Here is a 72,089-nt window from a genome sequence, read left to right as displayed (position 1 = left end):
TTCATAAGCTTATCTAGTCTTTGATATGTAGAAAGCCTAAGGTTTATTTCCACATTAATCCCCCCACCCGTCTATTGCTTTGGCTCTTTGATGCATGAAGGTGGGTTTAGAAACTGGAATCTGCCAGGTATATATAACTGCATGTTTTACCCATCGCTTGAGCTTCAGGCCCTCTTTTCTCGCTGTCTCTTTTTCCTCTCCGTCTCCCTCACTGACACACACACAGGTTTTCCCTAAGAATTTCATTACAAAAGGCAGCCATATGCATTGAAATACTGCCGGCAAGCAGGGGTCATGTAGCCCGATACTGAATTTCCCTTGCCTTTGTGCAATCTTAATTGTCTGTCATTTCTGTCTGCAGCCCTGTCTATGCGTGCTCCAAATAAAACCTATGGAAACATGAAAGGTGGAGCACTGCCCTCACTTTCATCAAGAGATCGCTTACCTGGCCTTGCTGTGGCTACCCCAGGCTTGTGTTACGTACCTCATAAAAGTAGCTCTTGTTTCACCAATGCACTGCCCCATCTGAGCGCTGGGCTAATCTGTCAAGCCGAGCTCCCAGGCAAATTCTTCTGCAGCGTAATAGACACTGTTACAAACTCTGCTACCTTTCCCCACCACTCGTTTTACCCCCTCATTTTTGCAGTGGGCTCCCCTGATGCCCTCTGATGTTGCTGACAGTTGAGGCTGTGGATGCCATGGCGAATTTATATTGTGCTACTGCATCTGTCATTGTTTTCACCGAGGTGTTGACCTCCATGCGTCCTCATCAGAATGTTGCCTCAGTTCTGCAACTCCAAGCAAAACAGGAACCTACCACTCGGGTGATCGTAAAGGGTATTTGCGCCGCAGAAATCTCTTCCCATTTCGATAGTTGGTGCAAAACTTTGACAGGCACTTGGAAACCTCGGGGGAATTAGGTCATGGAGGGATGGGAGAGAGACAGAGGTCTCAGGGGAGTTGGGCAGTGTTTCTATAGCTCGTAGTGAACACTGCCAGCACAGCATACATTCACAGGACTGAGATATTCTGTCAAACTGTAACTTGTCTAGTGTCCTTCATGCTTCACCCCTGACATCCTTTTGATCCCCTCAACTTTGATCTCATTGGCAGTTTAAGCTCTTGTTGCCATTATTCAGAATTTCTCTTTTTTTTCTTTTGTATAAATATGTATGGAAAGTGTTCCATGAGGGACATTATCATTTTTGGAAGTAACATGGTTGCATGGCTCAAGAGATTCACTCAGCGTACTTATTGCGTACTCTTGCTTCTATAGCAGCTGATATAAAGCTTATTCTTCTTTACTCAATGTTGATGGCATCAATGCAGATATATGGGTTGTGCGGGACAGAAACAGTGACAGCTGCTCTGTTTTTTGATGGCTTGTGCCAGTCACTGGGCCACGAACAAAGCAAGACAGTCACCGTATTGAGTTTATTACTCTTAAACCAGCCTCCAGTGATCGCACGCTCCATAAGCCACATACAAGACAGTCATGGTATTTTAAGCAGATTTCCCCTTAAAGAGGAGGAGAGGCGGGTATTTCTCCTTTTAAGTGGTCTTATCACCGTGGCTGTCGACTCGCTGGAAAGCCTGACAGCTACAGCCTGCTGAGACACTGAGTGGCCGTGCTGTGTCTTCTGCTGTTTACGATAGACAGCCGGGACAGCCGTGCTTCTCTGCTATTCTTTGCCTCATAACACAGAATGACACGAATCTTTTCCCTACTTATATATATAGATTCTGTTTATTTAATTTTTTTTTATTTTTTTTATTGCATGTGTGTTAAACAGAGAATAAATTACATTTATTTTCATGAGCACGGTATTTGGGCAAATTTACAATACACAAACAGTTCTTTTTCTTGCTATAAGTAAAGCTTTGGTCTCCCCACAGCTTCGTCGTTTTTCATAGGATTGTTGAATGTACACAAATCTTCATCTCGTTATTGTGCTGCAATGTCTTATGTATGGCGGTTTTCAGAAAATCTGAAATGACTACCAAAGGTATCTTAAGAGAAATATTAAGAAATACATCCATAATAAAACAAAAACAACAACCAATTAACAAAAAATAAAGAAAAAAGAGACAATTAATCTTAGTGAATTCATTTCTCTGAAATTGTGGGTTTATTCATTAACATTACCCTCCTCACAAACACACACAACAAACACACACACACACACACTTTAAAACATTAAGCTGTCACCTTCATCATTATGCTGATTCAAGTCAGGTATTTATGCACAGGCAAATTCTCATGTCTCAACCAGGGGTCAATGTTCAGTTAAAGGTCTCGTCCATGTGAAGTAAAGTAAACTAAACCTTGGTATTGTATACAGAGGGGCCTGTAATATTCATTCTGCTCAACAATACTCTGAGCCAGGAGTTAAGCTTTCCACACATTCCAGACCAGTTATTAGTCAGCATCGCAGTTTATTTGTCCAGAGGTAAGATAAACCAGAATACCCTGAGCCCCCTGCTCTGGACCTGCAACACTGACTGGTTTGTTTGAACAAAGAGAAATATCCTCTTATAACAAATAGTCCAATAACACAAGATAATGCGCACAGCCTCACAACTAGATAATACCACTAGTTGGGACTGAAACTTAGCAGATCTTCATATTTTTGTTCTTTCTTCTTCTTTTAGGTGAACTTTAAAGTTGTAATCTTTGGCAGGTGCAACCAAGTATTTATGTTCATACTAAGCTAAAAAAAATTTAAAAAAAAACCAAAGGTCTTGACTTTAGAGTGAGTTTATTGTCTGAAAATATTTGACAGCATATGAAAACTATATGCTGTGTCCTGAAATTATTCCTGCACCTCAGATTTAATTCTTAAAAAATGGAGAACCATTGTGATAACATTGCACTAAGTTGTTACATTATATTTTTTTAAATTACTCTGAAAATGAAATAAAATTTGAAAAATGCATTATATTGACTGGAGCAGTGTTTTTCAGTCCTGGTCCTCGGCACCCACTGGCCAGCATGTTTTAGCAGTAACCATGCTTTAATACACATGAATAAAATTGCTGGGTCATTTATAGGCTTTCAAAGAACTTGATGAGGAAGTTCAGGTGAGTCAAGTGTGTTGGAGTAGGAACACATCCAAAACATGCCGGGCAGTGGGTCCTGAGGACCTGGATTCAGAAATGTGGGCTTAAGCATATAATACAAGAGATAAGTGTGGGGCAGCTTCTGTTAAATCTGCTCAGCAAAGTGGACAGAGGAGCAGCAGTGTTGTATTCTGCTGTCATAAACCACAACACAGCAGCAAAATACTGCAGTTTCAAAAGCAAACACGCATTTCATTCAAAATGAGGATGAAAGAAAAGAATTTAATCTGAGAAAAACCTTAGTAAAGTTTTATATCAGCAATGTCCTGCATCTACATACATATTGTGATGAGATGATGTGTGTGCGTGTGTTTGTCTGAGATATGGGTCTGCTGCAAAGTAGCACTGCAAGGGACTGAACTCTCACCATTTCTCTTTACACTTTACACCTCAGACTTAACAATTCTAAGTTTTATCATTTACAGAAAAACTCCCTTGACTCTGCAGTTGTGAAGTGTATCAGTGAGGGACAAGAAGCTGAGGACAGAGAACTGGCCAGTCAGTTTCTCAGATGGTGTGGAAACAATCAACTCGTCCTGAATACAAACAAAACAAAAGGGATGATTGTTGACTTCAGAAGGAAAAGGAAAAATACTGTTTACATCCTGGTAGAAGAGTTGGACGGGGTGGAGGACTATGAGTAGCTTAAAGTCCAGGTAGACAAAACACACACACAAAAAAAAGAGCAGACTTCCTCTTAAGGAAGCTGAGATCATTCAATGTCTGCATCAACGTGTTGCAAATCTTCTGTAAGTCTGCTGAGGAATATGCAATAAGCTTTGCAGCCATCTGTTTGGGCGGCAGCATCAGAGCCGGAGACTTACAGAGATTGGATAAACTGACCACAAGGCTGGTTGGAGTCTCTGGAGGTGATGTCCAGAGAAGAAAGCAGCACTTGCTGCTGAAAATGATCGACTATTCTTCACATCCACGACTCAACACAGTGAAAAAAACAACAGTTAAAAGATTATTTCTTCACTTTCATTATTTAATCTCACAATCACTTTCTGCATTGAACTAGTACTAAGATGCCTCAGATACTTACTGTATGATGTAGTTGGAAGGAATGGCAGTAAGCACAGATTCACCAGCCTTTATTAACTTCAAACTTTTTCATGCAACAAATCACCTCTTTAAAACTAACTTGTTAAAACTACAGTTTTAACACTTATTGTATTTATCTAATCCACTTCGTCTCACAATGTCTATGTTTTCAGACACAAATGACAAGAATCAAGCTTTTAAAGCACATTTCTTAAATTTGAAGTAATGGACAGGGTTAGTCTAAAGGTCACATAGTACCTGGTTAGACGTTTTCAGAAATGTGTATGCTTATAGCTAATTCCATCTGACGGTCATACATATGTACAATTTCTGTCATAACAGATGAGTGCTCCATGACAGTATGGGTTGCTGTTACCATTTTACAGATCACAACTATAGTTTGTGATAGGCTATGACTTGCTTTGACAAACTTGCATGATATCTGGTGAGTTTTGGGTGGTCTGGAAAAGTTTTTATCTGCATATTTTACAGCAACATCCTCCTTATTCTCATTTCATTTGACAAACACTTATTTCTGGCCCCTTGTCGAGAAACTGTAACCCATCTGCAGTCCCAGGCTGCATATGTCAATCAAAGCTAAGGAATGAAATTCCTACATTTTTTTTTAGCATTTCTTTATTTATTTGATTTTTGGCAAACCACCCCGATCTTACAAAAAGTCCCTTATTAGCGTGAACAAAACCAACAAGAATCATGTAACGTTTTCCGTAGTTAAGATGTTTTTACCTTTTAAAATCAACTGTTGCAAGTGTGTAAATTTTAATTACCAACATGTCAATTATTTCCTAACCTCACCTATTAGTACTGTAGATATAGATTCATAAACAAACCAAAACTCATTGAGTTACTCTGTAATAAAGGTGAGGGGCAGATATTGAGTGTTTCAGAAACAAGAAGATAAGAGATGCTGGAAAAATATACAAACTGTGGAAAACATTGTGTTTTCTTACATAGAGGGTTGTCACCCTTTTAAATTAGACCCATATTTAGCAGTTATGAGCTTGTAAATTAACATAATGTGGGCTAGTGTGACTGCGAGTTGATATTTTAGGTTTTCTATGCAAGTGATTGGCAAAAAGTTGGTGTCTGTGACTTCATTCTGAGCAATTTTTATACAAAGTCAGAGAATAATGAGAGTAAATGAATAAGTCAAATGGGAGGTGTGACACGCACATGCAAAAAGCCACATGCTTCATCAAACCGAACCACCCGTTTGCTCTTGAGTGTCTAAATGTTTTTAATTAGCTAGAAGCTGTGGTGTTCCCTCTGTGACTGCTTACTGCCTGCCCATCACATTCACTTCCTGATGTGTCCTGAAGATGAACTCTAAGAAAAAACATGGAAAGAAAAAAAAAATCAGCTTCTTTTTCTTCCTCTTAACCAGAACCAGCCTAGATTGAGGTTTCTCACAGGCTGCCTGCTGCTGCCACACAGAACATTCCCATCACAGTCATGTTCAATTGTCCCCTAATTGTCCTCTTCTCTCTCCTCAGAAGAAGTTGCTGACATGAGAAATTAGGCAATCAGGATGGCATTAGTGCATGAGCGGAGAACTGGGACATGGTTATACTATAATGTATAAGCCCCATTGGGGGTGCAAATAAGCAGGAAAATACTCACATCTTCCTTTGAAGTGATGGCTGCTCCCAAATTAAACTCTTAGTCACACTGCTATCAAAAGGAGATGGCTGTTAGCAGTGTCCTGCTCTGATCTGAACGCACTTATAGATTTTTTTTTAATCGTGTGACTTTTGATTAATGCCCTTTCGGGTGGCTCATTGGGAATAAACACACATATTGCAAAACATTTTAGTTTATCAGTCATAAACACTGTGGAATCATGGGTTAATACTGCAGAACAGATGTAAAAGCTCAACATGAGTAAGTTTTAACTTTGCAGATACTATCGGCCTTTTGAATGCATTTTGATGCTACTGTTTGTGTTTTTTAAATGAAAGCAGTAACTACCACAATGAATGGCCTTACACTTTTTTATTTTGATGTCATATAATTATTTTTAAAGGAGCTGTTAGCAACTTTGATAAATACTTCATCACTATTTTCTTCAGCAAGACACAAGCAAGAAAACTAAAATAACATTTACTAGAAATGTGCTAAAAAGAAGTTATTAGGATGTCATACAATGACCATGAAATCTTCCGAAATGATTCATAAATGATTTAATAATAATTGATTTGAGGTAAAAACATAAAATAACTAGTTTTAAAATGGGTTAGTTATATGTGGAGGAAAGAGAAAAGAGGGAAAAAAGAAAGGAGAAAAGTTCTTCCAAACCTCCTGGGGATTCAATGAGATTACCCCCAAAAAGATTGAATTAGTTTGGCCAACAGAGGGAAGAAATGCTAGAAACTAATGGCAAATAACAAGCTTGTGACAATTCATCAGGCAACTTCACAGAGGGGAGGGCTTCAGTGGAATGCCTGAGATGGGACCTTTCCCCTGTGCTATGTTATTCTAACAAACAATGTCAATGAGATGGCATCCTACCTCTCACCAATTTGCATGGTTGTCAGAGGAATGAAAGCCAGTTTAAAGGTACATCCTTTATGTGCTGGAGAAAGGATTAGGGCCAGCCCCACAAAGACGCTTTGATTTTCTTGCAAATATGTATAAGAAGTTTGGCTGAGAAAAGTGAGTTTTCAAAGCTGCAACTTTTCTAAAGCACATGATTTCCTCCCTTTTTTTGTTGTGTTTGTGTGTGTGCTTTTACATACATACACACACACACACACACACACACACACACACACACACACACATATATATATATATATATATATATATATATATATATATATATATATATATATATATATATATATATATATATATGTTTATATATATATATATATATATATATATATATATATATATATATATATTTATATATATATATATTTATATATATATATATTTATATATATATATATTTATATATGTATATATATATATATATATATATATATATATATATTATTTATATATTTATATATATATATATATATTATTATATATACATATACATATATATATATATATATATATATATATATATATATATATATATATATATATATATATATATATATATATATATTATTTATATATTTATATATATATATATATATATTATTTATATGTATTTATACATTTACATATATATATATATATATATATATATATATATATATATATATATATATATATATATATATATATATATATATATATATATATAATATGAATATATTATTGTTATAATTCTAGTAATTTATAACTTGACTCCAGTAAGTGGTAAATAATCATGATGTGATCAATTAAATGAAAACAAGTGAAAACGTATGGGACAATTTTTTTTGTTAATTCTCACATTTTATAACTCATAGTGGTAAATTAATTTATTGTCATTCATTATGTGAGTTTTGCCACATCCTTCGTAACGCTTTGTTAGGTTGTGTTTTTCAGGATCTCTGACTAAAATCTTCCTACCACTCAGTTCAGTGATCAACATTGTGATCCCACATAAACACAAGGAGCAAGCCTGTGCTCACCATATGCACTTCGCAGTGAGGTTAGAGTGCAGCCCTCATTAGCATGTATAAACTCCTTGTGTCAAGAGGTCGCCTTTGACCCTAACACACAAAATCTTGTGCACAACATTGCAAGCACAAAGTGGGTTGAGGGTATATGCTGTTGTTTAGCATATATCTGTCAAAGTAGGCTGGATATGTTCAATGCTTCAATAAAACACCACAGAAGCATTTTTAAAATTTGTTGGAATTATTCTAAAATCCCCAGGTGTTGTGTTAAATTTATAAATGTCATTAGTCTATATATGTTTTAACCTTATGGAGCAACACCAAGTAAGCAGTGTAGCAGAAGTCCCTTGTTTAGATGTTTTAAAGTGAATTCAGTGTTGCATTGAAATGGGTTTCAGTAAATACTTTGCAGTGGTTTACAGCAGACTTACAGAGATCCCTCACTGTCCAACAGCTGCTTCACAAGTTTAAGTCAGTAAATCGATGGATGGCATTTCCAAATACTCCGGTTGACATTATTAGGTTTAACACACACACACACACACTTATATATATCTGAGAAATAAGAAAAAAAACGTTCTTCATGCTTAAAAAAAGATCACCACAGAGCTGATGTCCCTTCGGTCGCAGTCCAGCACAATGTGTTCCAGTTCACTTTCATCATGTTGTACCAGCTGAACATGGTGTAGCTTTCAGCCCTGCCCTGTGGGAAACCAGCCTGTCTTTTCTCTCACTCTGTGTTTGTGTGTGTGCATGTGTGTGTGAGATGCTGTAGAGCTATGTTGTCCCGAGCTTTCAGCGGCACAGACTCCCTGTCCTAGGGCCTCCAGCGTGGATTGGCCACAGTGGCTCTGTGCGGCATGCTCGGATGAATGCTACCACGATTTGCTACCAGAATGTCTCCAATGCAACCCCTAAAGCCTGTCTGTTGGACAGCACCGGTCTGCCAAGAAAGCACCGCTTTCTCCGTTCTGCTTTCGCTGTCCGCCTGCCTTTTCTTGTCTTCTCCTTTTAAGTTTCATTCTTCCTCTTTAAAGGCAAACAAAGGAAGTGTCAACCCCATGCGTCTTTCCCTACCCCCCCATATACAGTTCTTTCACACACAAAAACAACACAAAATACAAATTTGCAACATGGCCTCACAGCCATGCTCTCCCGTGCTCAATAAGCCATCAGCTCATGGGAATCTTTCTCAATAGAATGATGTAGATCTTGTGAAAATGCTCCTCTGTTCATGTTTACAGGTCAAACCACGAAACTTGATCGTATCTGTTAATAATGGGGAATTGTTCTGAGAGTTTTTGCTTTGCACTTGCAGCTGACTGGGTGTAGCAGTAGTCAACCAGTAAATTACTCCCTCTGTAATTGTGTGATTGCAGCATACTGCCTGAGACACCGGATAATGTAATCATACTTCATTCAGGGTTTTACATGTTAATTTCTTTTTTTTTTTCTTTCTTTTCCGTCTTTCCCCGACGAGTTCATGTGGAAACAGCTGTCTGGCATATAATACGGTCCTCAATGACTAGTGTCAACAGGTTTACGAAAATAACAATGTTCTCATTGTTTAGATAGGCCGACCGTTCCAGACGGTCTGAATCCGGAGTTGTTGACATTTATGAATACTTTATGATATTAATTCTCTCCCTCAAGGTTACTTAACATGACCTAATAACAAGTGCCCTTATTTTTACAAATATAAGTGACAAATTCTACTGTTAAACTCGATCCCACTCGCAGTGAACATTTTGCCTAGTACAATAAATCACAGCCCTGCATAATATAAATGGGGACAAGAATAATACATGAGAGATTCTGTTCAGCGTCACACATAAAGGATGTAATCTAATTAGATGGTTGTTTAATTCAAGTATCTGTTCTTGTCTACAGAGGGAGGATTTTAATCACAATCTGAGTCAGAAGGTCATTTCTCGGCCTGATTGCTTTTCAAACCCTCACAGAGATCCTTAAAGACCTATAAGCAGTTCCTGTTGAAGCCTACACTCATGCAAAGCTTTCAAACGAGACCAGCCACAGTGTCCATTACATTTTATATTTACTTTTTGGCATTGTTACATTTCTTTGGAGACCTTAAGCAGCTGTGGATATTCTGCCGGTTCACCAATTAATACTCGGAGGCCAAATGTTCTCCATCTCAGGGGACTCAAAACTAAACAAACCCCAGGTTTCCATTTTCAAGCAACCTTAGAAAAGTGGATGTGAGAGTTTGAATTAAATATCTCCTCTCAGATGTCTGGTTTGTTTACATTTTGCTTCCTTTTGTATTCCTCTGGGGAAGCTTGGAAATGGTAATAATGTCAAGACGTGCAATGTCTTTAATGGCTCAGGCAAGGTGGAACTTGCCTCCAAATGTCCGTGTAAAACTAACACCGCGTGGTGGGTATATGTAGGAAAAGTCTAATCAATTCTGAAGCTGATATGTAGGTAAAATAAATGAGACTTCAAACAAGGTAAAATAGTCCTGGAGGGATAAAAACAAGGCACAAAGGGAGGTGCACTTTGTGTGACATGTGCAATGTTTCACCCATGAAACATGCCAGAGAGTCGTGGCCTGTTAAATGTAAACTCAGAGACTGGATGTGTTTGGTGTCAAATATATAGTAAATAATTAGCTTATTCAGAGCAATGTGGAATGCTTCAAAACCCAACCACAAACCCATAATGGTATAAAAGACATAAACATCCATGCGACTGAGAAAGAGTCCTGACTTTGGAAAGACAATGCTAAATGTGCTGCAGTGGCATTTTTCTATTTTTTATAATTGACATCTAAAATTCAGTCACATCGTCTTAGGTCATAAATCTTTTTTTATATCTGTTGTTCATGTTATTTATTCTTATTTCCATTTATTTAAAGAACAATAAAACTTAACATAAGTGGAACAAACTGCAAGTGGAGACTAAACTTTCACAAAATGTAGACACTATGAGGTTAAAAACATTTCTTTTCTTATGTGCCTATGCATTAAATCTGCACAGTAACCCCTGACATGTTACTTTTAAATAATTTTAATTTAATTGATTGTGATTTTTATTTTGTTCTTTATTATTTGTTGCTTACTTTTTAATACTTTCTTTGCACCACTTGTAATGCTTTTCATTTTCTTATTGTAAATTGATGATTTTATCATTATTTTCATTACAATTTTTACTATTTTTTGCTTCCTTTTACTACCTTCTAATCCTTTCTTTGCATCAATGCTTTTAATATTTTATGGAAAGCACTTTAATTGAAACTTGTCTTAAAAATAGTGTGTCAGATAAGGGTTGACCTGTTACTTGCCTGTTTCCGTTAGATTTTGTTTATAAAAAGAAAATCAATTCAAAACACTTTTGTTTGACAGGCATATAATATATCTTTAACATTGGACTTATAAGATTTATAAAAGCTAAAATGTTTATGTAGAAATGAAGCTAATTTAAATAGCGCTGTCTGAAAGAACTGGTATGTATAAATCACTTTGTGTTGTTAAAACGTACCCATGCTACAAAACATCAGAGCATGGCATTTTATTTTTTTTTCAAGCTAAGCAGATCTTTATCATTTAATTCTTATAAGGGCTGTGATGACTGACAAATATCTGACTCAGCTCCAGTGAAGCCAAAAGCACCGAAACCTGACTCAAATAGTTTCTAAGTTTGCAAAATCTAGAGTGATCTGCTGAAACACACTGCCTTTACAATCACAAGCAAAATCAGTTCCCAGAAATGTCTATGCAAACCAAACATTATCTGCCGGTGATTATGTAGCACTCCTGCCGTCGAAGTGTGATTCAGTGTACAGAGGTGGCCCTGGAGAACCCTCCCTTTTCTCGAAAACTAATGTTTACAATCATTTAGTGGCGTCTGTTGAAGGCATACAGGAGACACTGGCGTATGTTTGTCTCCGTTTTGAGGATTGTGGTTAAGCTGAAGCTCATCTGGCAACCTTATGGGCTGCTCATCCACTTTAAAGCTCCTGTTGTTCCTTCCTCTGCTTACTCACTTTTGTTTTTTCACTCTCCTACTATCTGGTTACATAACCCTCTTTTTACTATTTTACATCTTAGCAAAGTTTTTTTTAAATTAGTTTTTACTTATTTTGCTTGATTCTCTCGTTTTTTTTACTTTTTTTTTTTTTTTTCTATTTTTATGAAGCCACTCCTATCAGCTGTCTCAAGTCATACGTGTCATCTGCTGGTATGTGCTGATGGGTGACTTTTAGTAGATCTTTCATGTGTGCATCATGTGTTGCAATGGCTGGAATGGGACACAGCTCGAGTAAATCAATTTGTCATATGAGTAAAATCCGCTGAGTACACAGGGTCAGGAGCAGGTTCTGTGGTTCATCTTCTGTCTTTCCCTTATTACAGCCTCAGTTTGTGCCAAATGGGCCCTGAAAAACCCACCCCTGCAATTACAGAAAAGTTATTCCAAATGTTGAGGTTTTCAGCACTAGTGATATCCTTCTTTAAAAGCTGATCGTATTATTCTTTTTTTTTTTTTTTTCTTTTCAAGGCTGTCACATTACCTGGACTTTTTGTTGAGTTAATTTAATGCCACACTGATGTAATATATTTAATGCTCGACTGACGTAAATGCCTGACTCAGCGCTGATGTCACCTCGAGAAGAAATACATGAGTGGCATGATATTACAGTAAGACTCACTCCAAATTGAAACATTTCCCTTTTGGAAAAAAAAATTACACCAACTCATAGAGAATGACTGCTGCACTGTGTGTACTAAGCAGAAATTGATGTAAGATGGTTATCTCAAATGAGCTTTCAAGGAAGAAGGCTTCCTAACATTCTGTATTATTCTTTTGAAACTATCATTTATTTAGGACTAGTAAAATTACCTTAATCTGTAATATATGTGACAACAAAAAACAAACAAACAAACAATAAAGAATTAATATGTAGGAACATGGCGAAAGCAGAAGTAGAAATGCTTAGACAGTGAAAAATTAGCTGGAAAGTAAAGCTGCAGTGGTTGGGGTTTTGGGAAGGCATCTACATACATCTGGTTTCAACTTCATAGAACTGGGATTCAGACATAGCTTAAAGAAAGATGCTTTTTACAGTAAGTCATCATTTTGTGCAAAAGTTTTTGTTTCTTATTTTGCCATAACAAAAAACTTTGGGTTATGGTTAACCAGAATGATTTCTGCTAAGATTGTAACTCCAAACTGAACTCTTCACAAGTTTTTTTTTCTTTCTTTTTTTTTTGTTTTTTGTTTTTTTGTCTATCCTACTCCTTTTGCATTCAGCTGAACTTTTGTGAAAAAAAAAAGATATATATATATATATATATATATATATATATATATATATATATATATATATATATATATATATATATATATATATATATATATATATAGTAAAAATGGTTTGGAGACAGAGTTCTGAATGTGACATATTTATCTTTTAATTTAGTTCTTCCCATCACTGCTGGACTGAAACTTTTGTTTTGTCTTCATATTTTCATGCAAGTCTGCCAACTCAATATTGCAGAATTGAACCATTTAATTTTTCACAAAATCACCAACATCTTTCATCAAATTTTTCTGTTTGATGGTTGATAAGATGTTTTTTTTTTTTTCGTGGAGGATATATGCGTTGCAGTTCATGCTAAATGCATCCTGATAGACAGATTAATAATAATTCTATAATAATAATAGCAATTAATCATTTTTCCATTTCCATTTTTCTGATTCATCAAAATCACTCAAGCAGTATGCACAAGTCTTAAAAACTAAGAAATGACCATTTCTTTACTACCAGTTTACCTCATCAGAGGCCTGACTTCAACTCAAATATAAGACAACTCTTGTTTCACCTTTCATGGGCCGTAAACAATTTCATTGTGATAATAGCTTGGTGTTGAGTTTATGTAACAACTTGCTTGACTTTAGTTACCAAAGCGTCTTTGTTTGGAGTTGGGAAAAAATGCCTTTCCACATAAAACACATCTTTGCACATTCCTTACACTATTACTGTGTTACATACGGTGTGTAACACAGTAACAGTGTATGTGGTATGTAACATACCCTTTTTCTTGGGTGTCCACAAATGCAGAAATGACAATCCTTTTATAAAGTGACAAGCTGATTGTCTTGCTGAACTAATGAGTGAAAGAATGATGCCATGGTTAAAGTTTTACACCCAAGTTGTATTCTGGAAAAAAGAAAAATGGGAATGCTAATCACTGAGGCATTATCACTATTTGATCTCACTGCAGGACTTGCTAAACACCACTACCACCCGCACCAACAACACTACTTCAACATACACACATGAGAAAACACAGCTGAGGAGGAAATGGCATCCTGGGGTCCCGAGCTGAGTCACTGTGTTTATTTTTCTCCTATGGTGCACCAGATTGAAGCTGCTTAATATGAGACTGTGGATCCTACAGGGCTCTGTATGCTGTAATGTGTGTGTGTGTGTGTGTGTGTGTGTGTGTGTGTGTGTGTGTGTGTGTGTGTGTGTGTGTGCGTGTGTGTGTGTGTGTGTGTGTGTAACTTTTAGCACATATACGTGCTGCATTGTTGAGAAATGCACAACAAGAGAAGTTTTTCAGTGAGAGCTTTTTTTTTTCTGCAGCCGGGGATCGGACCGCCAGGGTCCCCGCCCCTTGCTGCCGCCCAGCTCACATTGCACCCGACCCCTACGGCTCCTCCCGCAGATGGTGAGCCCACGGGAGGCGGGGCCCATGTAACCCTTTCGGGCTGAGCCCGACCGGGCCCCATGGGCGAAGGCCCGGCCACCAGACGCTCGCTCTCGTACCCCACCTCTAGGCCTGGCTCCAGAGGGGGGTCCCGGTAACCCGCGTCCGGGCAAGGGAACATTCATGCCCAGGTTGGTCGTCATCATAGGGGTCTATGAGCCGTGCTTGGTCTGGTCCCTCCCCTAGACACCTGTTTGCCATGGGTGACCCTACCAGGGGCATAAAGCCCCCGACAACATAGCTGCTAGGATCTTCGGGACGCACAAACCCCTCCACCACGATAAGGTGACGGCTCGTATACAGGCGGCTGAAATGAGTTTCCTCCGCAGGGTGGCCGGGCTCTCCCTTAGAGAAAGGGTGAGGAGCTCAGTCATCCGGGAGGGGCTCAGAGTAGAGCCGCTGCTCCTTCGCATCGAGAGGAACCAGTTGAGGTGGCTCGGGCATCTGGTCAGGATGCCTCCTGGACGCCTCCCTGGTGAGGTGTTCCAGGCACGTCCCTCGGGGAGGAGACTCCGGGGAAGACCCAGGACACGCTGGAGGGATTACATCTCTTGGCTGGCCTGGGAACGCCTCGGGATCCCCCCCGCAGAGTTGGCAAATGTGGCTGGGGAGAGGGAAGTCTGGGCTTCCCTGCTTAGGCTGCTGCCCCCGCGACCCGACCCCGGATAAGCGGCAGAAAATGGATGGATGGATGGATGGCTTTTTTTTTTTTTTTTTTTTTTTTTTTTTTTACCATAACTATAAATGTTAAAAAATACCAATCGATCGGTACTTTCTTCATTTTTGCAAATTCAGTAAAGTCGTGTTCTTCTTCTGTAGGAATAAGAAGAGGAAAAGTGAACAGGGAATGAGCCTGGGGCCCCAAGTGTTGGATAAACGTTTGGTTTTCCCTGCTGTCTCCGCCTGTGTCTGGATTATGAAGGGCAGATATACAGCACTTCAGAGTGTGCCAATTAACAGCCCCAGCAGCAGCCACCACACAGGAGGGCCCTTCATAAAGACTAACCCTATGGTGTAAGTCCTGCCACTTCCAAGTGCTTTATCCAGGGCCGAGCCCATACACACAGCTGCTAAACTAGAAGGTTTTTAAGCAGCTTCACCTACGCCGACAGGCCCACAAGTTCATAAAGATTTTCTCAGTGAGTGCTTTCCTGAGGAAAGAGCAAAAGATGAGAGGAGGGAAAAAGGAGGCAGCTGGGCAATCAAATGGCAGAATGAGCCATGATGATTCACCTCTCCATCCCTATCTATCTATCTATCTATCTATCTATCTATCTATCTATCTATCTATCTATCTATCTATCTATCTTTCTATCTATCTATCTATCTATCTATCTATCTATCTATCTATCTATCTATCTATCTATCTATCTATCTATCTATCTATCTATCTATCTATCTATTTTCCCCTCTGTGTTTTTTTTCTTTTTTCATGTGAAGAACTGATTGCAAGGGTGGGCAAGCCAACAACAGGCAGGAGGTGGCCTGCTGAGGATTTGCAAGTTGGAATAACTCCAATCGTCCAAGTCTCTGCCACCCCTGCCTTCCACGTACCTACTGCTGGCATTTCAACAGCTTTGATACATATTTTAAAAGCTGCGGTGCATCAGAACTGTACTAATCTTGGTTAAAAGGCAAGGAACCATACTCCTTTTTTTTCTTTTCTAGCTGCTTATGCTGCAAGTGACTGGAATGAAAGGACACAGAAGCTGTGCATTCATCAATGAATCTGTGAAAAGAAAATGAATAAATGATGGGCAAAACTATAGTGTACGTTTTTATTTGAGTTTTGACAGTGGAGAGATGCAGTATAGACCTGAAAGGGGTAGACTGATATGCATCCGTGTGCTTTTTTAGCTAGTTTGTAGCCTAGAGCCCACTGCCATTGTTCCAGTGGACTGAAGCAGAGATAAAGCAGTGGAAAGTGAGCTGACCACATGCTAAACAGTATTGGCCACAGATGTGCCCAGACAGATCACAGAGAAAACGTGATGGCATTTCCTCAAGATGTGCATGTGTATTTTTAAACTTTGATGTGAACATGATTTGCCATGAAAAGAAAAAAAAAAGGTTCTTTGTTCGTGTGCTTCACATGGTCTCAATAACAAGACTCATACATATTGTATGCCTTGGCAGAAGTTTTTTTTTTTTTTTTTTTTTTTTAAGTCTTAGTAGTGGCACAGGTTGATCTCAGGGCATTTAGTAGCATGCAGAAAGACATTTCTGGTGAACAGAAACTCACAGTTAAACTTTACTTTGACGACGAGGATAAAATACACAGCATGCTGATAGCTTAGGCAGCTGGTGCTACAGTTACAACATTATAGGTTAGTTTACATTTCGACGTCACGAACAGCAACAAGAACATTGTGCTGGCGCGAAGATTAGCCAAGATATTAGTGTGATTTAATAAAATGTGATCAGATAAATGCTGACATGTGAAGGCTGTCATGCATATGCAGCATCTTAAGATTGTGGAGATGGATATTTTTGACATGAGCCAGCCAACTTTAAACTGCATTATTTTCCTTTATTGAAGCCAATTTCATTATCTATGCTGACTTCATTCAAGCTGTCACTCCAACCATATGATCAGACTGAGCGGCTTTTTATTCATAAGCAAGCGTGCTTTATTTTGGCCTATTTATTGAATTATTTTCAGAAATTACTTTCTTTTTTCTGAAGTTTCAAGAAACAGTTCAAATCATGAGTTTGTATGATTTTTTACTCATGCTTGGGCTTTGATGGGGATCCTTGCGTTTTGTCATGTTCTGCTTCTAAAAATGAATAAAAGAATAATTAAATGGGTGGACTTTAACCAGACACACCACCTAAGTGTTTAGTTTAATCTCATGTTGCATCGTTATGTTATTAATATTTCACAGAGCGAGCATCGGCTCCAACTCCTGCTATTTCTCTGTCCTTGCTTTCATTTTCTAAGTAACACAGAGAGGAGCTGCAGGTGTGAAGAAAGCGCGTCCAGTTCAAGCAGAGGGGAAAGGTATCACTGCGAGGTAGTCTGCCTGTTGACCGGCCTGCTCCTGTTTAGTTCAGGTTTGCGTGTGTGTGAAGTGATAGTTCCAACACATTGTGTTCTTGTTCTGCTCTTCTTCTGTTTCAGCTTTGGCAGGTGACCCGGCATTGGATGTACTGGCTACTGTACTCCAGGTGACAGCTTCTGACATTGTAATTGTCTGCTCTGGGCAAGAGGACTGAGGGTGTAATACATCTTATGTTTCCTTACTGTAGAAATTATTGATAACTGGTGGTGAGAGATGCTGTTGGTATCACTAACCTGTGTGAACAACTTCTGAGGATGGTCATTTGGATTCACAACTACATTCTGCATGTTGTCAAATATATATGAAATGAATTTTGTGTTTCTGCACATTCTCTGTTCTGAAATATTACAATAAAATAGTCATTTAGGTTTCACTTGTCTTTGCTTATATTATATTGGATTGGATATTTCTTTCCCTATTTAAATAAATGTAACAAATTCTGAAATAATTAAGAAGTATCTGCAAAATAAAGTCTTATTTAGCCTAAATGGAAAACTGCTTTCACCACAGTGCAGAAGACAAAACAAAGACAGGCAAGGCAGAGAGGGACAGCTGGACAAAGAGAGTTAATATTTTACATTACGTGAAGAAACCGGCGGGTTGCAGTTGATATCACCTTCTGCACTGCACATGTGCTGGGAGTGTTCTGAGAGCATGAGAGAGAGAGAAGCATCCTCTACTAAATGGAAATTCCTCTGCATCAGCCACAGCTGCAGTGTGACACTTCATATGGCTGTGCTTCCCTTTGTACAGCCCCCTGGAATTAGCCCAAACCACAATGGCATCACATCAGAAAAGAAGACAGGAAAATCCGACTTTATTATCTGTCACTGTGGAAATATTTGTGTAAAGGCCCTGGGCTCTCTGGCCATGTCAACCTGAATTTTATTATCATAATTACCAAAAAAAAAAAAAAAAAAAAAGAAAAGAAAGAAAAGAAAAGAAAATCAATTGTCTTCAAGTAAGTGTGAGCTATTATAATTATTGTGCAGAGTTCAACTGACCCTTTGTTGTAATGTGAACAACTATCTTTACTCTTTTTTTTTTTTTTTTTTTTTTTTTTTTTTTTAGTGTTCATGAAAATATTCCCAGTAATTTAGTTGAATTCTATCATACACAAATATGTAGCATCAATTAAAGCAGCATTGTAATTTCCCTCCAAACTGAGAGTGAAGAAACATAGTTGAACTTCTGCTGGGACTCCAAGCCTGTGCTAACGAACCGAAGCGATGTTGCAGAAAGTAGAAAAAAGTTTCCATCAAATTGTGTTTGGAGAAGGGATTCACTTCAAAGGGATTTTAACAACAGTGCTGTCTGTCTAATTTATGTTTTCAAGCACATGCCAAATGTAAAAAAAAAAAACCAAAAAAAACAAAAAAGAAACAATTTTGAGGAGTGTATAATTACAGAGAGAGAATAAATGACTATAAATAACCCCATCATTACTAGTCCCTCCTGAAGAACATGATCCATACTGAAGGATAATTAAGGCAAAATATTTCTCATCCTCCAACAGTCTGTATGAGGAATGTGCAGTGTATGGGTACACGCTTATGTGTGTGTGTGTGTGTGCGAAATACAGAAAGAGTGTGGGGGACGTGTGTGAGAAGGAGGGGGAATTGTAGGCATTCTTCCCTAAATATAGTACTGTTGTGGTAGAACTGTTATGCACCAGGACTTTAGGAGAACTCAAGACAGACTCAGCTTTAATTGGTTTGTGGAGTCATTAATGGAACAGAAGCACAAACTCGAGTACAAGTGTGTGCATCTGAACAAGAGCACTTATATGTGTGTGTGTGTGTATTGGACCCCGTCAATGCCCTTTAAACAACAACAGACACATTGAAATAACTTTGATCAACAAACATGTAGCAAACAAGAAGATAATAATGAACCTCTATGTTCAGAAGTACTCTCCGAAAATAGATCATTTCAACTAGGATATATCAGATTTGAGGGTAAAATTTCTAGATTAGGCCAGCTAATTAGTGCCCCAATATTGGCATGGTGCTTTGAGTAAGATCCAAATAAGCATATTGTCCTCATAGCAAAGGAGTGAAGGAGTTTTTTTTTTCTTTTTCTCTTTTTTTCCCCCTGTTCCTCACTCAGAGTCACACAACATTCAAGTGAAACACGGAAAACTTTACTTAACTGCTCTCCCTGCCTCACTTTGTTATCTCTTTCTCTCTTTCTTGCCCGATCAAAACATCAGAATGTCGCTTTGAGTGGCCAAATGAAAGGGAACCAGGCAAACATGAGCGAGAGTCCGTGTTTATTTCTAGTACATCTAGAAGCCAGGCCAGGTTTCTTTTTTTTTTTTTTTTTTTTTTTTTAAAGTGTGTGTCAGCAGGGGTCTGCATGGGGTTGTTGAGATGTCGTGAGTTGCTGCTTAACCGGCACTTGCAGTCAGTCAGCCAGCCAGTTGTCAGGCAACTACTAGTTCCTTGTTGCTATTTGTGTTTGAGTGTAGCCGTGCAGACAGCCTCCCTCCCTTCATTCTCTCTTTCCCAACCGAATCCTCCAACCTCTTCCTGTGGCAGGATTCGTGTCTTTTACAGCAGCCTATCGCTTCAGGAATGAAATGCCCCTGACCAAGCATCCGCTCCTTTTTCTGCCATTGTGTTGCTGAAACAAGAAGCAGCACCAAAACAGTCTGCTATACATGCAGGGTTGCAAGGTGGCCCCGCTGCGGCTCCTGCTTCTGTGGGCTCCAAAAGACTTGTTGTTGCTTGTTGTTGTGTGGTTCCCCCTCTCCCCTCCCCTCCTTCTCTATTTCTCTCCATCTGAAAGTGAGGTAGTTGGGGGGGAGAAGAGGGGCAAGCCAGGGATGGCTTTTGTGTCACTGCTCGACCAGTGCTGCACTCATGAAGCCAGATAAATGGATTAGAGAGCCACTGATATGGGCGGGCATCTTGGAGGAAAGACAACGGAGATGTTGAAGGGAAGCGGAGCATTGAGAGAGGAGACGAGGCTGTCGGACAACAAGGGGTCGAGTCTGCTGGAAGAATACCCTTCTGCCAAAAGAGACAAGACAGTAATAAACTTTCCTCCCCATGCAGTCAAACCTCAACCCCATCCCGTACAAACACACACACACACACACACACACACATACAGTTTTCCTGGTGCGCATGCACACACACAAAGTGTCACAATGCGCGATTCAGCGCGAAAATGAATGGATTGCCACAGCGTGACACGTCTCAGTTGCAGGGGGAGATGGTCCTTGTTAGCCGACAAAAGAGTGTTGGGGGGCTTTATGGGGAGCAGGGCCTGTGACAGAATGCTAAATTGTTTTAGGGTCAACAACTTATTGTCTTTGCATAAGCCACGATTCACATATCCCGGAGTGGAGCTTTCAGCAGTCAGTTTTAAAGACGAATACGGTAAAACTCCTCTAGTCTTAAAAAAAAATGGTTTAAAAAGTTACAAAAATAATTTGTGGGCTGTTTAAAAAACGGTACTTTTTTTTTTTTAAGCAGTGTCTAATTAATGAATTTTAACTATAATTTATTGTTACTTTAAATAGTAAATGCACAGTTGTTACAACTATTACAGCGCAATTATATTAAAATGAGCAAAGTAGGAAACACTGAGCTTTTAATATCAAACTATATTGTATGTTTTTTGTTTTTTGTTTTTTTTTTCCTGTGGAGATTTATTTATTAGCTCTGAGTTTACATTTAATTTATTCATTTGTGCTTTTTTTTTTATTTTTTTTTATTTTTTTTATTTCGTGGTATTTTCTTCCTTCTTCCCTCCCCTCCCCTTCCCTCCCCATCGTGGCCCAGAGTTTCCAGGGAAGCGATGGCTGCAAGTGCCAGCCTAATTATCAGCTTCAACTCCGCTCATTACCCATTAGACAATCCACTGTACATCCACTTACTAAATGAATAATTTTGTATATATTATGGAAACACAATATTATGGCCTGCAGCGAACGCCTTTGCGCAAACCTCACGCTGTTTTAGTACAAAAGGAATAAATGGGACACCGAGAGGTTATTTAATTTTAGCCCAAAAGCCAGTTCGTGAGAGGATGTCATGTGTAGAATGGGTGCAAAAAAGGGAGGGAGGGACGGATGGGGGGGGAGGCAATATGAAATTTACACACCTGCCTTTTTCTGTCGCAATATTAGAATCATTATTGTTAAACACATGCTGCAGAGCAGGTGGAATTGTCTGCAATCGGCTCTGCTTTAACATGAATTAGTGTTATTCTAATATCGTCACACAGATCAGGCGCAGCAGGCTGGAGCAATTTACACACTTTCATTTCCACACGCGTAAAGAGAGGGGGATAAATGTGACGCAAATGTGAACTGTGTTGCAAATCTTAGTTTGTTTCTCTTGCGACCAAAGTTTTGTCGCTGTGCTTTAAAAAAAGCGATCTGACCCCACTCAAGTTAACAAAAACTTTAATGACCTTTGTTAATGTTTCAACATGGTCCTGCTCTGTGAAGAATGGCCATTAAAGTGGCAGATTTATGCGCGTTGCCGCCATGCTCCAGTCAACCTTTTACCAAGCTTTAAAAACAACGAGTTTGCCGTTGGCGTGAATGCAAATACTTTTAATGATTGTATTTGGAGGCAATGAATGGGGTATTTTAAGAGCTAATGATACTTACTCTTACAAACAACAGGCTTATATAGAACAAGTTAAATATGTTTTTCGGTGAATCACATGGATTCAGTGTCATTATTTCCTGACAAGGTTATTGCATTTCCTATAACAAGTATTATAAATAAGAATATCCCAAACTAAAGCTATTTCTTTTTTTTTTTTTTTTTATCTGCGATACTGAACTTTCCTGTGAGAAGCTTGACATCAGCTTCAGGTTTGACCAGTCTCTGCCTCGCCTATAGAGGTCGCTGTGATATTGCAAAACCGATGAGCTTCCACTCCACAGGTTCAGGACGCTCCAGTCCACCCTCTGGAAGAGATCACTTTGGAGCTTACTGTCATTTACAAAACTGTTCAAACTCAATCAGCTAAAATATTTTTTTAAGTTCCCTCTCACGCTTATTTGGAGACTCAAGCCTGAAAATACATTTGTGTGTGTGGTAGTTTTAACCTTCACGTGACGCAATAAGACATTAAATAAAGCTGCAACATCACAGGAGGGGGAAAAAAAGTCATGACAGTATGAAAATAAAAACTGAAGTCACTGTTTTCTGGTCGCATTCGTGGTTGCTGCTGTCACGAATCAAACGAAATTTGGAAACTACAACGACTACTTCATCCTCCAATCACAACTAATCACCCCCCCCCCCCCCCCCCCCCCCCCCCCCCCCCCCCCTTATTATGTTTGAACCCCATTAGACCGTTGTGTTAAATCAATATTTGCTTTTGGTCACAGATTGAGAGGCAAAAAAGAAGAAGCTGCTTTTATAGGCTTAATGATCACTATCAGCTTCAGAACAGACATGCCACCCCCCACCCCCAACTAACCCCCTCCCAAAAAGGACAGCATCCGTGCTTCACGAGGCCCCACAGCCTCCCCTTCCCCCATCACCTTTAAAAAAAAGGAGGAAAAAAAAAAGAGAAAATATTAATAATTTATCTTCGAATCGACTTCTCCCACTGACAGATTAGATTTTAACCATTTGATTTTGTTTGGACTGGGCGTTCCCATATTATTACTTAATGACCTTCCCAGCTGCTCCTGTCCATTTTCTGTCACCAGCAACCATCTGGACACTTATTAGCACCTCAATGCATCGACGCTGCTTTCCTCCCAAACTTGAATAAAATTAAGCCTGTTTGCCTGCAGACTGCCAATTTTATTTCTCCCGTCCCCACCCTGTTTTAGATTAAATGTAGTAATAATAATAATAATAATAATAATAATAATAATAATAATAATAATACATGTAGGCTGAAGATCAAAAGTTTTCTCTATAATTTCATTTAGTTTATTAGGCAAAATATACGATCTGGACAAATTCCTTCAATGTTTCCTATTTACAAATTTAAATCACTTGGTATTTACATGAAAGAAATGACACCAAAAACACATGATATAGACAAATAATAATAATAATAATTATAATAATAATAATATAATAATATTAAAGTAAAAAGCCTACCAAAATGTCCCAGCCTGCCTGGGCAGAGTGGAAGAGAGAGTAACATTATAGGCGCGATTATAGGCTGCACAACAATAGAGGAAGTAATCCATCCATCCACAGGATATTACCAAATTACGCCATTTGTTCTGTACCGACTGAATGCTACACTGCATTATTATTTCTCATTGTCCTTTTTAGGAAGCGTAAAGTCTTTTTTTTTTCTTCTTAATCTGTTTTTTTTTTTTTTTTTTCTTCCATTTTTCTTTTTTTTTTTCACGGAAAAAAGTCTTGATCAAGCAGAGGAGAGAGCAGTGAGGACCCGTGTGGCGTCTTGTGGACTCCTGGCGCTGGAAGGCAGAGAGGATCTGGATAAAGAATAATACAGAAAGGTAGATAAATACCCCCGCCGTGTTTGGACAGCGGCTTTCAATATGCATCTCAAGTGTATCGCTGAACAGTTTTTTATTAGAAACAGGCAGCAATCCGTAGATTCCTATTCCTCAATGTTTTTTTTTTCTTTTCTTTTTTGTTTTCTATTTTTACGTGTCTTTTTACATCAACAGCAATGGTAATATTACAAAATGAAAATAAGTCACTGATTGGGGGGTTAAATAATTATTTTCGTTTTATTTTTTATGTCCTGTATATAAATAAAATGTTTTCGCTAAGAAAATAAGCATCTTAAATGAAAAAAAAACAAAAACAAAAACATAGACAAAACGAATTTATTCAACTTTCTCCCCTTTAACTTCCTTTCTCTAAAAAAAATGGAAAAGAAAAAAAAGTGGGGGCACGAGGGGGGTTGAGAGCGCTCCCCTGGGCTTCGGGTCTCCCATGGGTCTTTAGGGAAAGCACACAGCCCAGACAGAGCCCGTTTTACTCGGTGGCTTGATAAGTAGCCACACTCTCCCCAGAGGGGAGGAATTAAAGGGGGTGTGGGATGAGAGTCAAGACCCCTGTCACCCGTAAAGCAAACTGTATTTTTTTTTCTTATCAGTACTTATTGTCTTTTGTTGTGCTATCATCGTTTTTCCTTATATATACATATATATATATATATATATATATATATATATATATATATATATATATATATATATATATATATATATATATATATTTATATATATATATATATATATATATATATATATACATCAAATAAATAGAAATATATATATATATATATATATATATATATATATATATATAAGATTTAGATTTCTCATAATTAGCTAACTCAGTTTTTCACTATCTAATCGTTTATTTTTAATGATAACTCAAACTTATGACTACAGAATTCTTATGTCAAGACAAAAGGCTTTAAATCTGGTCTCACCTGTCATGAATGGGTCGAAAGGAAGACTTCATTGTCTGCGTAGGAGGTGAATCAGATCTTACTCCGTTTTCATGATCTAAAAAAAAAAGATAGAAAATGAATACAAGTCAGTACTAGGATAATACACAAATAGCAGGCCAAAACATTTCCCCCCCAACATTTTAGTGACTGAAATAAAACTTGAGTTGTTTAAGCCAATCTAGCCTGTGAACTTTGTGCAGTGTGTGTGTGTGTGTGTGTGTGTGTGTGTATGTGTGTGTGTGTGTGTGTGTGTGTGTGTGTGGACTATGGTGTGTGTGTGTGTATGCGTGGCTACAAGGCTTTGATATTATAATTGTGGTTCTCTTTGAAAAATAAACAGACGCGGGTGCGAGCTGCAGCATCAAGATAATGCACGCAAGTAAACACACTTAATGTCAAATTCTTAGCGCTTTATATCACATTAGTGCCTGTGCACGCGCCCACGTCGTTAACCTACCTATATGCTTGGGACTGTGGGTGTCTGGTGGGGCCTTGCTGTCATTGCTGAGCGCTGCTGAGGCTGCTACCGGCGACACCACTACTGATGTTGGCTGCTGCTGCTGCTGAGTCGGCAAGTGGTTGTGATGGTGCTGATTTACTCCCAAAAACGATCTGACATTCAGCAGGGAGTTCTGGCCCAGGAAAGCCCCATTTGTCCAATTGTGGAACTTTCCAATCTGGCAAGTGTACAGTCCATGACTGGGGAGGAAAGCAGGGTGGGTCTGGATCTGATGGTGGGGTGCTGATGGGTGAGTGGTGGCCCCTGGGCCACATGGAGAAGTGGGTTTCTGAGAGGAACTATCGGGACTTGTAGCAGTTTCTGCTAAAGACCATATTTTGGGTTTATTGTTAGACGGGAGAGGAAAACTCCCAGGTCTGTCCGGGGACAAAACTCTTGTGGTGTTGTTGCCATCCGAGTTCTCCTTACCCCCTGTGTGAACTGAAATGGTACTCTTAGATTTTTCAAAGGCCTCGTGGGCCTGCAGAGCGAAGGCCCGTCTTTTCTCCAAGCTGTCTAACTCTCCAGGAGCCCCGACGCCCCCCCTGTGGTCCCTGCTCCCCTCTGTTGATTTATCGTCGTCCTCCTCATTGCTCTGATCCCCGTCGTTGTCGTCGATTTTGTCTATGTCTATGCTTTCCAAATCAATTTCCTCCTCGTCTTCGTTTTTCTCCGCCTCATCTCCACTGCCAAACAAATTGCCGTCCTCTCCGTCCTCTTTGCTCCTGCTGCCCCAAGTCACCTTGTTCTCCTTCTTGAGCCGCCTCCTGGCGTTAGCGAACCATGTGGAGACCTGCGTCAGTGTCATTTTGGTGATGATTGCCAGCATGATCTTCTCCCCTTTGGTCGGGTACGGATTCTTCCTGTGCTCGTTGAGCCAAGCTTTTAGGGTGCTGGTACTCTCCCGGGTGGCGTTCTTGGGTCTGGCGGGGTCTCCATACTGAAACTGACCGTATGGATAGAAGGCAGGAGATGTGTGCGCTGCAAAGCTGGCCGGGTGAACACCAGGGCTGTCTTTCAGCTCATACTGGGACCCCTTCAAAAAGGGGGAAAAAAAGAGATAAAAAATGAAAGTGTTACTTTAGTGGCGTCATAAACATGCAGAATTAGTTTGTGCTTCGCTGTAAAATCACTAGTTTGCGCCTTAGAACAGCGTGCCTCAATTTTGTTTCTAAGTCTGAATTTTAAATGCGACATTACACTGTTGAGAAAAAATAAATAAAATAATAATGGAAAAAATCCTAAACTTCCAGTTGCACCTGACTCAGTTTTCCACAAACAAGCTTCTAAACTTGCAACATGCCACATGCCAGGCCTGCATGCAGCGCTTGCGACTGTGCAGCTTCTTCCCCAATGATCTTTTTTAGCTTCACATATTTTTCAACGAGATTTGCAATGCGAGCAATCTGTAATAAAGTTAACAGACCGAGAGGGAGTTTATTTTCAAAACAGATGGTATGCAAATCAACATCTTTTATCTGAAACAAACTTATTTTCACACTTCAACAAAGCAGTTTGAAGGCCCGAGTTAGTTTTTTTTTTTCTTTCTTTCTTTCTGCGCGTCACAGTCACGTTTTTAAGACGAATTCTATCCTCTGAACCGTTTCTTGCTTTTGCTGGAAGCATCTTGATCAGTTCAGGCAAAGTTAGCTTTTTATTTTTGTGCCTCGACGCTTTAAAGCAGCGCTCAGTGCGTCAGGCCCCAATATAAACAGTATGTAAGCCAACACATTAACACACTGCAAATGACTTATCATCACCAGGTGTCTTTTGACTGCAAATGTCTGACAATTTTCAGACAAAGTTGACGTCGCATCCAGTAAATGAACGTCCGCTTAATAAGCTCACTGCATATTTATTTCCTTATGACAGAAGAATTGTGGGACAATTCCAGGAATCTGGATCAGATAACTTATTTTTCCATGCAGACCAGAATGTAGCTTATTGCAGGTTTTCTATAAACAAATAAAACATTCTTTGGCTGTATAATTTGTTTTCCTTTTTTAGTTGAACTATTTTTACTCTCAGTGTGGAAATAACCTTTACAGGTTAATTTGATTAATGCATTTATTTCTATTTATTTGATTAAACTCCAACCTCAGGCAATTGAAGAATCTGGCTTTATGAGCAGAAACTTAACAGAAAAAGAAAGCTGAGGAGCTAAAAACAAGCACACACACACACACACACACACACACACACACACACACACACACACACACACACACACATTTGCTTGAGGTGTTGCTTTGAAGTTAAACAGCTCTGATAGAAAGGCAAGCATCTGGTTACTTTTCTTAGAATAAACCACAAAATAATGTCTTCTTACCATTTGTGAGAAAAGAGCCAAGTCGGCGCTGGTGTAAGGTAAGAACGCGCTGTAGTTGTGCGCGTACGGGTTGGCGTACATGCCCAGCACCGACGTGACTGCAGCTGCGGTGGCGGACGGACTTCCTCCGATTTCCGTGCTCCCTCCCCGGGACGACGGCGTAAGCACTCCCGGTCTCTCGCTTCCATACACCGCCTGGGAGGCACTTAGGTACTGCGGATAGCCTAACTGCGGGAAAGACATCTCCACCCCTCGACTGCCGCACAGCTCGATCGTCCAACAAACTGTGCGTAAAAAAGTGTGCGAGGAAGGAGGAGAAAAAAGGGGGAAAAGAACCCAGAGGAGTAAAAGGGAAAGTGTTTAAGCCAAAGTGGCAGCTACCACAGACATACAGAGGTGTGCAGTCTGAACAAAACCTCTGCTAAATCTCGGCTTCCTCTCTCTTTTTTTTTTTTTTTTTTCTCTCGCGCAAAGTCCGCTGGATGTGATCTGATCAACAATTGCGCTCCGACTGACGCGCCTGGCCCTGAGGTCTCCAGGCTGATCTCTCAGATACAATTTGAAGTTGATGCTTTGATTGGCATTCCCTACTTGAGCCTGCAAGCTCCTCCTCGTTTGGAGCAATGTGGATAATGTGAATATAGAGTGAGCACATTGGCTGCGGCCTCCCCCCCCCCCTACTCACCCACCCCCTCTCTCTCTCTCTCTCTCTCTCCCTCTCTCTCTTTCTCTCTCTCCGTGTTTGGACTTATTGTATGTTAAATGTTCAAGCATTAGAGTCCATTCACCGAAGGCTTTGATTGTTGTATGACAACCTGTCTACACGATTTTACAGCTGTCCGACACAGGGGGAAGTAAACCCGTCAGAAGAGGGAACTTACTTTGAATAATTTTAAATTGTAATTAAATAGAGGAAAGCTTCTCCGCAGAGGAATTAGTATTTGCTAATATGGGCTTCTGGTGCCTTTATCTAATTCACAGTGACTCATTTTCTCTAAAGTCTCGTTCGATTTAGTTACTGAAGAGTTTTCAGTCTGTCAAACTTTTTAGTATGATATTGCTTTAAAAAAAAAAAATATCAGGAAATACATTAAAAACTCACAACAAAAACAGAAAAAATATAATAATAATAATAATAATAATAATAATAATAATAATAATAATAATAATAATAATAATAATAATAATAATAACAGAACATCCGGGACACAATTGATAAAAATACGTGTTTTCATCAAATACCAAACATTAAAGACCATCTATGCAAATTTCTTAATATCATTATCAATAATGTATGTTTTCATTGACTTCTGTTTTGGTCTCCTTTGATTTGTTCATAAAGGTTTAATCACCCCCCCCACCCCCCCACCCCCCCCACCCTCCTCCGTTTTCACACACTTTCCCTGTTCCACTGTGTGTGTGTGTGTGTGTGTGTTTTGATTTAAAGCCAGATTGTTGCTGTCCTTTGTAACAAACAGAACCACTTCACGTCTTCTTGCTTAGAGTAAAAAAAAAAAAAAAGGGAATGTGGACAAGCCAGAGACAAGCCAAAGAGGAGCGCGACGCATTCCGCAGGTCCCAGTACGCATGACAAAATGTTTCCAAGTCTCTAATTTAATAACACTAACGCACCGACTCGTTTTGACAAATGAAAATGAAAGAAAATATATGTTGTTTGATGTAGTTTTGCTCTTTGTATTTGTGAAATTTAAAGAAAGAAAGAGGGAAAATCTGGAGTTTTCTGTTCCTGAATAAAACGAGATTTCATGAAATATAATCTCACAGAGATTAAGTAAAACAAAATCGAATGCTTCAATTTAGTCACCTTTTCTGGAACTGTCTGTCTAAGTTTTAGCTTTCAAAAAGAAAAAGGCTCGGACTCAAACCTGCGACTTAACTGTCCACAGCCAGAGATGTGGCGACCGGGAGAGAAGGAGTGTTCATATTTTAACTCTTGTATTTCTGTTTGATTTTATTCTCCTATCACCCACCTCCCGAGTCAAAGGGGATGTTCTGTAGATCTAGATTTAATGCCTTAACGACTGAAGCCCAAGAAGTCAGTAGATTTTGATCTGCACCAGATGGCTCCGAGTGGATATTGCCGAGCGCCGAGGATCTGTTAAAAATATCTGAGGGGCACTGATGGTAATCTGGGTAACACATCAGAAAGGAGGGGAGGAATGGCAATTGTGATAACCCGCTGGAGATGTGTGCAGGGGGCTAAATATGATGACTGTGCTGGGCTAAGGAAGAGGTGGCAGACATAAATAAAATAAAATAAATTCAAACAAAACAAACAAAAAATAAATAAATAAAAAAACATAAATAGGAATGGAATATACTAGAGCAAAAAAAAAAAAAAAAAGAAAGATCTATTTATTTATTTATTCATTTATCCAATACAAAATTTCAAGTTGAGTTACGTAAATAATGGCACGTGTTGTTCAAACATCCACCCTTCACGGATTTATAAAGTCATGTTAAACTGTTCCTTCTCGCCCATGAAAGAGACTCTGCGCGTGCATGACTTCTCTCAGTCCACTCTTTTCTCCAAACTCATCCGCATCACGTTTTCTCCCAGTGCAGCGCCTCGAACCAGATGGGCTGAAACCGTGTGCAAGCCTCTCCGTCGTTGTGTCCCGTGCGCGCGCTTTCACGCACGCACGTGCATTACGTACAAGCCGTTGTAACGATTTTCGAGCGCCCTGCTCTTCTTGTTTAAAAGAAAGGGGGGGGGGGGGGGGGGGGGGGGGACGAAACTCTCCAGGCATCTCCTATCAGATAGTTTTATCATGTAAATCTCCAGGAGGCTCTTCATAAGCTGCTATGCCTTCATGGTCACATTCTAATAAGTCACCCAGTTTGTCGATGTGGTTTTATATAACAGCCTGTTTCACACGCTCTCATCAATTTAGTCCTAATATTTTATTTTTAAGATTCCAACATTGTGTTGAAAGAATACTATGTTGTTGTTGTTTTTTTTATGTTAAGTTACATTTGAATAATAATAATGATAATAATTAATATATTTGTCCCTCTAAGCTCAGAACCTCCATCTGACAAGACATTTTCTTAATTACTCTGGTAGAGGGAATTTCAGTACCAGAAAGAACCTGAATGGTGAAACCACTTTATATTTTGAGGGTACAGGTTATCCAGCTATCAAATGGCAAAAAAGAAAGAAAAAAAAAACCTTGGAAAAGAAAAGCAGCACAGCATTAAGTTGCTATTTTCTTACATTTAACTTTGAGCAGATGTGTGAACAGAACAGAAAATATCTGCAATGCTCGTGTTTTAATATTATAGTATTTTTTTTTAAATAAAAATTGTCTACAAAGTTATAAATATGTAATAATAACAATGATAAGAACTATTTTTGACAACTGACATCAGCGTTTTATCTTGTTTTTTTTTTTTTTGTTTTTTTTTTAAGCATCTCTTTTATGAACAATAATATTTTGTTAAAATATCAGCTTCAACATGTTTAAACATATACATGTAGATCATGTACTGTAGGTCATATTTAGCCTTTATACAGTGGAAGTGTATTTGGCCATGTGAGTATAGTTTTTAAATGGCGTCAAATGCATTTTAATGAAAATCTGCATCATAAGTCTGTGAACGCCGGTATGCATCCTGACCAACTGGTAAGTCTGAATGACTTCGGTAGAAGTTAGAGAGTGAACCTGCATTATCATAACACCAGTTATGTTGACAGTTGGCTACCACCGCAGAGGTCAAGGGTGTCTCTGTGAACTAATAACTGCGGTGAAAGATACTCCTTTCCTGCCTCTGGGAGTGCCAAAGTTGAGGAAAGGTTAAGAATCTGCAGAATGTTCCTTTTGTGCTTTTCTCGCGGATTATCAAATTAAGTGTTGAGACCAAAACTCCCTTACCCCTCCTCACCCTGCCCCCCCACCCCCCAGGGAAGAACAGATTAATATCAATAATATTAATGGATCATCACAACTGTTAAGTGTTTTCCCTGTGTTATTGCTCTGGAGGATATATTTTCACTCACACACTGGTCGTGGTACATTCCCCGAACTGCGTCAGAGCAACTGAGCTATCCAGCTGCGGGTTTGGGTTAGAGGACCACTGGTGTTACTTTGAGATATCTGATACATAGACAACTGTGCCACACCTATAAGTAAGGAAACTAGGAATTTCCTGGATAATAAGAGGTCTATTCTGAGTCTTAGCAGGTCAAGATGTTATACACTTGACAGCTAAACAGTTGGGTGGTGTTCTCCAGTTCTGACAAGACAATAAGCTCCTGGGGTTCAATTCTTGCCAATTTTACAGGGACTTTGCTGAAAGCTTACTTGTATGTTCATTACAGCCTTGCTACAAATAGGCACCACAGGGCCATTAATACTTGCATTACAGTTGCACTAATTAGACACGCATTCATCTTGTAATTGTAATGAATCATTTTATGAAGATTTATCATATCTTGTTAGAGCAGGCCTCTACCTGACTTATGATGCCCAATATGAAGGATTTCTTGCAATTTTGTTCAACAAAAAGCACAACATGACTTTGTCTGCTTCAAACTAACATAATTGAGTCCAGCTGAAATAATCGTTGCTTTACTTGTCTTGTTGATTAGTCAAAAGTATAAAACATGTTTATACACTAACTAAAGACACACCCATACAACACATAATGCCGTGTGTTTTAGAACTGGGATGAAATCATTTGTTTTGTGGAATGTATTTTAACAGGAATCAAGTGAAAACAGATTAAGTCCCACAAGTGTACTCTGAGGATGAATTTAGTCTAAATATCTGGTGTAATTCTTCAAGTAACTATAAAATAACTTTCAACACTGTTATAGAAGAAATTACAAAAAACAAAACAAACAAACAAAAATCCTATTCAAAAGGGAATTAAATTTCTAATTTTTTTTTTGTGTATTTGTGATGTTTTGTATTGTAACTCAACACCTCACCTGACTTTGTGAGAGGGTCTGTTTAAAGTAACAGATGGTGTTTTCCAAAACCTAACCAAGTATTGTCAACCATTTAGACTCCAGAGTTTTTAAAGTTTTTAAGGAACAATGTAAGTAAGAAAAAATGTTACATGTGAACCAGAGTTTATAATTTTAGTAAAATTACTCACCTAATTTAATTTTGCTTGGCAGCCATATTAGATTCCTTAACTTCCACTACGAACTATGACATACCATTGACTGCCAAGCAGGCTGACCAGTGACAAACAGGGCCGATTCCAGTTTGTCAGGGATGCCTGATTGCTGATGAGCATGACCAATTTTTTTTATGGACTATTCACATGTCTGCAATCTAGTGGTGGAAAGTGGTATCAGGTTTAAGAGAAGCAAGTTTGAGTCTTTGGTGCTTAAAGAGTTAAACGGTATGTGTGCTATGTATGTCTCTGCAAACTGAACGTATTAAAGTTGCCTAAAAATTGCTCAATGTCATGAAATGTTGTCAAAAAGGTTATCGAGACTGTTTTACTTTGTAGCTAGTGTTTTGTTGTTATTTAATAGTTAGGCATTGTGACACCATTATTTATTTTATTTATCAAGAGCAAATATATTTCTATGAATTTGGAAATTAATTTAAATATTTTCCTCTGTAAAATGTTTTGACGCATGGCCCACATAAGTGCTCACTTTCAGCAGCTTATAATCTTATATTGCTGCTACTGATTAAACCCCACAGCAACCTTACTGCTGCTAATATTGTATACAAACAATACTAAACCCTTAGAAGCAAGAAATTTACCTGATTATTAAACACTGTTGTGACAGAGTTTCTCAAAAAAAAAAAAAATTACCGTCACACTGATGTGAAGTTGTAAGGAAAGTGCAATAGTTCATTATTGTTGACAAGCTTCTTTTAACTCATTCTGGCTTCTAACTACATACCTTAGAAAAGACAACAGCCAAGGATCTGACTTCTTTCCTCCCAGGGGCATTCTCAGGGGTGGGTAATGAACGGGTGGGCCCAGATTCTGATGTGGTTAGGGGCTAAGGGGAAAGAAATGTGAGAAGGGGTGTTAATTGTTTTGGCTCTTTGCTGGGGAAACATATCAACATTAGATCTAATGGAGGTTAAAGACTCTCATTGCCATAGGGGCTGAAGCTAATGAATAGCCATAGCTAGCCAAGAAGACAGCAAGTAGGAGGGATCCAGTGAAAGGGAGAAGTGGATGTAGCATTTATTGGTCTTTAAACAATTTGAACTGCTGCAAGCTGAATGTTTTATTGCTACACTCACTAAAAAGGATTAACATTTGTATAATCATGAAAGCATTTTAATGGGACAAATAGAATTATAAGCACATTCTTGCAGCGCTATTGTATATCATTAATTTACCTTTCTGAAACATTTTCTACTTTAAAACCTGTTGCACAGCACACACACACAATTTACAAGTCAACGTGCATTTTCATCACAACATAGGCTGCATGAGCTAATTAACTATTTTTTGGCAATTCACAAACTGATTCCATTATTGAGTGTTTAACTTCTCCATGAATAATAAATTAAATTCTAGTCAGCCAGCAGGCGGTACGTTGCAGACTCTAAGTCTAGACTCTACTCTATATACACATATTTGCAAAATTCAGTTGCAGATGGATGCAAAGTACAGTAAGATGTAGTAAATAACAAAAAAAAAAGGAACAAAAAGAGACACTTTGGACAAAAAGAGTAGCGATATCAAAGTCCTTCCTTTGTCCCGCATTTAATTTTATGCTAAATCTGAATGAGGGAGACTCAGAGATTGGTTTGAAAGCTCAGAAATATTCATAAGAGTTGCTTTCCCCTTTTAGATGTTTATTTGCTGCTTCAGAAAAGCTGAAAAAAAATGGAAGCATGCAAAATCTGCTTTCAGATGATACAATTCCCACATTTATTTGTGAAGAGAGTTAATTGAATTTTAAGGAACGGCCTTCTTGGGGAAAATATTTTTCACATTGAAGCATTCTTTTGAAATTAAATCCTTTGGTAGTGGTGTAAAGGATAGACTTATAGATAAAATGATCAACAGACAGCATGACAAATGGAATTTTAATGAGGTTGTTCCTTTCATCTGTTATCATGTTGTGCTGCTTTTTGCTTTGGTGTGTCTTTGTTCTAACTTTTGAAACCTGCTGTTTTTTGTTGTTGCTGGACATGCGCCACAGGATACCTCGGCCTCTCACTCTCAACAAAACTTCTGCCACCCTGATCACTGATCAGACTGACTCTGTCTCAGTTCTGTTGGGGTTTAACTTCCTGGAGTGTTTGATTGGTTGTAAACACTGAATACTAAAAGTGCAGGAGAGAGGGGGGGGGGTTAGATTTTGCTGTTTGCTGTGGTTGCTGACCTGAAAGTAGAATATTTGGGTTGCAGACTGTTGGAGGAGATGTAGCTCCAATGCTTTTACATTTCATGAAATATATACGCCATTATGGTTTATGGAGATGCTTATGAAGGACTTTCAAATAGAATATTTGGCACATTATGTTAAAAAACAACATCATGTCGGAAATAAATGTCCCAGGAAATGTATGAAATTAAAGACTGCAATTTGTATTGAAATTATTGATGTTATTATGTCTCCTGAAGATATTCAATTTCTGGAGTGATCTTCTGTGAAGATGTAAACAGCTGTCCGTCAAACTCCTTTATGCAGTAAGAGGTGGGGAAAATATATTTTTTTTAAAAATTTGAGTTCCAAGGCAGAATTTCAAGTTATTGATGTTTAATATTAGTCTTTGTGTCACAGATTACATCTTCTTGTGAGGCAGAGCATGGACAAACTACATGAAATCGTCTTTGTTTTGTTTAGACAACCGTGACAAACACAAGCATGAGCTGAAAAAGGAATCAGCCCTTGTGTCCCAGAATGCACAACCTGAGCTGAGTTTTTTTTTTTTTTTTTTTTTTTTTTTTTATGTGTTTGTGAAAGGTCAGATGAATTCATCAATGTAATAAATAAATAAATAAATAAATAATCACAACCTGAAAATTCAGATGCATCACTTTATATGAAAGCCCTTTAGTTTAGCATCTAATGAAGAACAAATAGCTAAATTCTGATTAAACAATATTTATTGCCTAACACCTACAAACATGTTAGGTATGCCTTTGTCAGTGATCAGTTAACTACAAACTGACAATAATTAACTAATCATTAGTTCAAGATTCAATTATGGATATTTGAAAATCAGTAGCACTGATGTAATTTCACATGTGTGGTTCTCAACTGGAAACTTGCAAAACAAGGGTTTCCATAGTGCTCATCACTTACTAAATGAATATGTTCATCAACCTTACAAAACCCATTAGGATAGCTACTCTCAGCAGATTTTAAGTCATCATACATGTGGACATATGACAATCTGTTGGGTACTGTGTGGTGACCTCGTTACTATTGGACAATCAAAGTAGCCTTAAAGGGCCATTCCACAATTATGACTGCAACAAGTTGCCTCTCAGTGTGTAAATAAATCATATGACTGTGTCTTGATAGAAAAAAAACCCTTTGTGCCATGTTAATTTTTCTATATGGTATTTTACAAATTTCCAAAAGTGTGAAATTTAAATTTTGAATGTAAACAACCTCTTTTCTATTTCAAGTCTTATTCAACACAGAAAACAGTGACATAGAGTTAGCCTTTTTACAATCCCAGATTAACATGTTGTGGCAGATTCCATACAAAACAAAATATATGCATTTCTCTGCAACAGGTGGAAATTTTATCAGTTATATTGCTTTGTCAGGACACTTTTGGTGCCAAACTAAATGTTTTGAAAGATTATATTTGAAAGAAAATCCCAAATGTTATGCCAAACTCAACCGAGTTGTATTCTGCATCAAAAGCAGTGGGTTTAAATCTAAACCATTCACACACTCACTCCTTGGGACAGTTGTGGAGTAACCAATTCGCCTAACATGCATGCCTTTGGATGCATGTTAGGCAAACCACTACATCACCATTCAGCCCCAATATTGATATTAAAGTGCAATATTGTAAATTATCAGTTCCTTTTTTTACTTTATATTTTGATATTTATATATATTTTTTACTTGCATATTTTTCTAGATATCTTTGTTTGTTTGGCTCATAGGTTGCTATCAGTTGATATTGGTATTGGTATTAGAAATTAAGAGATGGACAAAATTGGTGTATTGCATATTAGTAAGAAAGCTAATATTGAACATCCCTATGTGATACATACAGTTTCTAAGACCTTTTGCATCAATTTATGGTAAAAAATTAGTTCAAAACCAACTTTTACACAGTCTGAAACTTGTCTCCTCGACCTGTGCTGGGTATAATAATAATAATAAAAATAATGTAGTAGAATAATTTTGACATAACACAGGGTAATAATCAATCAATTTGCAAACAAATTTTGTTCATTACCTTTTTTACTTGTTGTGAAAGACTTTTCTCCATATTTTTTCTGGGGGTGGTCTTTAAAGTGTTAAGACCAAAATCTTATGATGCTAGCATGAAAACAAAGGTTTCTCCCTGTGAGTTTACATATATTCTTTTAACATTATAGGTCATTTCTCTCAGTACGCACTTACCTTACTGCTCATTGTAACATCTTAAAGAGGACAGTGTGAATGAACAATATCGTATAAACAGTTTGGAATGTCGTATAATAATTATGAATATGTCTGTGTTGTCGGGATGAAAGTTTATGTACATGTTAAATGAAAATATGCTTAGATCCGATTTGAAAAAGCGGAGGTGTCTCATGAAGGTAAAACAAATTACAAACTCCAAAACATCCTGGGACTTGAGCTGGTGTTAAGTGGACCATTAATCTAGTTATGTCTGTGGAACAATGATGAGCTGTGTATCTGGTGCAAAGTGTGTTATTTGAAACACAGCTAATGATGTTGAAAAGCATGATAGTGATACCAATACGGTACATGACTGAAGACTAGATTTGCTGTAAAAAGGCTGAACTACGTGATGTAACTCAACAAACCTTTAAAAAGAAGAAGGGTTCACTCTTCTGTTTCCAGTTCGGCGATGGTGTTACATGGAATGGGTGGCAGGTTGCAGCATGGCTTTTTACATCACACACAGGTTGAAGCATCATTGATCCCAGCTGAAAAAGAAACCAGTCTGAACAATGAAGTTCAATCACAACTGACTCCCATCTCAAAAGGGGACAGCTGATCTGGCGGAGTCTGATGTTTTAGCATTAGTGGCACTCAGCTGTTTCTGCCAAACATTGGTCCACACCATGAAATCTCTTGTTAAGAAGAGAGAAATAGTGTTCGCCTTGTAATTGAACCATTTTATACCCCCTCCCCCCCCATCCAATCTGTTTACCCCTTTTCCCACCTCTTTCCCTCTGTCTCATATTGCTCTTCACCATTTATTTTCAGCTCACCCATTCTTAATGCATACACACATATATCCACACACACGCCTTTTGTATTAGGAGCAGCACCCATCAAACTCCAGATCGATCCCCCGGTGTCATTGTGTGAGGAGGTTATTTATGTGGGCATCCAATCTGCACCTGCCGTGGTGTTCGAGCACGAGAGGAACACGGCCAGAGTTTGTTAAAAGTGAAAGGGGAAACACCAAAGTGGCAAGAGACAGCAGCAGAGGAAGGGAGAGGTAGGAAAGAGGGAGAGAGCAGCCACCTCAGAGCCCCATGAGTCCCCCGCCAGCTCGCTGCCTCGTCTCTCGTGAAATGAGCACTTTCACAGTCAGTTAGTCTTTAAGTAATAGATATATTGAGTTCATCCCTTGTAACGTTAGACAACTAATTTATTATTATTTTTCTTCTTTCTCCTCATCCTTTGTAGTCCCCATTCCATTTCTCCCTCTGTGTCTCTTTTCCCCCCAACATAGGATTATGAAGGTTAAATAAACTCTGTCAAAATGAATGAATATTGCCAACAACCTCCTCCCCTCCTTCCCCGACTGCAATCAAAACCCGCACCACCACCTCAGTCTTTCTCTCTACCCTCATTGCTTAAAGAAGGGGAAAAAAAGAACTCAAGCCCAGGGTATCTGGCGGCAGAATGAATGATCCTATTTATGTTAATGCATACATGAACGTTACACAGGTTTTTCCCCTGATAAGGCGATAGGTTAATGAAATGCTCATTTCATTTTACCAGTTGTTTTCTCTGTGAAGTTCCGATAAGTAGCAAACCAATGAAGCTTGTAATTACAATCTTACAGAAACCCGGCCAATCTGTGTATAAATCTCACCATCCAATTACAAGATGTAATAATTTTGCAGTCAAGCTGGTAATGAGGTCTAATACTCATGCATGTGATAATCCCCCCTGGATGCTGACTCTATCAGATGTTAGCTTTGTAATTATGAGCTTGAGAAAAAAAAAAAAATCATTATTTCATGTTCAAGTAGAAAATGAGGTTGGTGGGAAGTTAATTTTCTCTATGCTCTGTGAAGCGTAGACAAGAATTTAATGATTTAATTACAGTTGTTAGCCCTTTTTTGCGAGAGGCTTAAATTGAGCTAAGCATTTTTCATAGCGCCCGACATCAAGAGTCGGAGAACATCAAAGATTTTGACAGCATACAAAGTGATGAGCAGGCCCAGTGGCCCTTAGATTTCTCCCCCTTATTTTTCCTTTTTTGTTAGCCAGAAAATAAAGATGTTTCCTTTCCTTTCCTTCACTCTCCATTCCTTTCCTTTCCTTTCCTCTCCTCTCCTCTCCTCCCCCTCCCCTCATCAGGGTAACCACAGCTCTGGGACACCGGACCTCCTGGATAAAAGCAACATCAACAAATATTAACCGCTCTGGCTTTCTCCACCGGCAGCTAATCCACTGTATGTGAATTTGTCATATCAGATTACTATGACAGTCATGGTGCTGTGCAGAATGGAAAGCATCCTTCTGCATCCTCAAAAGGACAATATAGTTTTACTCCCCACCTTCTTTGAATTTCAAAACAGGCCGTGAGTGGTGTCTGTAGTCCTCTGATTTCCATACAGCCTTTATATGAGAGAAAGAAACTGTAAATACATTCCTCAGAGTAATCCCTAGAAAAGGAATGGCTGCTTTTGGCACTTAAAAAAAGTGCTTTGAGCAGTGTAATTCAGCTTCATAGTAACAGTAGCTACTTGGTTATGCTGGATGGAATGGTGTGAGTGTGTCTGTGCTGCTGTCATCTATTTCTATCAGGATTTTAGAAGCTGACATCTGGAGAGTTACTGATTCAGATTTTAACGACTTATTTTCGTTCTGAAACTTGACATGAATGAAAATAAGTTGTGGACTTCCAAGTTTATCTCTCAAATTAGGATTGCTAAAATGTTTTAAAATCACGATTTAGGAAATGGCATCTTAATGTATCGATACAGTTAATAAGGGAATTAAAAAATATATATACAGAGTTGTAGTTATTTATACCTTTAAATGCCAGTTTATTTTTTAGTGTTCCATAACTTTACAGAGTGTAATATTTTACACAGAAAAGACCTGTTGATGGTTATGTCCTTGTGTAATCTGGTAAATAATAATACTAATAAAATATACACACTTGTGAAGCACTTTAAGTTGATGTTGTGTTTATAAGGTGCTCTAGAAATAAAAAGATTACTTACTTTCTTACCTTCTTACATCATTAAATAAAACATACTTGTGCAATTTGATGAAAGTCCCAAAATATTTCCTTTTTTCTCTAATCTGACAGAAATGAACTATAGCCACTAAACATACCAATTTAATGAAAAGATGGATTTAACTTTAAATCATATTGAAATTGTTATTGACTAATCCATTCACTGATGAATTGTTTCAGGTATTATTTTGATTAAATGTGTTAGCTAATATGAAACAGCTACTATTTCAGTTCTTGCCAATTTAGGATAATTGTCATACACATGGTACCTCGTAGAAAATCTCTTATCAATAATAAAATAAATAGTTAAAAGTGTCCCTGATTGGACACTCTGCCATCTTCTCTCCCCCCTCTTCCACAATCAGTGGCTTCAACCTCCTCTGACCTTTGTTAATCCCCTCCTCAGCCCTCTCAGGCTTTTCTCTGTGCTTGGTCGTGTCCTGTTAAACAAGGAACGTGTTGCGGTGTTGTGACCCACAATTGCGGGCAGCTTCACGGCAGGTTTTGCAGGCCTTTTTTCTGCTCTGGTGTCCAGTCTGCCTCCATCTGCCACTGCCTCACCACAGTCCCACTGGGGGAGAAGGGGCTAATTCTGCAGTCAATTAGCAGAAGGGCCGCTTTTGTTCTCTCGCTGGCTCCCATGGGCCCTATCTGCTTCACTGCTCCTTCACTCTCGCTCCAGTTCGATAGTTCTCACTTTCTGTCTCATTTATTTGTTCATGGTGCTCTATCTCTCTTTGGTTGGATAACTTCTTTTGTTTAATTCCTCTTTTCTCATTTTTTGTGTCTGTATTTTGTCCATAATATTCTTTTCCTTTCCTTTTCTTTCCTGGTTTTTCTCTCCAACATAGATTTTTGAGGTACTGGGTATCTGGTTGCCATTTTTTCCCCCCCACTTCTCAGTGACCTCTGTGACATTGTTGGCCTATCGGTGTCTCTGGCAATCATGAGTCATAAAAGAGATGGAAATGAAGGTGCATATTTTCAAACTAATTTTGATGCATTATATATTTAGAGATTAGTCTACAAGGCAGCTGCACATCACAGTAATATTAAAGTGTGTGTGTGATTACATCAATTCTTTTCATTTTACAATTTATAGAGCGCTAAAAATCGATATTATTTTTGTCAATGTGGCCTGTGGATCATAAATTCATTTTCTTATTAAGTCTTATTGTGAACATATGTTTAAATGATCCTACATATATTTAAAACAAGGGACCAAAAACAAACAAACAAACAAAAAAACATAAACTTTGTAAATGTTTCACATTTAAATCTAAATGTTTATTTTCCCATCCATATGCTTCCACTAGAAAAAGAAGGAAATTAAAAAAAAAAAAAAAAAAGAATATCCTGTTTAGGTATGAATCAGTCTTTTTCCTGTGCCTTTTGATCAGTGTGGCACCCTGTGGGTCTTACCCCGCTGTTGTCCCTGTGGCTCTACGTGGCCCTACTGAGCTGTACCTGTCTCAAGTTAATAAATCATTTTGGCATTATAAAATATTCAAAGGAGGAAGGGATTGCAAAAGGGCAGGTTAAAGAATTTCTTAAATTTTCATGGCATGACAGCCTGTTCCACATACACCCTCAGCTGCTTTGTGTTCTGAGTTGTGTGTGTGTGTGTGTGTGTGTGTGTGTGTGTGTGTGTGTGTGTGTGTGGGTAGGGGTTCGAAGAATCTCCAGTGTCACTCTAATAGTCTAGAATTACACTTGTATCAGTGTCACTAGCATATGGGGTCTATGTATACCCTTAGGCCCATCACACTCCCTTCCACCTTCCACTGTCATGGCATTTAAAATGATACCATTTGGGCAAAGCTAGTTTTGACAGAAAAAGCGAAAAGCTGTTTCCATCCTTAGCCCGACGACAGAGCCATGCAGCCATCAGGGGCCCCTGCCACTGAGCAGCCAATCAAATGATATTTTACAGGATAATGATGGAAAGAGGGATTTCATTCTTACTGAGAGCTGGCTCCCTCTTTCTCCTCTTTCCTTTCTTCAACCTCCTTTTTTTTTTTACTCTGTGCCCCTATGTTTTCCTTCACCCCACTCTCTACACCACCCTCTCTGTCTTCTCTGCTCTATAACAAGCAAATGGAGGGGATGATTTCTTGAAAGCACATTTGGTCCGTAAACTACTCAACTAGAATGGAGTATAACTTTTCATTCTCATTTTTATTTAATTTTCTTCTGAAAAAGTCAATTGGTATTATTTGTAGTTTACAAGTGAAAACACTATTGACTCATTTCCTTTTAATAATTGCATTTATAAATATGTTCATGAATATCAGCAGACAGATAAAGCTTAGCTAGAATTAAATTAACTGAATTACACATTATTGAACACATGAAAGGGGATACTATTTAAAAAAAGCGTGTGCGAATTAAGTGACATTCATTTGTTAAACTTTGTTTCATTAAGATTTTTAACTTATTCAGCTATAACTGAAAACATACCGGATAGTTCCAGCTTTTTAGTTTCGAGTTTTTTTAAGTGTGTGTGATTTGTGTAGCTAAATTTAAATGTAACAATGTTCATCCCAATCCCAATCTTTTCTTAGGAAGTTAAATTTTTAACCGATTGCATGCATGTGTTTACTTCTATGTCATTTTGAGAAGTAAATTTATTAAAATATTATTATATGATTAGACTTTATGCTATAGATGAATGAAATAACATATGGTTTTAATACTGGGCATGTTTGACATTTATTGGTTGACACCATTGTCTCATGCAAAGAAAGCTGTGGTTCGAAGAGGGGATCACTTCCAGTGTATGTTCATTTATTTAATTTTTACAAATCACATTAAAATACAGTGACACACCAATAAATGCATTGTACTTGTAAAACTTGGAATCCCTAGAAACTATCTTTAGCTTATAAACGGGAGCCCAGACCTAACAGCTAACATGTAAAAGTGTGGAGTTTGGATGCGATCCTTCAGTCTGCACCACCCATTTCCTCCAGGCGTAAAGCTCCCACCCCAAGTTCCAAGTCACACGTCTTTGGTTTTTTTCATTTACTAAATGTAAAATAACTTTGAATATGAACCCAATTCTGTCAAGTGTTTGACCCCGGAATGGCAAGGTGTATCCCACCTATCAACCAATGTCAGCTGGAATAAATGTGGGAAAAAGCAGATTTTGAAGCATACTTTGTGTAGCATTTTCTTCACGCAGAAGTTACAGGTCACTGTGATTAAATCAAACTTTATTTGCAGTGGTGAATTTAGCCTTGTTTGTGTTGGGAGCTCTGTCTTTTGTGGGCAGAGATGAGATCAACAAAATGAGAGTACTATGTAAATGAATCACCGTCTCCTTTGCTGTATGAAACTACTCTACAGCCCTGAGGTATCGCCTCACAAAGGTTAAACAGCATATGAAATAGTGATGAATTCACGGAAAGGTGGACCAATTAAAGCTTCTTCTATTGCTTTTAAATTGCTACCTATCTTCTCTCAACCCACCTCACCGTCTTGTTTTTACTCATGCTCGTTAGTGTCATCCTCTGTTGTCATACCTTTTATCATCGTCTGATCTACTCTTCCACCACAGTAAGGCCTGCTAATCAACTTTTTCCTCTCAACCTCCTCCTTCATTTCCTTCACACACTGACATCCTATCAAAGACAGACAATCCTTTTGGTGGCTATCTTGTTCTGTGTGACTCACTCCCTGGCTGAAGACTGCACAGGTTGTAATGTGGAAACTTGGGCACAGGTAACAGATTTCTTGAAGAGAATGTATATGATTTCACCAGAGATGTTATGCCACCTGGGCTATACTCCTAAAAACATAAAAAAAAAAAAAAAACAAACAAAACAAAAAACGTTAAAAAAAAAAACAAACTCTTGACTTAATAACTTAAGACTGTTTGACCAGGAAAAACGCAGAAAACGTGTGTCAATATCTTTTTGGGCAAGAATAGAATATCAATCTAAAAACTTTGATGAAATAAAAATAAAAGCCAATTTGTAAAAAAACAAATTGAAACAAAGCTTTTAAAGTGGATTTGGATCAAACATTTTGTCTGGTATAATATGTGTTTAGGATTTAGGATAACATTTCATCGTCAGCTTACCTGCTATTTTTGTATCATACTAGTTTTTTGTTCCTAATGTTTTAAGTTCTACACTATAAATGGCTGCAAAATGTTAGTAAGGGCAACCTTTGAGCAACATTCGCAACTGTAAATGCAATGTGTGCATAAAGAGTTTTCATGTGGCTCAATATAAAGTCATTTATTGGAGGGAATAAAAGTCGCTGAAACACAGCTGTGAGGCTTGTCTGGCCTAATGTGCGATGTTCTCACATTACAATTAAACTTTTTTATTTTTCTTTTTACAACAAAATCATTCCATTTTCATGTAATAAGGTTTATTGTTTTCCCTTGGGTCACACCTTGGAACTTTTCTAGGTGACATGACCCGGATCAGCATCCATGTTGCATGCCTGTATGAGCTCTTTCCAGCCAGTTTATTGTTAACACTTATTTCATCTCTTGCCCTGTCCCTTTCCCTCTCTCTTTTCTTCTCTTCCTCCAATAATGCCATCTTGTGTTTTTTTTGCTAAATTAGCTGCCTTGCGTGTTCAAAACAGCCAGTGGGTTAATATCTGCTTACTAGTGTGTGACATGGGATGTAAAGCAAAAGTCAACTGCAATGTCACAGGCCCCCTCAGCTTTACGATGCCGCTGGGCAGCTACAGCTCTAGACTAACCAGATGTCTTTGTGCCATCAAATGAGTCAGTAAAGTTTTAAGGTTAGAAAGTTACATTGTGTGTCTTTGAGTGTATGAACAGACAATCTATAAGGTCATTTCCATTAGAGGGCTCGCTGTTTCGCAATATCTAAACTAAAATTTAAGATTTAAAAAAGTGTTTCATCGGTAGGATAAAAAAAGAAAAAAAGGATACGTCATCTTGGTATCACAGTGATGACGTGGGAATGATGTGATAAATTGTTAGTGGGAGCTAGTTTAGATAAGCAAATGTCCCCTAGCATTGAGATAGGAAGGAGAAAATAAAACACCTTTTGGACCAGATTCTTTAAACCCAGAAAAAAAAAAAAAGTCACATTTACGTAGCAAGGCAGAAAAATCACTATTCTGTTTTTAGCTTCAACATTGTTTTTTTCTTAAAATAAATACCTGCACGCCTTTAAAAAAAAAAACCTTGTCTGTATTGTTCAAAGATCCAGCTTTTCGTACATCTTCAACATTTGCATCATACCAGACAATTCTGCTTTACTGATGTTGACACACACACAAACTCACACACATGCCTACATGCAATATTGATATGGTTTTCCCTTTTTATCTCATGGTACGTTGTCACCTTTTCTGCCTTGTTAGTCTGACCTCTGTGAAATTCCTAATGCAGAAAAGTAATTGCGCATCAAAACTCAATGCATTATTTCAAAAGCAAATTTTCCAACAGCAACGGCACTACACACTTATATCAACACAAATACACGTTCAAACCCAGTAGCCTATCACCTGCAAACACACATATATGAATTTGTAATAACTTAGGAATATACAAATAAGCTTGCATATATTGTAAAGTGAACTTGCATGTGATATTTTTGTGTATGAACACACAAACACACCCGGAAACATGGCTTGTTGGCCTGCTGATGGTGTAGAATGTATTTTGATGATATGAAAGTTGACCACATTTACATGCAAATCGAAGTCCCAGATTAATAGGGTCCACGTGTGAGGGTGAGAGAAGACTCCATGGTAATATGCTATTATGGCTTTTAAATACATTTACCAATGTTTTTATGCAGAATTAGTATAGTCCTAGCACAAGGAAATCATGTTGGCCTGATAGCAATTTGGTTTTCAATAGGAAATACAATTTCATCAGGTTCAGCTGTCATTTCCAATAATCACTCAGGTTGTGCTTACTAAATTGAAGAATCTTTCTCTAACTTTTTTTTTATCCCAACCTTGGTGGATGAAAGAACAAGCCCTGTGTTAACAGAGGTACTTTCAGTTCAGTAATAGCTGCACATAATGCCATTTACAGCAGCCTCACTGGGGATATATTGCCAAAACTAATACAAGTGTGTCTGTGTTCATGCATGTGTATGGGAATTCTCACCCTCTGAAAATTATAAAGTTGAAAGTGAAAAGTTTATTCTTTCAGCTTAGGAAAACATTATGGGCCATTATTGGGCTTCATAATAAAGGAGGAAGGGATTCTTTGAAACCACCAATTCCCAGCAAAAGAGTACATTTGCATGTTCCACATGTTGTATAATTTGATATATACTCTCCCAAGCGATGAAGTAAACATGACTTGTCATATCGCTGCTTGTCAACCAGAGCAAAATGTCAATCATCCTTGAGTGAAAATGGTCCGGACAGCTAAATACAGATCTCAATTTTCCAAATTCATTACTTCAGAATAATAAATGATAAAATAAATTGCTTTAAGCTTTGCATTTTCTTGCTTCATATTTTGTCTTCAAAGGGATGAATTTCAATGTCAAAGCTGTTGACAAAAATAAAAGCTCCCTTTGCTTGAAAAAATGATCAAACCATTGAACGGAAAGAGCAAACCGAATGTTTTCTACTTTTATGAGCTTGTTTTCTTTTTCTTTTTCTTTTTACATTTTCTTTAAATTAGTGTAATCAACTGTACCATGGTTTGATATTTTTTGAGCACATATTGATATAAGAGGGCACAAGGAAACGGGAAGATAAGAGACGATAGAAAGAAGAGGGAAAGAGCAGTCATATTTCCTGGGTGTTGAACTTGTGATGTATTTCTTTAAATTTCAACACTCAAGAAAAACAAATAATTAACAGCCTCATGGGACATAACACATAAATAGAATAATGTATTTGTGTCAGTCAAATGCCTTTCCATAGCCAACCAACGAAAACATAGTAAATGAATATAAAATATGTAAACAGAGTCTGGATACCATCCAATTAATTAATACCATTTTTATCATGACTTCTGGGAGCCAAAACAGTTTTCAGAAATGGCAGCGTAGCTTTTTTGGTATCCTTGTCAGTTTATGTAAACAGCCTGGAACCATTCTCGAGGCGAGCAGCACAAGGAGATCATAGATTATTAATGACGTTTCAAAATAACAAAGCCTGTGTCAGCTGCATCCTGTGCCCTGGTATCAATGGCACTAGGTCGCTAAATGACACAAAACGACTCATTGCTGCAAAGCACAAGTTCCATATGAAGGATACACTGGAGTTAGTTGTAACACTTGAGAAGCTGCTGAATAGGTGGTCTGAACATAAAATAACAGCAGCTCAAGAAAAAGTCTCCGAAGCATTTGTTTTGCTCAGGTGCTGATGAGTTGATGGCTCGCTAATTTGGCTCTTCTTAGAGGCTGGGTCGGGTGGTGCTTGTGGGAGTCTGGACTGAGTGGCCCAGAAATATTAGGCCTTTGACATCAAGGATCAATTGCACTCTGAGTGGGCTGAGTGCAAAAGGGAGAAAAGAGGATTGTAGCAATGCATGCTCCCTCTCATTAGCTGACCGTGGGGGAGCAAAGGCGTTAACTGGGCTTCTCCTTTGGGACTCTAAATGGCTGTATGGCTGCAACTGATGGAGAGGAGGGGGCAGGGGGTTTTAAAACCACAAAACCGGATTCTGTATTGAGTTAAACTTTGTTTTTTTTTCCCCAGCAGACTGGATGGACTGCTAGCAGGAAGAAGCAAGATGCAAGGTACAGAAAGCGGTGATATATTAAATAAACGTTCAGCAGATTCTAGCACCCATATAGGTATACATGCATGCATCTTTAAAAAAAAATAACAGTTTAAAACATTACAGCAGTTCAGTAAACAAGATGAGCCTCTTTAGTTAATTAAGCTCATAGACCCTACCAGGTAGCAAGAAAATGTTAGCAGACAAATGGGCTGCTTTGGCAAGCAAGTTTAAGATAAAGGGTTCGGTTAATGAGGGGACTAATCATCTGCATTAGGTAAGTCCATTGGGCCTAACCCCCCAAAAAAAAAAAATGTGCACACAGAGCTAATCTCCTCCTTTATTTATTAATTTCCCATCCAGAGGTTCAACACTGCACTAATAGGCTTCCTCACCACAATGTAATAATGCAGTTGAAGCCCCTCCTTCCACATACATGCAGATTAAAAGGTGTTGAGCTGTGGACTACAGAACAAAAAAGCAGGAGCTTGAAACTAGATAAAACATTTACTCATAGGGAGACTCTGCTCTTCATATAATGAGGTAGTTTAGGCTTTAATGAAGGAGAATCTCCACATAACTCACACTTTTATTTCACCTTTCTTCTTTTATTTCACAACAACCACACGCACACACACACACACACACACACACACACACACACACACACACACACACACACACACACACACACACACACACACACACACACACACACACACACACACACACATATTTCCAGTAGTGTTTCATGTACAAATAAGGAAAGCAAAACCCATATATAATGTCTGCACCCACATCAGCACATACATAAGTGTGAATGAGGTAGATCTCTTTGGTTTATTGTAAATGACAAACACAAAAAGCGTTGTTGTGTTTTAATTATACATCAACTCCTGTAGACTCAACAGATAACTGAAAAACTTAGATATACAGCTGCAGATTAAATTTAACAAAAAACAGTTAAAAAAATGAGAACCATTATTTTACATGCTTTCAAACTTTCTCTGATAAAACCATTTATTTTCAGCAGCTGGAGCATGACTCCTAACTGAACTACGACAGACATTTGCCTTTCTCAAGTGTTCTAATTGGCTCAACCTGTCTTTTTCAGAAGGGTCTGCTCTATCTTTGCGATACTTACTTATTTGAAAAGGAGACAGCCAGAGAAAGCAAGCTGGAGACAGAGCAACAGCCAATGGAACAAGATGTCAACAATCTAGCACATCTCATTTTTTTTAAACTTTCATGGCCTCCTGCTTGGCCTCTTTACCAAATATGTCTCAAGGTACTCTACCTTAGTGTAAGGGCACACTTAAGGTTGTGTCCGTCTTAAATTAATGATGTGACATTAATTAATTAAGACTAATCCCTCCCTAAACATAGTTTACATCTGAGGGGAAAAGGAAGCAAGAAGATGAACACAGGTTTGTGCAATTACTGGCATGCATCATGAGATGGAATGAATGTTTTTCTCCTCTTTTTGTACAACTCACTTCATACATCAAATATGTCTCACAATCTCTTATTAAAAAGTATGCATAGTGCAGGTTAAAGATGAGAAAATCTTTCTCTTACTCAAAACAGATGTTAAGCATTACAGAATATCATGGTGTTCTTAGTTTTTAAAAAAGAGAAAATGGGGATATTTAGAAACCAGAGTCTCTGTGATATGGCTGCACGGTGTAATGAAAGAAAGAAAATATACAACAAGGGAAAGGAAAAAATGGATAAAAAGGGGGGGGGGGGGGGGGGGGGGGGGGGGGGGGGGACTAGCTGCATGGACCACCAAAGGCCCAGAGAGCACAGCTAATATGAGACTCCAAGGCCTAATCTTCTTAGTGGGGTGGGATAAAATGAGTATCCATTACAGAATCAACCTTCATCCCAACCCTCTTTCCTCAATATTACAGCTCGTACCACTTCTTCCTGCCTTCCTTTACTCGCCTCAATACATCCACCCTCCCCACAGAGTCAATGCTAGCACTGATAGGCAGTATTGAGACAATTGGCTGACTCTGGGCCCTAATCAGGTATTAGCCACTAAAGCCACAAGGAAAGGCTGCTAATCTCCATACTCACATCATCTGTAAAAGCAAGGCCTCTTCTGGTTGCTTCATCTGGCCCAGGCCTGGATCAAAGATGTCTGCTAGAAATCAGATTAGAGAAGAGAAGGGAGCAGAGGTTTAAAAGGAGCAGGGTGCGAAGGCCACATATCTGTCAAACCTCCCTCTAACTTTGCGCTTGAAAAGCTTTTTTGCATAATCAGGTAGGGCTGTGGTCCAGCAGGTTTTCAGTGTTTCACTGCTTCAACATACCTGATTACATTTACTGACTCATTGTGCAGAACTTCTCGGGCTGTTCATTCATTCATTTTCCTAACCACTTGGTCCAATTAAAGCTTGTTACGTACTCCACGAGAAGCAAGAACTTTTTTCTTGTTCTGAGGCTCCGAGAAGAAAATGACATTATTTTGTTCTCACGGACGCGCTTAAAGACATTTCTCGACACATTGGGCTGGCAAAACTTATTTCTTGTGGGGCTCCGAGAAGTATGATTGGTCGGTCATTTGAGGTGGGCGTGGTTAACACGGAGAAAGCATGAAGCGGAGTTGCTGCTTCTGCGTTTTTGCTGTTGCGAGTAAAACGGATTGTTTTAATAAAACAGCCGATCGAGGTGGTGAGAAAGTACGAACATTTTTACATGTGGAATTAAAACACTCTGACCCATCCGCGTGCACAACCCGCCCTGCCACGGACGAAGTTGCTCGTTAAATATGAAACTAGAAAAGCACTCGGAGAGCAGAAACCTCCGCCAAGCACAATGTTAAAGATTCCTTTAAACAAATTTCTGGATCCAAACGGTGATCCGGATCACCACCAAAATTTAATCAGTTCTTTATTTTTACATTTCCAATAACTCTTGAAATTTTCATAAAAATCCGTCCGTAAGCTTTTGAGTAATCTTGAGCACAAAGACGCCAGGAAAAACATAACCTCCTTGGCGAAGGTAACAACCGGGTTCATTGCACATGAAAGCAGACATCGCCCCCCACAGTGATCCCTCCCCGCTGCAGACATGCTTCTCTTAGAGTATGTATGGACCTGAGAAAAATACGTTTTTTCTTGTTCTTGCAGCCTCGAGAGCAAGAACTCAGTTCTTGCTTCTCGTGGTGTGTGTAACAAGCTTAAGGGTTGCAGGGAGTGGGATTATATCTCAGTTGTAATAACAGTTGCAAAACTAGAATTTAGTAAATGCATATAAACTGTATATAAATATAGTGTCATGGTTGTAAGTTTGCAACAGAGAGCAGCAAGGGCTATGGGTTAGCTTTTGGTATTTTCACAGATTCACCTGTGTCAGATGTGTCAGATGTGTGTGTCTTTTGGAACATGTGACAAATCAGTACAGTGAAAAGGGGCATAATTATTGTCATAATACATTTTTTTTAAAATTGATTTTTACTGTTTTTGTGATTGTTTGGAGCTGTAAATAAATTGTGATATGTTGCACGTTTCCACTCAAATCTGCTTTGCTCTGCTGTTTTTCCTTGTTTACTTGCTCATCAGCACTTGTCTGTGTCGCATGGCTGAGGTCCACATAAATGATGTCATCACGCTCCAAATGTGTAATATGTTACACTTTTCATCAATGTCAAAAACTCCACTGGTATTATTGTGCATTATACAACATGACCCGCCCCACTTTTTTTTTTTAGAAGAAATATTTATTTTCTGTCATGTAACTGGTGGCAACTGAAAAATCAAGAAAAACCTGCATCTAGCTGCTAATATTAGATACTTAATAGAATAAAACTACAGCTGCTTTGCATTTTTTATAGTGCCTTCACCATAAAACCTACAGTAGCCTAATGACTGGCATGATAGATTCTCACCTTAACTTCCAAATCTGGTGAGAATCCAACTACCTTGCGAAGCAACACCTTTTTGTTTTAACAAATTTTAAAGCTGTTGGATTACACTCGCACAAATACACACAACACTGGGCTGTAAAACGGATGGTTCTTGTTATTGACTGGAACATACACTATATCACACTTTTCCATGATAGATTTTGAGGTGGAGGTGGTTCTTTAATTGTCAAGCCAGCTGCTTGAGTGGAGCAGAGAGGTGTCAAGAGACTTCCGCTGTGTCACCTGCCCACTTGATGGTGGTCAAGGGCAGGCAGCACTGGAAACTGTCATATACACAAACATAGCAATATTATACGACATTTTAACTGTTTTTATTTTGTTGGGTGTCACTTTTGGCCAGTTTTATTTCATTGTGGTCAAATGAGACTTTTCCAGCTGTAAATCCTGAAATGCCAGGTACGCTTGTATCTTTTCTATCAGTCTATTTCCATTTTTAACGTTCAGGATTTTGACAAAGCCTTTTAAGTTTTAGCACCTCGGTCTCTACCTACATATACTATAGTTTTCTGTTGGGATGAAATTGAAAACACACTGATGCTAATTGCTCTGGACAAAATGCTGCTGCATGACCCTTAACTACACATTGAAAATGCACACATTTCCTGCATTCTCCAAGGGGGACAGCCTGTCCTTAGCGAAGCAGACAAATGTTAATTCCCTTCAGTGAGCACAGGTCTGACCTCCAGACTTCTTGAGAAGAGCACACACACACACGTACACATGCAGTCTTCTCAGAAGGTCACAGAGCAGATGACACCAGCCTGTTCCCTGTTTCACTTCGATTGGCCCATCTTTTCTCCTTCATTACCACACACAGCTGTGAATAAGCGAGTTTGTGTGAGTGTGTGTGTGTAGGTGTGTTTGTGTGTCTGTTCCCCTAGTTTCTGAAATGGCTAAGTGCTGTTAGTGCAGTTTTTATCTGTGAGGCCGCTGGCGAGACTCAAGGGAACAGACCAGGGCTATCTCTCTCTGCCGGCCCTGAAAATTGATATTGAACATGGAGGAGGAGTAGGGGAGAAATCTCGCATGCTGGTAGCAATTAGCTAAAAAGGGATTTGCAACTCTGTGATTCATCACACTTGAGATCGAAGTCATTTAAAGACAATGCTTTTTTTTTTTTTTTTTCCCCCATTTCCTTGCTCCTTATTTGCTCACCTCCTTCCAGGCTGTGTGTCCTTTAGCCCACTTACAAGATAGTGTGAGATTTCCAATATCAGGTTTTATTTCTCCTCACTGAAAACCTGCAGTGTGCTGAAGCACAAACAAGGTCTTTGATTTGACTTTCAGTGTGTACATACCTAGCACCAGGGTGCTAAACTGATGCAATTGGCTGCTCTCGGTTTGCTTTGAGAGCTTGCAATGCAATGTGGCGCACCGTCAACAACATACAGAGGAGAATACACAGCATTGGTGAAGGGAGGGCAAATTATACAGATTGAACAAACTTTCTACAGCACACTTGAGTCTTCCTATTTACAACATTCAGAGCCGGTTAAGCTTTGTTTACTCTGTGTGCTTTACAAATACTTTGACAAACCTGCCAACTTCAGGATATGAGGTTGAAGTAGTAAAGCACACTTTTGCCACTAGACTTCAAAAGTTCACGTTACACTGTGAAAGAAGAGAAACATTCACCTAATTTTGTTATCTTAACATGCACAATGTTTTGAGTGGAAAAAGTCTCTTTTGCCTATACAAACATTAACTTAATGAAATTCAAACAACTTGAACTGAGAGTATTTGTGCAATGCAGACATGTTTGGTCTCTGTGTTTATGCAATGGTCAGGTCAAAAAGATATAAGGGTGAAGGAACTGGATATTTTTTACAGTTTTTACATCAGCACAAAGAAAAAAATCATAAAGGAAAATGCAACATATCTCATGACTGGTGCTCGCAACTAACAACTTTGGATTGTTTTTAAGTAATTCAGTAAACGCTTAAGTTGAAATAGAATTAAAAGAAAGAATAAGTAATAAATAATAAAAAATCTATTTCACAAGTGCCAGACACCACTTTCAGCACAATATTGTATAATATCTTATAAAGATCATGGTACACATTGGCTTGCTTTATAAGACTCATCTTTAGGTTGAGAAATGTATGTATTGAAAAAACAGAATACATGTGGTCCGATTGTTTGAATGGGACTGTGAAACGCTGTAATTTTGTGAAGCACTAGCTTCAAGGAACATATATATATCTTGGCATGATCAATAACATGTAATGGTCAATAACATTTGTTAAAAGTCATATTTTAAAAAAAAAAAAAAAAAAGATTTGCAATCTTAAAATGCTGTATTATTTAATGTCATCGCTTATTTGACTGCACTGGGTGGTAGTGGTAAAGGTAGAGCAGGTTGTATAATGACAGAAGGTTAATGGTTTGAATCCCCCAGTCTCCATAGTAAGGGTGGGGAACCTTGGCCCTCATCCTAAAGGGTTTTGATGTCTCTCTGTTCCAATACACCAAATTCAAATGGATGAATCGCTGTGAAGATCTTGATAAGCTGTTGGATCAATTTGATTTGAATCAGGTGTGCTGGACCAGGGATACTTGGAAAAGCTGAAGGATTCCAGTTCTCAAGGACCAGGGATCCCCACCCCTGCTCTTTAGTCGTATAAACTTTCCCAGATTGTTTGACACCAGCATTTGCTTCTCTGAGATGGTTGATATCTCTGCTCCTAGGAAAGATATACCATTTTCATTATTATCATTATGTCCATCACATTATAATCTATTATATCCATGATATTGTATTATATTCATCACATTAGGACTGTCTGAGGGTACATTTATCAAATTTCAGTATATACATTTATTTTGTGTTATTTTCAATATCATATAGTGTTTAAATGATTTTCAAACCATTATCTTCTGCACCTTTTTCTTTCCTTTTAAAGCAGCATCTCCAGTTTTTTGGAAATAGGGTTGTAAACATCAAATATACAAAATGACATGTTCTTCATAAACCATATGGCAACAGGGGTGTACAGTCCCAGCCACTAAATCTCTACAGTTTAAAACCTGAGCTGCAGCCGTTAATGGAGCCAGAGATGACGGATGAGTTCATATGCCATGCAAGCGGCCCTAGACAATTGCTTTAGCCTGATGACAGATTGCCTGACCGTAACCCGGTTTATGTTAAACTCATTCTTGCTGTTCAATTTCACAAGTGTAATTTTGTTGGGCTGTGCGGCATTGTCTTTGACTGTGGGTGAAGTGTTGGGGTGTGCTCTTGAGCTTGCGATCCCTGCCTCTGGTAATGATTCCCCTGCTCTTTTCTATTGTATTCTTTTCTGCATAATAAGGTTGGTAGTCAAGGGTTTGGGTGACACAGCCATCTGTCAAGTTCATTTGCTCTGTGAAATGCAAAGGAATAATGGCTGATCCTACGGGAGCCTATCTGTTATCAAATAGGCGAGGTGCCCCCTGTTTATGGCCCTGCTGCACTGTACAGCAGAATAGGATTGAATGAATGGATACCAAGTACGCACTATATGTGCGCACACTTTTCCTACACAAGCTTGTGCAGGCATCCTGAGTGCATGCAGTGTGTGCCTGTCACATCCTGACACATAGTGCAGTTGTGCAAGTATGGCTTGATCATCACATCTCATTCTGGTAGAGTTGCATCATGTGTTATAAATATAATTCAGTTAACGCTGTTGTCCAACTGGAGCTCTTGTGCCTGTATATAAGCATTTTTGGATAAACTGTGTGTGGTGGAAGAGTGGCACATGATTGTTGGCATCTGGTATGTTATTTGCAGTGTGTGAGTCCTTGTGTTTGTTTATGTCAAATTTGCCTACATACTTTTAGAGCACCCTTCTGTTTTCAGCAATGATGATACCCGTTGTATCTCCAACTCTGCACCACTGTCACACACAATTTACCTATCACAAACTCCATATGAAACAGACAGAATGGAAAATTCATTGTTGGTAAACAGAGTGGACAGGAAAAGTGTGATGTCAAAAAAAAAAAAAAGTTGAATAAGCAAACCTTTAGGTTAAATAAAAGTAGATTAAATGCACTCACACAACCAGCTTCTTGCACAAGAATGCATTCTGACACCTCTGTTAAGAGGAATTTACAGTTTTAACAACTTAAGTACATGTTGGAACAAGAAAACCTCAACCATTCCTCAGAATTCAGAAGTTGAAGCCATGCCAAAGTTAAAGTGCAGAAGTTATGGAGAAAGATGTGTGGCTTGCTGCTGGGAACAACAAGAAGCTGTTGAACTCAAACCGAAAACTTATGTAGATAAATGTTAGCAAAAGCCATTATGTGGGTAAACTTTTTAAAGACAAGAGACATGGGTCGAAATGTAAGTATAAAAAAAAATAAAAATAAATAAAAATAAAACAAACACAAAACAAAAGTAACAGGCAAAATGATTTTGGATGTATTTTAAATGAAAGATACAGAGGAAGATGAAAGAAAAGTTTTTATGTCTCATCGCCTGAGTGATCTCAGCTGAGCAAGCAAACCTGGAAAAGTAAAGAATCTAAAAGAAGCTTAAAAAAAACTGCACAGTATTGCAATCTCACCTGCAACTTTATTCTGTTTGCTTTTTGGCAAACTATTGATTCAACTTTACTCTGCGAATTCAAGGACTACATGCTGGCTGTTGGAATTTCACTGGTCATCAGGCACCTGTGGTAGAGAAAGTGATGTTTAAGACAGCTGTGAGGTGAAATACGAATAGTGCAGATAGATATACTTCCATGTTAGTCTGAATGTTACAAAACAATCTTTCAGTGCTGGTTGCTCTGATAATTCTTCTGCATGACAGTGAACTAAGGTGTGCACAGTCATGTTACAGTGATTTTCTAATACTTTACATATTTTTGTAATGACAATCTGTCCAAAGAAACAATTTAAGATTTGAAAAGTCTTATGCAATCTATTACTAGGACCACTCCTTCTACTGCCACAACGTCTACTACTTGTATTATTGTATTAGGAATAATAACAAAAATGACTGTCATCTACTGTTTGTTCACTCACTACCTCAATTAGTTCTCTACATACAGGTAATTTATATTTCATGGTAACTTACAAAAATATGGTATAATTCCCTTAAATATAAGTTCTTAGTTGTAAACGATAAAGTGAGGTATTTAACAACTATTTACATGAATCTGACATACACAAAAGTAGTCTCTTTAAGCATTGTACTACAATAACCTTTCATATGTAGAATATGTCAGTTAATATTATGAATCTGTATGACTGTAATACAGCAGAACACTTCAGATTTACAGCTTTAGGGTTCACTTTATTGTTGGCAAAAAAGAACCCTGTGACTAAGGAGGAGGAAAAAAGGTTTGACAGGATTTCAAACAATAATGTATAAATCAAAATGACTCCCCTTTTCATATCAGGCCCTGTCTCTCTGTCTTTTTGTCTCTCTATTCTACTATCCCTCCACCCTCTACCACCTCCCACTTCTCTCCGCTCTCTCACCTAACCCATTATTCCATAGCTTGTGTGAAAAGGGTAATCGCTCAAATCATTCAAAGGCAACTATCTGTGTTTGACACTAGGGAGCATAACCATCATCACAAGCAGCCGCTAATGGCTCTCTCTGGATCCAGCAAAAACGCTCCGCAGCTCAGCCTAGCGCAGCACAGCGCAGCAGGGCCAAATGCTGTGGGCACTACAGTGCTGTAGCCAGGGCCAAATTTTACCCTAATGAATTTGGACCTTGCCAGGTTATTGCAAAAGGCAGCCATGGCCATCCAATACCCTCCTAGATGATCTGAAGCAACTCCCGTGGCCACCGTTTATGCCAGGGAGCCCACTGCCATGTGGAAATGGAGAGACAGTGGCGGGGGGGCTGTGGCTGTTTTTGTATTTGGCAACTGTCTGCTTAGCTCGACCGTTCATTCCTGCACAGATATACACGCAGAGGGGCATACAACTGAATGTAGGCATGGAAGCACGTCCATATTCATCGACACACCCGTGCATCTGACTAACAAAAAAAACAAAAAAAACAAATTCAGGTGCACAGACCCTCATGTGCATTTATGCACACTGCAAAACATTTTCTGTAATGAAGCCTGAAGAAAATGGCCCAGTATTCTATTATTTTCCGTGTTCACATTTTGGGGAAAATGTGTTTTTCCTCTCGATGCACGCAATAATCATGTTGATTTTTTTCCCCCTCTAAATTGCCCAAAAGCTTTTGCATATTGTATATTAAGCTCCTGTCCAGTCGGCATGGAAATGCATTGTTTTTATAGGTTTTGGGAATGATTTGAAAGGTGATGAGATGGGATGGAAATCAGTTTGTTTGCACTAATTTTTTCATGCCCCCCCCCCCCCCCCCCCCTTCCCCAGAAATTGATTTTTAACAGATGCATGTTTGCAGTCACCAATATGTTGAACAAACTATCCAAATGCTTAAAGAACACTCATAGCCTTTGCATAAAAGAATAGTGGTTGTTGGTTATTATTATTATTCCAATGTCTTAACCGTGTTCTATTGCTAGCATTAGCAATGCTAGCACATAGTTCTCTGTGCCACTTATCAACTCTTTACTGTTTCCAGTCATTGCTACTTCTTTATCCACTTCCCCTTCATTCCTTTGCTTCATACATCTTCCTCCTTCGCTCCACCATCCTGAGTAACACACTCCCTGTTCTTTTCTCGCTGCCTGTTTTCATGTGTCCAATATGCTCAAGGCCCCCCAGCTGTGTTACAGGTAGCGAAAGTCTCCTTCAATTAGACATAATCATCACTCACGGTCAATGATTGCGCTAAAGGCTAACTTCTAGTCTATGAGGGGGCCTTCGCATCTAATGCACTGATTCAGCTTGTCTCAGCCAACTTTTCTGCCTGCCGAAACCAAAGCAATTTATTCATCGCCCAAGGCTCTTTTGGCAACAGCCAGTTGAGCAAGCTAACTGAGAGACAGATAGAGAGACATGAGGGGGAGCATAAAGGAGGGGGAGGGCTGTAAGGAGGACTCTCTCCTTTTCTCTCTCAGAGATACAATTTAATCAGAGACATCTGTGCACAGGCAGGCAGCTTTTCCTTGGAGGAGACTTAAGCAGAGTCTTAGTTAGGGGGCTATGTTTGAAGTGCAGGGGAATTATCACTTTCTTCCAATAACAGTGCCAGGGATGGAGAGAGAAAGAGAGAGCGTAGAGAAATAGAAAATCTAGTTAATCTGCTCCATCCCGGCGTGCAGGGGTGTGCTTCGGACACATGAGAACCAAATCCAATCATCAGACAGGAAAGGCACACAGCTGACCAATCAAGTAGCCACCTTGTCAGCCAAATGGAAAACACCATAGGAAATTAAGTATTGTGGGTCTTACGGTGGGAGGACGAGCAGGAAATGAACATGTTTCAATGTGTTCGTTTTAAGTAATACTTGAAAAATGCATCAGACCACGTTTGAGCATTACAGCTCAACATGTACTATATCCCAGGCAAGTGGAATAAGGTTCAAAATGTTTAGTGTGTTATAGGACTATTAAATTACTAAAATCATGTGACCTTTTTATCTCAACACACTACTAAAGTCAAGGATCCTAATTGCTGTGAGTCACATGTCATAAATACAAAATGACCTACCCTGTTGATTCATTTTGTTCCATTCCTTCAGCTCCTCAGAGTGGCTGAGCTGTGAAGAGACTTAATCTGGGTGAAGTCTGAGAGGGAAGCGATAACTGCAAGAGAGCGGGGCAAGAGGGTTAAAAGGAAAGACAGTTCTTGTCATCAGATACTTTTCAAAAGGTCAAGAGATATTTGGTCTGTGTGCATAAGTGTGTTTGTGCATTTCAGGAGCAAGATGAGGTCATGTGAATGCTAGTAATCGTCTTGTGTATGTATAGAAGAGAGCATGTCCTCTGTGACTTAAAATAGTCAAGTTACAGATCTGTATCAGAGAAAGAGACCTTGAGGAGCTCAGAGTCACAGTTCAATTGGGCTGAGTGTTGTCAGACATTCGCATCATCATGGTTACATCAAAGGGCTGCCGTTTTTCCTTTTTTATTATTGTAATTTAAAGCAGTTACTGATTATTTTTGTATGATCACCCTCATTTGACGCAAAAAACATTATCAATTTAAATTGAACATATATTCTAGTTGGAGTACATATTCAGAGTAATCTCTTTTTTCCATAAGTGTATCTTTAACTGATGAAGCTAAACTTTATATTGGTTTCCATCTAGATGACAAGCAGATTTAAATCAAGAAATGTTTCGTCATACAGATGAATATTTACATCTGGCTTATTTACATGAGTTTGTGTGAAAGTGTACTTGACTGCATAGTTTTATCAACAGGTGGCGATTTGGGCAACGTTGGACATGTATTAAACATAGTCGTAAATTGGAATCAAAACTTGATGATATACAATGAAAGTATGGAGACGGGTGTTCAGGAATACTTTTCAACTGGGTTTGTTGTGTTCATTTATGCAGATTTTGCAATCAGTATCTTATTCATTAGGTCAAAACTGATTCAAATTGGGGTTTTCCATCCCTATCGTTGCTCTGTTTTTTTTGTTTTTTTTTTAGAGCAAAAGCCAAATCAAATGAGTGCACGATCTGAATAGATACCCCTGGGCATCATTCAGATTGAGCATTATCTTATGAATAAAATCCTCTGATTTAATTGCAATAAATATTTTAAATAAAGAGTCAAAGGAATTACTAAAAAAATATATTCCAATTTTACTGCAAGCCAGCAAACACACTTTATGACCTGCAAGAAATGAACGTTATCATATGAAAATAAAAGCTGTGTGGGGATGTAGATGAGTTACAAAGTGATGGATAAATCAATCAAGCAGCTTGTTACATTCACTTGAATCTTAACAGACACATGCCAAACAATGATTAAGTTCTTGGTCTACCTCTCACAAAGAGGCTCACACATGCATACTCTCTCACACACACAGAGACACACACGGCCTGTGATTACGGCTTGGGAAAGTAGTAATTTAGTCCGTGATTACAATCTATCAGGCTGCCTGGGGCCAGACTCTGAGAAGTGTCTGTCTAAATGACACTTTAATAAGACGCCGTCAAACACACAAAAGGTACAGGCACACACGCAGGCACACGCTCATGCAAGATCACTGCTTGCCATTTCAGGGACACTTTTATTCACACACACAGTAATGTAAAGAATGAAATGCAGATTTAAGCATGCACATAACACTGCATACTCACACACACATACACACACACACACAGGTGACTAAAACTGCAGAAAGGCATGCACACTTATACCCTGCATGGCACCCTGCTTATGCCTTGCATGCATCAGTACATACACACACTCATTCCAAAGATGGCATCTAGAATGATTACTTTTATCACTCACATTGTGTCAGCAATGCATCATTTCAGATGAACACTTTTTCTCACCCTCTTTCAGTGCCTGACACTGGATAAATGCTAATGAAATTGTTGTGATGCAGATCTCATGCAGCAAAATGAATAAAATTGTTTTGCATTGCCAGTGTATATATATATATATATATATATATATATATATATATATATATATATATATATATATATATATACATCTTTGTTAGATTACAATTTCCTGGTACGCTAATTCTACTGAAGCACATGGTGCCTCTGCTACTAACTTAGCCGCATTAGCGCTATATTTAGCAATGTTTATAAACCTAATTTGCAGTGGGGGTTGAATAACTACTGCAACTGTATAAACTGCCAGTTGTCACTTCAGTCACCTAATTTATTTCACTCATCAAAACTTCAAAACAATAACCTGATACATAATGGTAAATAGCTTAATGGTATAAATAGCATTCAAAAACAAGAAAATTAGCTGAGTCTGAATAAAAAGTGAAGTCAAGTGAACTAACTTTTTTTTTTTTTTTTTTTTTTTTTAACATTGCTTGTCTTGCTGTTTGGTATGATCACAGTGCACCATATCAATAGCACAGAATGCTGGTGGCAGCCTTTTATGCATATGCATATAATTTTATGCTCAACAAAAATAGATATTTAAATGCCCAGATAACAAATTGCATCTGGTAAACCTAACCTCTGTAAACAAAAGAAAAACAAAACTTTCTCAGTGAAGTACACTCCCAAGTAATTACTGTGAAAGTCAGTTCATAAAGCTGCTGTCTCAGATTTCAAAGAAGTTCCTTCGCCCACACTGGCACATGTTTTACATATTTTACCTTGCTAAAGAAGCAGTTGTTAGATTTTGATTGTTAATGTAAGTCATTTCAAATTCAACCCCTTTACACATGGCGTGGATGATAGTGCCAAAGAGGCATACGATTCAAAATAAGCAGTAGGTGTTGTAGTCCTGAAATGTCGGCATAAATGGGGCATACAGTATTTTAGTAACTTTTATGTAACAGAGGCACAGAAGCATAACAGATAAGATTTGCTTTACCAGTGTCACATATATATATATATAAATAATAAGAAATGTTGTCAACGATATAAGAGACTTCCCATCTTATTATCTTATCATGCCACTTGTCCGTGTTTCGTTCTTTAAAAAGGTTCTTGCAAGCAGTCAAATCCACCTCAAGAAGTTCAAATATTTGCCCTGGAGGAAATGACACATCAAACAAGAACCTGTCAGCTACTACATCAAAATACTTGAAAATAAAGTTATTGCTACAAATCTATTCAGCTAAGATTATTTTATAGATAACAGTTTGATATAGAATTTGTTTTTCATCACTTTAGACTGAGGGAATGTTGAAACCGTTTACAAAGTTCAAACTTCTGTTTCACATGTGCTACAACTTGGTTACCTTTTATTTACATCACTACTCCAGTGTGGTGCATATGGAGAGGCCCTTATTCACATTGAATACAAACACTCGTTGGGTGGATTTGCATTCAGTAATATCACTCACAAATCATGTTACTTTAAATCTTCAAGTACATTGCATGTCCAGATACAGGACTGAAACTAAAAAAACAAATTATACATAATCCGATCAAACATGAATAGATAAAATGGTAAATACTCTTTGTCTCTCCAGCTGTACACGACAGGACACAACTACCACCCCTTGTAAAGTGTCATCTTTTATCAGTTCCTATATTCAGAATGAAGCATGGGGAAGCTGCATTCAGCTTCTATGCTCCACATATCTGGAACAAACTCCCAGAAAGCCTCAGACCAACAGAAACTATATTATTTATATCCAGGTGAAAGACCTACCTGTTTTCAGCTGTATTTTAGTAGTTTTTATTCAAAGCAATTTTATATCTATATGAAGTCCAAATCTACATTTTTCTGTTAAGCTGGAATTGTTCTTGATTTTATTAGTTTTTATCTAATTTTAATACCTTTTATTTATTTATGCTTCTGGAACCGTCACCTTTTATTGTATTGGCTTGTTTTGGCTTTGGGTGGCTGTTGTTCTGTTGAAATGTGATGAAAAATGTGCTACCACAGACTAAATTTTAAGGTTTTTGTTAATCTGTACTACCTTATCAGAAGAGAATATTGTAGATATTTTCAAACAGTTCACAGTGTTGTGCAATAAGAATGGCTAAAGATCATTAATCTGCATTTTTGTAGATTATTGAGCCAACTGAAGTAGCCTGTACAATCTTAAAAAAATGGCATAGTTGGTCAAAAATCAAACTTTGAATAAAATAATCGTAGTGGGATGTCTCAACAATATGAATGATCCCATTCATGTCAGCTTCAGCAGCAGCTGATGAAAGTGTCACAACACAGCTGTTCAAATGCAGAGTTGAGGGCAGCATGGATTTATGAGCATTTCCTCAACCCACAGAGCTATGTTGTTTTCGTGTTGTGAGTTTATGTTTAGAAGGCATGGGTAGTATGTCTCAAAAGGAAGGATTAAATGTTAGAACAGACATATCAGCATTTGGGGTGAGCCACACTGACATGAATTGGTATGTATGTTGTCATTTTCGCCACAAGTGCCACCCAACACCCTCTGTTCCCATGCATGAAAAAGTTTGTGCTTACTGAAACGAGATCCGGACATATTGTGCATCTTTCACTGAATTACTATGGAAAGAGTCCAGAATATACTGTTTTACTCACAAAAGCAATTAACAGACTTTGCCTCACGATCTGATTCTCATCCTGATTTTGGACTATTCTAGCAGGAACCCACCTGATGGCTGGAAATCAGATCTATGTTATGGAGAACAGAAACATACAGCTTTGAAATTCACACTCCTGACTTGTTTTCTTTTAACAAACAAATCCTCAAATTTTCATCTTTCTTTTTCATGAATATTTGATTTTCTTACATGAATATTTAATTTGAAATTAATCAGGAATGTTTTAACCGCTACTGTGTAAACACTTGTTCAGAGCGCTTGTAAATGAAATATTCTGAACTTTTCTCCATATAGCAAAACTTTTAAAAGAAAAATGTGACACGCATTGCTTTTGAATTTATTAATTTAGTCATTTCATGAATAATCACAGAAAATCTAATTAATTTAACCAATTGCAAATAAATATTTGAATCCCTTCTTAGCTGCAATGTCTATCTTTCTATCTATCTATCTATCTATCTATCTATCTATCTATCTATCTATCTATCTATCTATCTATCTATCTATCTATCTCTTCACTTTCACCATATACTAGATTCCTTCTTTTATACTGATCTCACACTCTTACACGCCTATTTATTCATTTTAATATAAAATGGACCAAATTAGTATTTGTACCTCAATGCTGCTGAATTGTGAGATATACAGCTTTCATTAACTTAGATTGGATATTTTTTTACACTACTGTGTTTATAATTGTAAAAAAACAAACAAACAAACATGTGGATACTTTCTTTGTCGCTGTGCATGAGGTTTGCAAAGTCTTTAACCCAACGCAAGCCAGGATGATCCGCTCTGTGAGCCTTGGGTTTCCTGTGAACCAGTATCACACAGACACACCCACCTTATTGTACGGTACATTGCCTCTGACTTAGGTACTTCAACTCAGTGTGTGCACACCTCAGCATACACTGCAGAGTATACACACAAATAACTCAACTGTTTTCTCTCTTCCACAGCCTCTGTCTTCACTGTCAGCATTATAGTGAGGCCTGGATTCTCTCTCTCTCTCTCTCTCTCTCTCTTGAACTCCTCTCTTCTGTGTCTCCCTACAGCTCACATATTCATGGCCACATCTGGGACAGTTTAATGAGTTAATGCCAGTTAATTACTCACTCTGGTGCGGCTGAGTGACCCCACTGCATCGCTCTCTCTCTCTTTCTCTCCTTCACCACTGATTAATGACAGAGAGAATAAGAGGAAGGGAAAGAGGAGAAATCAGCATCTACTGCCATCATCAACATTATTGGTGTCTGGCTGCATTAAAGCTGAGAGAGAGAAGATGGGGAGTGTGTGGAATGTGTGTGTTTGAGTGTGTGTGTGCGTGTGTGTGTGTGTGTGTGTGTGTGTGTGTGTGTGTGTGTGTGTGCAGGTTTAGAGCTGCCGAGACGGGAGACTGTTAGACCACTAATTGAATAGAGATGATTCCATTATCAAGCAGTTTGTTTGAGTGAAGAAGGCAGTTAGTAATCCACTGTGGAAAAGACACGCACACACACACACAAACACGCACATGCACGCACACACACTATGACAGACAGATAGCAGGAGTGCTTTATTCTTCAAAAAGTTGAGTGAGAGTTATGGAGAAATTGATAAAAAAAAAAAAAAAAAAAGCCAAAAAGTATGACATAAAGAAGAAATAAAAAAATACACCAATATAATTTTTTTTTTTTTTAAAAAAGGAAGATGTGCATACTTTTGTGTGCAAGTGAAAGGTTTCAGCATGCAGTGTTCATTATGGGATCACTAACTGACCACAAATAAGCTTATTCATGGCTCGCAGAGTGTATGTGTGCACTCTCACATACACACACAGAAAGGTATGTTACAGTATAAAAAAAAAAAGAAAAAAACTCTAAATGCCACAAATTGATTTCTGATAATCATCTTAATTGCGTCTAACAATAACAACATCTGGCATAAAAGCACGCCATGCATACAGTTCATTTGAATCTATTGTATTGAAATCACACAGGAAACAAAACAAGCTATTAAATCCTGGATGGAATTTGCCGCTCCACTTAACACACGTTCTGGTATCTCCCAGCACCTCCAGTTCCACGCTCAAGTGAAACTGTATTAAGATCTATGATAAGAAAACAAAAGGAGAGAGCAGAGGAGACGGATGAAACTTCTTTCTATTTCTGTCTTGCAATTTCTCCGAGGGGCCTCTGATAATTTATCACCTTTGGTTTTACAGCCATTGATTTCACCCCCGGTGACCTCTTGCACCTAGCAGTAGCCTTTTAGTTGGTGTTTGCGGGCATGAGAGTGTGTGAGTTGCTATTTATAAGCTGAGGCATGAATGTAGGAAGGCGTGTATTCATTTGTGTGCAAATATATGTGTGTTGTGAAGGTTGTAGAGAGAGCTATTCAGGGCACAGGCTGTTTTTCCTTTCATCACTGAAAGGTCAGTAACAGTGTAAGAAGGATGGCCTGAGGTCAGAACAATACACCCAGCGACTCTTTCTGTATGTATATGTTTGTGTTTGTGAAAATGTTGAAAAGATTTCGTGAATGGTCGCAGGTGCAGAATTATCCCCTCCAAAACTGATCAGCATCACCTGGATCTAATCTGCCAATAGGAGTCCAGCTCTGGTTTTGTGACATCAAAACAATACAAAGAAGTGTGTGGTTTGGTTACTGTAAGTCGGTGTGTGAATCATGGCACAGCTATGTCCCGCTCTGCTGTAATGAAGAGAACAGAGAAAAGAAAAGAAACAGGTCGATTTCCATTCAAAAAGGAATCGGGTCACATGGTTGCATGACCGTACCAGAATGCCACCTTGATTATGTGACGTGTGGGTCTGTGTTTACATGGATGTGTGGGAGGAGATGCATCTTTTCCCACCCACTGAACGCTACTGGCTGAGTCATGTTTGTTTGTTGTTGCAGCGGTTGCTACTCTCAATTTACTTGGCACTGGTGGGTATATGGTGAGGGCTGAAGGTTCAAATTCTCATTTTACCACTAAGGGAAAAGCATTAGGGGGGGAAAAAAAAGAGGAAAAAGAAACAGGAGGAAGTGAAGGTTGTGAAGACGAGGGAAAGATTAACAAATGAAAACAATGAAGAAATGAGTGATGGTGTGTTTTCCCAAAAACAAGGTCTGTTTTATCAATTGCCTTTGCAGTAACAAATGTTTTTATGTTTTTCATCTCAGTGTTTGTGCATTACTTTTACAACAAGGGGTTGCATTGATAAAAGTGCCTTTTGCCTTATGTGCTGCTGTGCGATAGTATGGAAGAGGAATAAGAAAGCAAAACAGATAATGAGAAAGTAAATTAATGACCCTCAAAAAATTGAGACGACAAACATATTCCCAAGACGGATCAGAATATACTAGGAAAAAAAAAAAAACCCAGAAAAAAAGGAATGAAAATTTTGAGAAAAAGACAAAAGCTATCTATACAAATTAGTAAATTCCAGAAAACACAAACTTAATTAAATGAAAATTAAAAGCTGCAAGTGAAAAAAACTCACTCATAAGCTATCTCCTTCTCAGCAGTTTTTTGTGTTGCGTAGTGTTTGTGTTGAATTAAGCAAACAATTTGTGTTCAAACATCCACTGAAAGCTCATTTATTTATTTGTTCATTTATTTATTGTTTTCTCTACTTTGTTGTTTTCTGTGTCCTGTTCTCCACAATGGCACTTCTTTGAGCTCACGACAAAAACACCTTGACTTCATTACATGACATTGATGATTCTTTAAAATGTATTATAATTGATGAAAATTAGGATATAAAAACTTCTTTCCACAAGCAGTTTATTATTATTATTATTATTATTATTATTATTATTATTATTATTATTATTTAGTGTACTTGACATCACAGCTGCCTATCTGAGTGTCAAGTGTCGTTAAAACAAAAATAATGGTTAAAATGAAGATTAATTTGAAATAATTGTTATTGTTTCAGCATGTTTTAAAGCAACTCTTTAAAAAAAACAAAAACAAAAAAAAAAACAAAAAGCTAAACTGGCCGAGTGATGACCTCTTTGTGATATTTGTGAAAGAAATGCAGGGAGTGTTGGGATAAGTAAACAGAGCGCGCTCTGATCTGACACAGTTGTTATCATGTTTAACATTAATGCTATAACTCAATGATAAACACAAGTCATATAATAGCTGCTTTAACAGTGACATGGAGAAGTGGCTTTCTGGCTGCTCTTTGATGGTGAAGCCCACACTTTGATGTGTCAAAGCCTACATGTTGCTCACAGGTGTAGAAAGGGAAAGGTAAATATTAGAAAAAAGAAGAAAAAAAAATTCAGTGGTTTTATAATTTCCCAATCTAGGTTATTGCCTTGGGGTATGCAAACTTTGATGAGTTTTAGATATTAGTTCAGATTCTTATAAATAATGCACAATACAGCATGGGTGTTTAATTCACAAGCTACCCTGCAGTGTATAACCTAGTTAACATTAGCTCCACCATTCCCTGCAGCAACAGTAAAGAGATATATAGCATAGCTCATGATTTTAATCATAATCGTTATTAGTTCATGCTGAATATCTATGATCTTTTCTGTTTTGTTCTCACAAAATAAGCAGCGGACGAGACAACGAACCTCAGAAATAAGTGACTTTGCAAAAGAAACAGTGTTTTTGATTAGTTTGTCAGCTGATGCTTTACTTATGTACAATTCTAGATTCAATATGTGCTCTTTTAGGAGCTTGTCTGCACTGTGGTATTACAACTTTTTTTTTTAAATTACACACTGTTCAAATATTCAAGTCTGAGCAAAACATGTTGTTTATTTAAGTCACATTTATTTATTTTTTTGCCTGTATTTGCCTCAGGTCAGTGCCAACCATATTTTAGATATTTTAGCTGACAGAAATAAAACACATGGGAACTTTTTTTTTTTTTTTTTTTTTCTAAGCATTTATAGGCACAAAATAAGTTTTTCCTCTTCAATGGTATTATCTAAGTAAATCTATACAGTCCATATTGCAGTTCTAATTGCTTTAAAATATATATAAAATAGGTTCAGGACAGTGTCATGTTCGACACAGACAAAACCTGTTCAACCTGAACCTATGAGGTAATGTCAGGGCTTATGTGTGATTAATAGGAAAAGCTACCAGTTCATATGTAAGCTGGTTGAATATATGTGGGATCCCCTCAGTATCTAGGTTAAACAATATACTGTCAAATACTGAGACGAGATAATTATAGCTGCAAGACAGTGTGAACTCAGGGCACACACACACGTAGAGAAAGGGCCCTTTATAAGGAGGGCTGTAATTAGGTGTCACGTAGTTGTGATGTGTGAATGTTGTCTTATCTGTTAACTTTGCTGCTTCATAAAATAATTAGATTTTTGGAGAACAAATAGTGATCCACTCCTGCTACATCCAAAAAAAGTTTGCCACCAGGTTTGTGAAATCAAAAGTGTGCTGTTCACTAGCGTTTTACTATCTACAAAGTATTTCTGACATCAAAATTGTCAAAAATGATCCTCTAATCTATCAGTTAATTGATTGTCTTGGTGAATAATTGATCACATTTCACAACACATTTCTTCTCTCATGTTTTTTTGAAACATGGCGTTGGGGGAGAAACTCACAACACTAATGTATACATTGCTTTAATCAAGCTTTTCATCTTCAGAACAATTCGGCGATAAGTCAATTAAATCTAGGCCTGCCGAAAATGAATTATGCAGTAATTTTACTAAAACATTTATCAGCCCAGCTTATTATAAATGGATGATTTCCAGTGGAAGACTGGCACATGAGATGAACAAGTCGTCAGATCAGCTTGTCCTCCATCTCACTTATTCAACTTGGTTGTTTATCATTGTGCATACGAATAGGTTTTTTTTTATTATGAGGTCCAATATAGTCTGCTGTTTTGGTCCATAGAGTGAATCCAGTTCAGCCTGCAAAAACACTGTGGTGCTTTTTGACATGAAATGGCAGTCAGAGATTTGATAAGCCACCCTGTTCTTTATCGTCTGCTTTATCTCCACTTTTTTTTTTCCTGTTTACTTATCTGGAAACGACAAATCCAGATTTGGCCCTAACAGACTGTGTGGCTTGGCGCTGTCCTGGAGGCATGTAGGGTGTCAGAGAGCACGCAAATGCAACCCTGCCTTGAGGAATTGTCAGTGAAAATGTTACCACCAAATCAATCTCTCATGGGCCTCATGGGACATGGGTTTGGGTGTAGAAATAAACACAGGGGAAGAAACATATACCGTAGAGCTTTTTTTTTCCCTTTTTTTTTACTGGGCTTTGGTTCAGGTTTTGCAACTTTGAGATGATTTAACAGTCAAAATTTTTATAGTACACCATTTTATGCTTCTTCTTACTGACCTACAGTTCTATAAAAGTACTTTTCTAAAAGATTCTTACCATATATATTGTTATGCTTCACATTATAAATAATTTTCTTAAGACAGCCATATTATTTCCTTGTAATTTCAACTTTTGAGGGATCTGAAGTGAAATTTGGTTGAAGGCAGGGGGTTTTGCTATGGAATGCAGCTATAGACCCCTCTGGGTACATAAACTGTGAATACTCAACCGAAATCTATGGGTCTGGGGCAGGATGTCATTATTTAATTAAAAGGTTCAAGTGAAGAAAAAAAGTAGGGGAGGATGACACAAAGCAAAACATTAGGATAATTATTTAGTAAGTGTGTTTTTCTGTCTCTTTATGTGATTCTTCTGGGCATTTTGGAACCTGTTGACACAGATTATTCAGGTAGAGGCCTGAGGGGCTGGCTGAGGGCGCTAAGCTGGGCCACTGTGCACATCTCAGCGCTTCCCTGGAATGGCTGCCAGCCCTGTCTGCTCTGCTGTGATAATGGAGCCTCCATTCCCCTCTCTGGGCTGTGTGGAAATGTTTCCATTAGCCTTTGACAAGAAAAGTCCTCTCTGCAATTTAGTCCATCTTTTATGTCCATCTTGTTTCTTCCAGCATGCAGATTTTATGCCTGCCTCCCTCTCTTCCTCTCTGTGTCTTGCTAGTTTTCTGCCTGCTACACCCCTCAAGCACTGCTGGAATGCTCGGGTGAGATAAAGAAAAGGCCCCGCTCTGAGCAGGTTCGAGTGTTTTGCTTTTTCTAAATCAACGACCTTTTTTAAGGGATTGTAAACACAAGGGATAAACTGTGATAAACTGTGGTTCGACGGAGGCTCTTCCAATTCAAATCGGGTCTCTCTCAGTGGCCATTTGAAAACGCGCACTTTGACGGATGAGTTTAGTACGACTGAATCATAACACGTTGCTGTTTGAATGGTATCCTTGTTTTCCAAATGTGCTCACGTCTGCTGACACGGGCACATCTGGAAATTCTGATGTGACCTTTATTTGCATTACTAAGCTCATCAAATTTGAACAATAATTCACACATCCAGCTGAAACTAATGTGAAATATTTTGGCAAGCGCCCGAAATGAGCGTAATGCAAATCTCATGTCTTTTTGTAGCACAAATAGGAACGGCAGCCAAAAGACTAACAGCCAAGCAATAATTCAGTCAGACGTGGAATACACTTACAGCGCACTGGGGAGAGGCAGTAAGAGAATGAAAGCAGGAGAGAGAGAGAGAGAGAGAGAGATGTAAAGAGGCTGTACAAAGGCCAAAGCCTTTTGACCTGGCACAAGAAGACTGTGATTCAAACTTCAAACTACTTGAAGACAATGGCTTTCTGAACGATTGTCTTTAAACAAAAAACAAACAAACAAACAAAAAAAAAAACTAAACTGTGGAAATATTACTGGTGATCACTACACCAACATATGAGACTGAGGCTATATATGCAGCCTGGTGGGCAAGGACAAGTAGAAAAATGGAGATTGAGCTGGAAATATCTTTCTTTGTTTTGAAAAGCACTGCAAGTGCCAGTTTTCCAGCTTTTCTGGAACATTGTGGTAACACCTGGAGTCCATCCTGTAGTTTATGTTGTCATGTTGGGTCATTCAAACACAATCAGTGGCCTAAAAAAGCACCCTCCCTGTGACAAGTTTGTACACTTT

At 38.3% G+C, this 72,089-nt stretch overlaps 1 protein-coding gene across 1 annotated transcript; it reads right to left on the bottom strand.

The window, feature by feature from the left end:
- Window positions 1–23,479: 23,479 nt before the first annotated feature.
- On the bottom strand, window positions 23,480–28,287 carry irx1a (iroquois homeobox 1a). Its single transcript, XM_079240062.1, has 4 exons — window positions 27,801–28,287; window positions 25,430–26,507; window positions 24,952–25,027; window positions 23,480–23,977 (listed from the first exon to the last, which is right to left on the bottom strand). Exons 1-4 carry the CDS (start codon window positions 28,041–28,043, stop codon window positions 23,905–23,907), a joined length of 1,470 nt encoding a protein of 489 aa, XP_079096188.1. The 5' UTR covers window positions 28,044–28,287; the 3' UTR covers window positions 23,480–23,904.
- Window positions 28,288–72,089: the final 43,802 nt, after the last annotated feature.

Source organism: Telmatherina bonti (assembly GCF_933228915.1).
Source record: "Telmatherina bonti genome assembly, chromosome: 5".
In the NCBI taxonomy this organism is placed as follows: domain Eukaryota; kingdom Metazoa; phylum Chordata; class Actinopteri; order Atheriniformes; family Telmatherinidae; genus Telmatherina; species Telmatherina bonti.
This window is presented reverse-complemented; position numbering and strand designations above follow the sequence as displayed.

Excerpts from the sequence above, each read along its gene's own strand:
- irx1a (XM_079240062.1), bottom strand. The coding sequence starts at position 28,043 with ATGTCTTTCCCGCAGTTAGGCTATCCGCAGTACCTAAGTGCCTCCCAG. Across the intron at positions 26,508-27,800 it reads TGGCTCTTTTCTCACAAATG|GGGTCCCAGTATGAGCTGAA; the intron begins GTAAGAAGACAT and ends CCCTTTTTGAAG. Across the intron at positions 25,028-25,429 it reads CCACAGTCCCAAGCATATAG|ATCATGAAAACGGAGTAAGA; the intron begins GTAGGTTAACGA and ends TTTTTTTTTTAG.